The sequence below is a fragment of the Spermophilus citellus genome (assembly GCF_964194105.1).
Source record: "Spermophilus citellus genome assembly, chromosome: 9".
In the NCBI taxonomy this organism is placed as follows: Eukaryota; Metazoa; Chordata; class Mammalia; order Rodentia; family Sciuridae; genus Spermophilus; species Spermophilus citellus.
The window spans coordinates 8,484,049-8,556,137 of NC_138191.1; the positions used below are offsets into that span (position 1 = coordinate 8,484,049).

The 72,089-nt window shown below is 44.3% G+C and overlaps 1 protein-coding gene across 1 annotated transcript; it reads right to left on the bottom strand.

The window, feature by feature from the left end:
• Positions 1–23,347: 23,347 nt before the first annotated feature.
• Positions 23,348–48,582, bottom strand: LOC308656855 (CD48 antigen-like; the record flags this gene model as incomplete). Its single annotated transcript, XM_081308206.1, has 6 exons — positions 48,447–48,582; positions 37,598–37,692; positions 27,415–27,798; positions 25,409–25,702; positions 24,043–24,171; positions 23,348–23,370 (listed from the first exon to the last, which is right to left on the bottom strand). The coding sequence occupies exons 2-6, from the start codon at positions 37,665–37,667 to the stop codon at positions 23,348–23,350; spliced, it is 900 nt and encodes a 299-aa protein (XP_081164332.1). The 5' UTR covers positions 37,668–37,692; positions 48,447–48,582.
• Positions 48,583–72,089: the final 23,507 nt, after the last annotated feature.

A 72,089-nucleotide genomic window follows, 5' to 3' on the forward strand; every position in this document is an offset into this window, starting at 1 on the left:
GATGTGTTTCTGCCATGATGTATTACCCCACACAGGCCCAAAGCAACAGGGCCATGTGACCAGGGACTGAAACCATGAGCTGACACAAACCTTTCCTCCTTTTAAGTGGAATCCGTTTTGTCACAGTGATTGAAGGTTGACTGACAAACTTCTCCCCACTCCAGCCCTCCCCTCATGTCCTGACCTTAAATTTCTGAACTCCTAGGGTGGGAGTTGCCTTCACCTGCAGTCTGCTACATGATACCTTTTCTTGTCTTAATGGACACAAGCACACACATTTTCTGACTCCCGTGATCCAGGCAATGCTTTGATTTACCAAAATCTACTGCAAATGCACTACAACTGCTAGGTGCTAAGGGCTAGGTGCTCCCACTTGTGAAGTCCTTGCCCCAATTAATACTTGAAGGCTAATTGGTGGACACTGTATGTCAGTAGCTCTTAGAGTTTTGTTCTGAAGCTGCTTCTGTGGTCGATATAGAAACAGCTCTTTTCTCCCTACCCATTTCAGTACTTGGAAGAAATCTAACTTTAGGGATACAGGAGACCTGATCCCTCCAGATCCCTAAATCAGAGCTGATGCCTCCTGTCATTTGGTCTTTTTAACAAAGAGTCCACTGTCACTTCATCCCTCACAAATAGCTTCACCAAGAACAATAATTTGGAGGCTGCTCTGGTGAAGTCCAGGCCTCTGCTGTCAGATTTCATTCCAGATTCTCCCATAATGCCATGGGCAGGCTAGCAATTCCCCCATCGACTCTGGTGTCTTAGGGGACAAATCCCTCCAGTCTCAACACCTGTGTAGAAGCCTCTTTTTCCTTTTGTTTTATGTGTGGTCAGAAACCCAACTGGGAGTCTGTCTATGAACATCACTGGGGAGAATCCTGCCAGGTGTTGACTGCAGAGGACGATGCATCTGGGTTTAAGGTGACAAGTCTCCTTCAGCAGAGTTCTAAGGCTGCCTAGTAGTGGACCCCACTGCGGTAATTTCCAGAATTCAGCCAGCTGTTTCATCAAGCAAAGCAGCTTGGAGGTCCAGTATTGACCTCCATTCTCCTTCCTGGAAAGCTTCTAGTTTCTTAAGGAATTGTGGTTCCTTTGGAAAAACAATTTGCACCTAATAGTTTCATGGGGTATTGTTAGAATTTAGTCATTCATGTATGCTCACAGGAGAGTATTTCAAATAAGAGAACTGACATGTTTTATTTAACAGGTAAGAATGATGTGTGGATTTTCAATATGTAGACATGGGATTTATGGATCTCCATTGGTTATCTTGCTCTGGGTTCCACCAATGTTAGAGATGGTTTTGGCAGCAGGAGTAGGAGCATTGCTTTTCTAAGCAACCTGCTTATGTTATTTATATTTTCAAGTCCTGCTTGAACATGCTCCTGTATGTGTGCATATGTGTGTGTGTGCGTGCGTGTGTGTGTGTGTGTGTGTGTGTATACGTGTGTGACTTTCACTTGGTAATTGAATACTTTCAGTTATGCCTGATCACACGGTTTCATGAATTAGAAATTATCCAGATAAGGATAACAGTGAACCTAAAACTATGTGAAAAGTGTTACTTTCCCAGGAATATGCTGTTCTGTTCAATATTTAAGGAACAACAGTGTGTCTTTTTTCTATCACATTCTGCAATAGCTCTAAATAGTAAGTAAAGCTCAAGGTCACTTCAAACACCTTTAGGTTTGTAGGACCATAAGGGTACTTTACAGCCACACCAGAAGGAGAACCCTCTCTTGTTTTGAGCTATTTAAAGTTGATTGCCTCATGAAATTCATTTGGAAAAATAAGAGACCCAGAATCACCAAGGCAGTCCTTAGCAAGAGTGAAGCAGGAGGCATCACAATAACAGACATTAAACTATACTACAGAGCAATGGTAACAAAAATGCCATGTTATTTTTGCCAAAACAGACATGTAGACCAATGTTACAAAATAGAAGACACAGAGACAAACCCACATAATTACAGTTATTCCATACTAGACAAAGGTGCCAAAAACATACATTGGGGAAAAGATAACCTATTCAACAAATAGTGCTGGGGAAACTGGAAATCCACATATAGCAAAATGAAATTAAACCTCTATCTCTCACCCTGCTCAAAATACAACTCAAAGTGGGTTGGGGCTGTAGCTCAGTGGTACAGCACTTGTCTAGCATGCATGAGGCACTGTGTTCCATCCTCAGCAATGCATAAGAAAATAAATAAATAAAATAAAGGTGTTGTTACCCATCTACAACTAGAAAAAAAATTTTTTTGCAGGTTGAAAAACAATTTTTTAAAAATCAACTCAAAGTGGATCAAAAACTTAGACACTGGAACAGAGAGAAACCCTGCACTAATGGAAGAAAAAATAGGCCCAAATCTTCATCATGTTGGCTTAGGACCTGACTTCCTTAACAAGACTCCTAAAGCACAAGAAGTAAAATCAAGAATCAATAAATGGAAGCTGGGCATGGTGGCACACACCTGTAATCGCAGCAGCTGGGGAGACTGAGACAGGAGGATCACAAGTTCAAAGCCAGCCTCAGCAAAACAAGGCACTAAGCAACTCAGTGTGACACTGTCTTTAAAATACAAAATAGGGCTAGGGATGTGGCTCGTGGTCAAGTGCCCCTGAGGTCAATTTTTGGTATACCTCCTCCAAATCCTGGGAAAAAAAAGAATGTATAAATGGGATGGATTCAAATTAAAAAGCTTCTTCTCAGCAAAGAAAACAATCAGTAACATGATGAGAGAGCCTACACACTCTTTACCACACTCACCACAAATAAAGCACTAATCTCCAGGATATATAAAGAACTCAAAAAACTTAACACCTAAACCACAAATAACCCAATCTATAAATGAGCAAAGGAACTGAACAGACACTTCAAAGAAGAAATATGATTGGTCAATAAATATATGAAAAAATGTTTAACATCTTTATTAATTTAAAAAATATAAATTAAAACTACTTTGAGATTCCATCTCATTACAGTCAGAATGACAACTATCAAGAACACAAGTGACAATAAATGTTGTCGTGGATGTGGGGGGAAAGGCACACTAATACATTGCTGGTGGGACTGCAAAATGGTGCAAGCACTCTGGAAAGCAGTATGGAGATTCCTCAGAAAACTGGGAATGGATCCACCATGTGACCCATGCCACAATTTATACCCAAAGACTGAAAAATCAGCATAGTACAGTGACACTGCCACATCAATGTTTACAGCAGCTCAATGCACAATAGCTAAACTGTGGAATCAACCTAGATGCCCTTAAACAGGGGACTGGATAAAGAAAATGTGGTACTTGTACACAATGGAATATTACTCAGCCTTAGAGAAGAATGAAATTATGGCATTGCAGGTAAATGGATGGAACTAGACAACATCATGCTAGGTGAAATAAGCCAACTCCCCAAAACCAAAAGCCAAATGTTTTCTCTGATAAGCGGAAGCTGATCCATAGTGGGGTGGAGGGATAGGGAAGAATGAAGGATCTTTGGTTTGTGTAGAGGGGAGTGAGGGGAGTGGGGGCTGTGGGGATGGGAAGGACAGTAGAATGAGGCAGACATTATTACCCTATATACATGTATGATTGCACTACTGGAGTGACTCTGCACCATGGACAGCCAGAGGAATTGGTCCCTGTCCCCAGTGCCAATCAATGCCAATTTAATAATGAGGACACGGTGTGTCTCTCTTGATCAGGAGGGACAGGGGGGTTTTAAAGGAACTTCAAGGATTACATTCCAGGTGTGTTCTGGTAGGGTGACCCCAGGGTGCCCTGATGGCATGTTAGGATTCACATTTTAATTTGGGAGATATTCACTTCCCAGATCCTCAGCAGGCATCTCCTTCCTGTAGTGGGTGTGTTCAAGGGCATTAAACTAGGGGAAGGAAAGGTAACACTGTCTCCCCAATCTGGTTAGGGAGGGGAGAGAGGAGAAGAGAAAAAACATTTTGTAAAAATATAAGCCTTAGGGGCTGGGGTTGTTGCTCAGTGGCAGAGCGCTTGCCTAGAATGTGTGAGGCCCTGGGTTTGATCCTCAGCACCACTTAAAAATAAATAAAATAAAGGCAGTGTGTCCAACTACAACTAAAAAATAAACATTTTAAAAAAATAAGCCTTTGAGCAATGAGGGCTACATTCATAAGGTGAAGGTACCACTGTTACAGAATAAGAAGTTGTGCTCCATTTGTGTACAATATGTCAAAATGTATCCTACTATAAAATAAATAAACAAATTTAATAATAAATAAATACAGTTGATGGCCATATGTGTACCTCGGTGAATGTGCTGACACACTACACCCAGATGCGATGAATCGTGCCTACAAATGCAGAAAAGACTACAAGGCCTGGTGGGTGACTCTTTGTTCAAAACTGTGCATTTAAAGTAAAGCAAATTTTTTTTTTTTTGTCTTTGAAGCAATGTGCTGATGGTCCCCAAATGATTTGACTCCTAGAACTGTGCCAACACGTCAGGTCCACTGACTTCCAAGAGATTTATCTTCCATTTCCTGATACCTCTGTGTTGTGCAGTGCATCTAGAGCACCTGCAATTTCCTTCTCACTGCATCAAATCAACATCATGTAATTCCCTACTTAGATCTGCAGTCCGATGGGATAGGATATGTCCAGACCCTATTACATTTCTCCCTCAAGGCTGTGATATCTTGAGAATCTATTCCCACTAGTATTTCCCTGATGTTCTCTGATATGACTTTACAAAATCTTGCAAGTCTTAAAGTGTGAGAAACTTCTCCTCCATTGTTTTACATTCTAATTGGCCCCTGGGACACAGAGGACCTAGTTATCCTGGAGGAATGAGGGATAAGAGTGATGAAGCATGAGGGGAATTGCTGTCTTCCTTCATGAGAACTCACAGGAGATGAAGTTACTACAAACTGGGAAGGCAGGATTCCTTTTCCAGATGGATGTAGGAGCACTTTGGTTGGCAAGGGCGGTCCTGGTTCTCAGGGTCCAGTTCTTACCCAGTTAGTGTGCTGCTCTTTAAAACAAGATAATTGAAAAGGCTGAGAATTCAACCTACTTTGAAATTCAGCAACCTGCAGGATCTGACTCTGCATCTGAGTTTTGGCTGTGGGAACTGACCGATTATTTTGTAGTAGACAGAGAAAGCTTCTGCTTGTCTGATCACTCATTAAACTGAGAATTTTTAACATTGAGCTTATCTCCAGCACAATTAGAAGCATTTAGGGCAGCCATAAACCTTATAGTCTTTATGTTTCCTCCCTAAATTTTTCTATCACAAGAGTCATTCAATATGTCTGTGTCTTACCTTCAATACACACTTTGTTCCAAGTAACTCTAGGTGATCATTTAGAGCTGGGTGCTATGAACTACCAGCATCTCACCATATAATAGTAATATTTGTTAGATGACTCAGATTAGTATCTATTAAAAGGACAGACAAAATATTTTTTGCCGGGTTTCAGTTCTCAAGACTAACAGGCTCAGGGGTCGCTCCAATTGAACTGGGCTGACTGGGCTGCACAAAATAACCACACAAGAGATTCAAGTATGTTTTTCTTTGGGGTCACTCTAATGGCTCCTCTGACCTTAAAGGTGAGTGAGAGAGAGAGAGAGAGAGAGAGAGAGAGAGAGAGAGAGAGAGAGAGAGAGCGCACATGCACTGACCCCATTTGTTGAGGAGAAACTATTCAAATGAGGCAAGGAGTCAGGTTTCAGGGGGCTGAGTCTATCTTCATGATGTCCACTGTCAGCAGGTTGACTGACACCTGGGTAGGCCACACCCAAGGGCACAGTAAGAAAAGGGGACACACACAAGGCACTTCTATGGAAGATTCTATCCTAAACAGGGCAAGGGGTTATATTACAAAGGAACAAGTGAGCATAGCTCCACCCATGGGGCTGCAGCAAGACACACCCAAGCAGAAGACACTGACCCTGGAACCCAAGAAGAGTGGGGAAAGCTCTGCCACATTTCTGTGACTGAGCACCTCAGCACCCAGCCGGGGAGTGTGACTCAGTCATGTGCAAGGTTGGTCTCCCACATGTTCCCCCTTTCTTAAAATATATTTTAAAAATGCAACAGGGAAATTCTATCTTTCAGTCACTTGACTCTTGGTCCAAGGTCATCATTATCCACTATTGAAACACAAAAAGAATTAGTAGAAAACATATCATCTTCATAAGACAATCAGATCCAGGTTATTATTATTATTTCACCAAACACTCATCAGAGGATTCTTAACTCTTTTCCTAAATTTATTGGGAGGCATTGTTTTTGGCCATAGTAACAGACATTTTCATTGCCATGGCATTTAGGCCTCTCCATAAACCACAGAGCAGTGGGCTCACTCACATTATTTATTACATTGTCTTCTAGAGCATCATGACTTAGTTCTCATCCTTCCATCAGCACTTATCTGACCATGAAGGATTTTGGAATAATTTAAGTCAAACATTAAGAAAATCCACACATTGTAAGTTTTAAGACATAGCCACAAAGGCTGCAATTGAATAAGCAGGGAATAACATTTAAAGTAGTCACTTCAGGGATTATGAGACCAGCAGTTTGCCTAGGTCTGGTTAATTGACATACACCTGTTTCAAAGCCTGAATATTAACCTCAGCATATTATAGATCTGAAATATTAGCTGGCAATAACTAGTGATGCAATAAGTTGTATTCTTACAGGCTACAGGTTATTTATCATCTTTTTTCTTAATTTCCACATTTAAGGAGTTTATTAGATCTGTCAGTAATATAAATACTCTTGGAAAAAATATATTTTAAAAATCTTTCCAACAATTGTCCATATAGGTAAACATAGTCTTAGTCACTAAAGTCCAGCATAATTGGCTGGCTTAGGTTTCTCCTCTGCTGTCTCACATACGTTCCTGTCACTGGTGTGGTCAATTAGCTGCTTGGCTTCCTCAGCTATCTCAGTCATGGGGGGTAGAGATGTGGAATCAACACACAGACTCCAGGAACTGGTGAGAACTGGCTGGTGACAAGCCTCAAGTCAACGTCCAGTAGTTCAGTTTATTTTTGAAATGCACACAACTGTTATAGGGTTTGAGTGGGGTGTGCCCGTCAATCATACATAAGCAAGACAACATCCATAAGCCAATCATCTTCTGCCTAATGTAACCTCACTGTGAGGAACTCTAAATGCTCGCAGCTGTTAGTTGCAACTGAAGGCTGTTCCAACATCTCCTTCCCCTTTTATTAAATTTAGTTGCCAAAGGGGAACCCTGATGAGAGAAGAAAGGAAAAGGGAAAAGCATAGGAAAAAAAGGGAAGCATCCAGACAGGGCCCTTTCCATTGGCTGCAGGTGTTTCCTGCTGTGGTGAGAGGGCAGCCGCTGTGGACTAGGTCTCTGTCACTTGGGTTCCCATCTGAGCTGGACACGGGGAGCAAAGCTGCCATGGGGCCGGAGACCTCTCTCAGGGGGGTGAAGAATTAGGCCTTTGCACAGGTGGAGTGTGCAAGGCATTGTCCCCGAGAGGGCTCCCTGTCTCCTTGATAGATAATGCCCCTGTGGCCTCCACATGAGCATTTACCTTAAGATCCACAAACTCAGGTTTCTTCTCCATGGAGGGCCCAGCTCACAGCACTGGGCTGGTGAAGCTGCTTTCAGGAAGGAAGGAGAAGGGCCACAGACAGACAAACAGTAATATTGTGACAAAGCCAAGAGACACAGATAGATGAAGAGGAGGGCAGTGCTAAGACTCAGAGCATGATCCCTTACAGAGAACTGGCCCTTAGTTGATGTTACTTACATCTGGTCCATAGCCACCATCCATACAGATGCAGAACAACTAGTTATTTCAACACTGTCTTTTTCTCAAAAGATACTTCCAGACATTCTGTTTACCACAGAATCAATATATAACTGACCATTACAGTCAGGACAATTAATCTAGTTTCATGGGTGGACTCTCAAGTCTACACTGCAAGACACATTATAGGTGGACCTGGGAAATGGGTCCATAAGTCTTTTCATAATTTTTACTTATCTGACAAGCTCATGAAGCTGCATGGTATAGACTCTGTAGCTGGAAATTTACCTTCCTGAGCCAGGTTTCTCAGTCATCATCATGATGACTAGTTTAAACTTTCCTTTGAAATCTAATATAATTTACTGAATCATGTTCAGTAACATTAAGGCTCTCAATATTACAATTTAAAAAAAAATTAAAAATATTTTGTAAAACCTACTTTGTCTCTCTCTGGGGTTCTATATTTCTCCCTTTTCTTTATTTAATAAAATTGAATAAAGGCTTGGCATAAGTCATAGTATTAGTTTAAGTTATATATTATAGTACAAGTATTTAAATTATAAGAATAGATTTACCTTTTTATTGATTATTATAATTTTTTAATATAGACAAGTTGATCCATCCTAATAATTTAGTAAGAACTCTCAAACTCTTTTTGAGAAGGTCTTAAATATCTTTATATTTTAGAATATTATCCTTTAAATAGATATTTCTTAATTGTTTTTTAAAAAATATGATTAAGGTTATTTTCCAGTGTAGGGAGCAGTATATAAATCTCACCATATTTTTTTATAGATAATATGTCCAGCCAGAGAACTTATATAATATCAATGAATTTTTAAAGTTTGTATCTTTTATTGCTCAAAATTAATATACGATTGATTTTAATTTAGAGAAATTTAGTCCTAATAAAATATTGTCTTAAATCTCATATAATTGTCTAACAAACAAAATATGTAAAAATCAACAGTGTCTTTGTGTCTTAGAACAATCAAATTTAGTCTTAAAGGACAATTGTCAAAATTGGGATCTAAGTCAGCAGTTTAATATACTTAGTGTTTAATCAAGGATGTGAATTTATTTACCAAAATTAATCTTTGTCTTAAACAGCGAGAATCATTAGGCAATAAACAAATTTAAGGAAATAAATATAACATTTTAATAGGCTTTTATCATGTCAAAATATGGGCAAAATCTTAGCTCACTCATATCAGCATAGTAAAATTAGGGAAATAGCCAGAAATAGTTTTGAATTAATCAGTTAAAAGTTTTATAGTCAGTCCATTATATATAAATCTCTTTTTTAATTATCTTAAGTTTTTTTATGTCATCTGGTTAGATAATGATATAAAGATCTTTTTATTTAGAAAAATATTTTTATCATTAAAATTTAGAATATAAAAACCTTGATTACCCAAAGATGATTTTTTTTTTTTTTTGATCTCCAATGGGTGCTTCCTCTCTGTTGAAGCATCTTTATCTTCTAGAATTTCTCCTGGTCACACTTTGGAACAATTTTTGAAAGCCTTAGAATTTATAAACAAATTATTCTACTTTAATAAGAAATATCAATGATAATATAGTTAAAATCCTCAGATACTTTTGCAGACAGAATTATATTTGTTTATCATCTTATAAGTTCGTACAATAACTTGAGAATTGAAACTACTTGAAGATTGTATTTTTTCTTAAAACCAAATTTATAGTAAATACATTTATCTCAAATATCTGTAACTGAAAGGCAGAGGATCTGATAAATGTACATATAAAATGTATAAATTATGGTTTTCTGTTAGAGAAAAACAATTAGACAAATATATATTAACCAAACAATTAGACCTGTGCTAATTATTTTATAGAGTAACAACTATAGGTTATCTAAATATCTAGAAAAATATATATTAAGATTAAGGACATAACTTATAATTGTATTAACCTTATGTAACCACGTGGTCTTAAAATACTTGGATCCATGTCAATTTATTTTTACTTAGGAGTGCACTCTTTTATATGACATCACTTGATGTAACTGAAATAAGAACCTTAAGTATACATACTTATTTCTTATAGTCAGGAATGAGAATAAGGACTTTTTGGTCATCACAGGAACATTGCCAGCTTTTGTTCCTGTGGTGAGCAAATGCATCCCTGTAACCTCCAAAATTAAAAGTAAAATACAAAAAAGCATGTTTCACATCTTTCATCCATAGAACATTATTTAGTAACACAACTATAGAGAAAGTAAGGTTATTTAACTCAGAACTGACTTAAATTTAAGGTTGCAAAGTAGCAACCTGTGGAATTAAATTTTATCTGAAAAAGATATCTTTTGTTAGCATTTACAGGTGGGCATTTTTAAGAATGAACTCTCTGAGCAGCTCCAGTAGCAATCTGAAACTGGAAGTACAGGTGAGCAGCTGGAAGGCGGGACCAGAGTCCTGCCTGAGTGACTGTGGAAGAACCAATCGGAAGCCCACAAAAGTGTGGGAGGTGGGACCAGGAAGCCCCCTCCTCTGGCCAGGCGCTGCATGGTTACCATGGTTAAGCAAGCAATATGAAGTCTGCTGCTTATTGTCTGGGACAAAGTTTCCCAAGAGTTTTCCTAGCCAATTGCATTTCATTTGATTTTGTCTGCATTTCTCCCACCTGGCCAAGATCCTACTGCGGTAGCAGCTTGCTCTGTCTCTGCAACCTGCCATTGCAGCTTGTGTATCCCGCACCCTACACTTCTTTCTGTGGTATGTGTGTGCTCCAAAAGACTTTTAGCAGCAGACGCCAGCATTACCATCAGATATTAAGTTAGTGTGTGTTCGGCATTCAGATCAAGTCATTTAAGGGTTCAAAGCACTGCTGGCCACAGGGGCTAGGACCCCATAGTGAGCAGCAAGCAGCAGCTAAAGTCTCTGGTCCCCAGCGGCTGAGTTACAGCCATTCTGATTCATAGGACAATCATGTAGCAAAGAGTCAGTACAAACTTTCTGAGTATTCACAAAAACAATAGAAAATTGAAACTTACTTCTCGCCAGGTAAACATCACAACATTTTCTCTCCTTTTTGCTCACTCTCCTAGCACATACTGAAAGGGTAAAGTTTCTAAGCTACAAAGCCTGAATTAAAATGTAAAAGACCGGGCATCTTAAAGTTCCTCTGCTACACCCAGAACCTGAAATTCCTGAGATAGTTAAGACAACCCTACCAGCCATTTAGCCTAGGGCCCTGTGCAGTTTGTCACAGGGCCCGAACCAATCAGTTTGAATGTGTACCCCTCTTAGGAGTGACCAATCCCCCCCCCCACCCGCCCGACCTGTTCCCGCCAATGAATGTGCTAATCATGTCTTAGAGTTGTTATTCAATTTTCCCGCGCCTCATGATGATTTGTTCTGATGTATGCAAAGCCCCCCACCCTCCCCAAAAAGTGTACTTAAGCTCTGCTTGACCTCTGCTCTGGGCTCTGGTCTGCTCTCCCTTCCTGAGTGAGCCTTGAGCCCCAGCATGCTGGTTCAATAAACTCCCTCCTGCCAATTGCATGAAGCCAGTCTCTTGTGTGGTCTCTTTCTCCGACGCTTTGCTGGACCCTTACAATACTTCTAGAACATAAAGCCCAATGAATCTTTTCCAAAGATTTACAAAAACAATTCAAAAAAATCCATAAAAGCACTCCTTCCATGGAGAGGACTCAACTCAACAACACAGCCCATTAATCATCTTAATAACTCTTTACATTTATTTACAGTCTCTAGAATATATTAAACATATCTAAAAAATTATACTCCAATATTAAAAATTTTAATGTCACAGATTTTCCTTCTCTCTAATTTACTTACTTATTACATTGAAAGGGTAAAGTTTCTAAGCTGGAAAGCTTGAATTAAAATGTAAAAGATTAGGTATTATTAAGTTCCTCTGTTACACCCAGATTCCTGAGATAGTTAAGACAACGCCCTACTGGCCATTCAGCCTAGGGCCCTGTGCAGTTTGTCACAGGGCCCAAACCAATCAGTTTGAATGTGTATCCAGTTTAGAAGTAACCAATCACCCCTGCCCAGCCTGTTCCCACCAATGAATGTGCCAATCACGTCTCAGAGTTGTTGTTCAATTTCCCCGCGCCTCATGATGATTTGTTCTGATGTATGCAAAGCCCACCGCCCTCTCCAGAAAGTGTACTTAAGCTCTGCTTGACCTCTGCTCTGGGCTCCGGGCTGCTCTCCCTTCTTGAGTAAGCACGGGGCCCCAGCGTGCTGGAATGGATCCCCAATAAATCCCCTTTTGCCAATTGCATGGAGCCAGTCTCTTGTGTGGTCTCTTTCTCCGACACTCTGCCGGACCCTAACAACATGTCTGCCCAAAATACTCTGCAATCCTAAGCATGCTTAACTTCTGGAGAGAACTTTCAACTTCTAATATTTAAATTGGAGTCCCCTTAAGAGCCAGCATTTGTTGCTTTTGTCCCAGCAGCTTAAAGACTCAGACCTTTGGCCTTATATTGGGCACCAATTGCTGGGTTTCTGTTCTCAGGCCTAAAAGGCTCAGGGGTCACTCCAATTAAACTGGGCTGACTGGGCTGCACAAAATAACCACACAGGAGACACAAGTACCTTTTTCTTTGGGGTTGCTGTGTGGGCTCCTCTGACCTCAAAGGTCCAAAAGGAGAGAGAGAGAGAGAGAGAGAGAGAGAGAGAGAGAGAGAGAGAGAGAACACATGAGCTGACCCCTTTTATTGAGGAGAAGCTTTTCAAATGAGGCAAGGGGCCAGATTTCAGGGGGCTGAGTCTATCTTTATGATATCCACTGTCAGCAGGTTGACTGACACCTGGAAGGCCACACCCAAGGGCACAGTAAGAGAAGGGGACACACACAAGGCACTTCTATGGAAGATTCTATCCTAAACAGGGCAAGGGGTTATATTACAAAGGAACAGTTGAGCATAGCTTCACCCATGGGGCTGTAGCAAGACACACCCAAGCACAAGACACTGACCCTGGAACCCAAGAAGGGTGGGGAAAGCTCTGCCACATTTGTGTGACTGAGCACCTCAGCCCCCAGCCAGGGAGTGTGACTCAGTCACATGCAAGGTTGGTCTCCCACAATTTTTAAATCAATTAAATAAAAATATTAGATCCTTCAAATTCATTTAGATAGAGAATTCCATATTCAATTTTCCTTTAAAGGCTTTTGTAAGCAACTATTTTATTTCATCTTGTATTGAAATGGTAAAGTTTCTAAGCTGGAAAGCTTGAATTAAAATGTAAAAGATTAGGTATTATTAAGTCCCTCTGTTACACCCAGATTCCTGAGATAGTTAAGACAACGCCCTACTGACCATTCAGCCTAGGGCCCTGTGCAGTTTGCCACAGGGCCCGAACCAATCAGTTTGAATGTGTATCCCGCTTAGGAGTGACCAATCACCCCCGCCCAACCTGTTCCCGCCAATGAATGTGCCAATCACGTCTCAAAGTTGTTGTTCAATTTCCCCGCACCTCATGATGATTTGTTCTGATGTATGCAAAGCCCACCACCCTCTCCAAAAAGTGTACTTAAGCTCAGCTTGACCTCTGGTCTGGGCTCTGGGCTGCTCTCCCTTCTTGAGTGAGCACAGAGCCCCAGCACGCTGGAACGGATCCCTAATAAATCCCCCTTGCCATTGCATGAAGCTAGTCTCGTGTGGTCTCTTTCTCCAACGCTTCGCCGGACCCTTACATTATTAGTCAAATATCTAGCAGAGGGCTGGGGATATAGCTCAGTTGATACAGTGCTTGCTTTGCATGCACAATGCCCTGGGTGTGATCCTCAGAACCACACACACACACACACACACACACACACACACAAACAACAAATAAACAAAAAAACAAAAACAAAAACAACAACAACAAAAACAATTAACAGAGACAGCATTCTTTGTAATTACTCAAATGGGAAAAAGCGTACTAAAAAATGTATTTTTAGAGGCTGGGAGTATAGCTCAATTGGTAGAGTGCTTGTCTTCCATGCACAAAGCCTTGGGTTCAATCCCCAGCATCACAAAAGAGAAAATATTCTTGTGAGGGTAGGGGGTGAGGAGCACACCTGTAAACCCAACAGCTGGGATGGCTGAGACAGGAGAATTGTGAGTTCAAAGCCAGCCTCAGGAAGAGCGAGGTGCTAAGCAACTCATTGAGACCCTGTCTCTAAATCAAATACAAAACAGACCTGGGGATGTGGCTCAGTGGTCAAGTACCCCTAAATTCAATCCCTGATACCCCGCCCCAATAAAAACGTACTGGGGATGTGGCTCAGGAGGTAAGTGCCCCTGAGTTTAGTCCCAGGTAATTAAAAAAAAAAAACAAAAACAAAAACAAAAAAAACAAGTAATTTTGAGTTTTTCATCCACTTCAGGATAGTGATACCGCTAGTGATCGGTGACAAGTCCTGCTTCCCCACATGTTGTGTAAGGGTAAAATTTCTAAGCTGATTCTAAACTGCAAAATTAAAATGTAAAAGACCCGGGCATCTTAAAGTTCCTCTGTTAAACCCAGAACCTGAAATTCCTGAGATAGTTAAGACAACGCCCTACTGGCCATTTTAGCCTAGGGCCCTGTGCAGTTTGTCACAGGGCCCAAACCAATCAGTTTGAATGTGTATCCCACTTAGGAGTGACCAATCACCCCCACCCGACCTGTTCCCACCAATGAATGTGCTAATCATGTCTCAGAGTTGTTGTTTAATTTTCCCGCGCCTCATGATGATTTGTTCTGATGTATGCAAAGCCCCCCGCCGTCTCCAGAAAGTATACTTAAGCTCTGCTTGACCTCTGCTCTGGGCTCCGGGCTGCTCTCCCTTCTTGAGTGAGCACGGGGCCCCAGCGCGCTGAAATGGATCCCCAATAAATCCCCTTTTGCTAATTGCATGGAGCCAGTCTCTTGTGTGGTCTCTTTCTCCTCTGCTCCGCCGGACCCTTACAGTTGAATCTTGAACATTAGAGAGAAGCCCACCAAGGCAAGCCTATGAAGCAGAGTTTATTTAAAAAGGGGTTGATATACCAGATCCGTGGACCCCAATAGACCTCCAGGAGCCAAGTCCAATGTAATCACACAAGAGTCTTTATTGCAAGCCTGAGCCTGGACTCACACCATTTCCATCACAGCGGTCCCAGGGAGTGAGTCCCAGCCCTTTGTTCAGTGAGATTTTATAGGTTATGGGGAATACTCTATGCATCACAACATCACACAGCAAATCATTTCACACAGCGGGAAAATCAAACAACTCTTAACATTGATTAGCAATTCCTTGGCAGGAACAAGTGGGGTAAGGGTGATTGGTGAGTTCAAGTAGTGGATACATTTGAACTGATTGGTTTAGACCAGCAGGGGTTGCAAGAGTGTATATGGTAAACTGCAGGGTATCTTAATCACGTTATCAATCAGGGAAACTACTGGGAGGGCCACCTGCATTCCAGATATCTTCCTTGTCTCACGCTGATTGGTTGTTGCTTTGGGTCTTTAAGGTCAAAACTTAGGCCTCAAGCATTCTCAGGTCTTTCCAGGAACGTGCATTGCTGAGTCAAGGACCTCTGGCCCTGCAATCAGGGATATCTGGCTCCCCAGGCCCTTCCTGTTATTCATGGACAAATGACTCAGCAGGGTGGCTATGTGCCCAGGAACACTCTGTGGGTCACCTCAGTTTCTCAGGGTAACATAGACTTCCACCGGGAGAAGAAAGGGGCCATGGCTGGTGTCCTGGTATCCCCAGAAGCGAGGTCTTCTGCCCTTTTTATGTGTCCTAGGCTTCCTTGGTTCTCCTGTCCTCTTCCCCTTATCTCTCTCCTTCCTGCTTATGTGACTAGGTCCAGGAATGCTCGGAGGGGTGGCCAAAAGGTGGGAATCCTTGGGCTGAAGCGGGAAGGGCAGGATGGAGCAGCCAAGGACACATTCCCTGTAGGGAGGGGCAATTCTGGGACAGGTTACCTTGGCAAGTTGGAGCAGGAGCAGGTTTTGATAAGGGGTGGAGGAAGGGCTCCAAACGAATTAACATTTCATTCCCTCAGGGGACAGTCTCCTACATCGCAGAACTCAAAATTGGCCTCCTTGATCCCACCTGACTGGATTTACCCATCTATGCTCACTGCCTGTCTAATTCTGGCTTCAGTAGGAAGGCACCCTATATCAGAGATGTCATGGCTGCTGGATGAGCCAATTGTTCTGAGAATTTGTTTAAAGTTGGTCTGACCCCTTTCCAGGGTTTGGCACAATGAAGTCCCCCCATGGCTTCCATAAATCTCCAACTGTACTATCTCACAGTCCCCCCACCTCCTTTCCTAACCCGTTCAAACCTGTACCCATGCCTTCTGTCTTGGTTCTGTCCTAGTGTGAGGATGGCCTTTGGCCTGAGCCTCAGCAACTCCATTTTAAAAACTCCAGTTTGAAACCTGCAGTGTCCCCAGGCACACCCTCAGAGCCCTCCAGTGTGGCTTCAGACAAGTCACTTCCCCTCACATGATAAATAGAGTGAAGCCTCTGGCAGGCTGTCCTTGCCTGATAAGAGGGAAATGGGAGAAGATCAGGGTGGAGGTCACCAGACCAGATGCTTCTGACCCCAGGGTAAATGATGTCATGGAGCTGATAAAGATTGCACGGAGGGTCAAAAAGCCCCCCAAATTTAGTATAAATAATAAAGCTGATGAACAGGGATTCAGCCAGCTGAAACAAGGATGCATTTGAGCTGGAGAGCATGATGGGGACCTCTCCTGATCCTCTGCATGATCCTCACCTCTCTCAAAATCTACCACCTTGTCTGGGCCTTGGTGAAAGCTGCAACTCCTCCCTACAACACCTTCCTCAATCAATGGTCCACTCCACACCAGGAAATGCCTGCCTTGGTTCCAGACCTGGTTACCATGGTCTGAGTTGAGTGTGCATCTGCTGGATTTAAAGCCTAAGGTTTAAGACTTCTGAACTGAGAATGCAGAGGGAATGTCTGTCATTAGCCTGTCATGATTAAGTGTATTTTGCAGTGCTTAGAATTAATCTAGAATTGTTTGCTGTGAATTTATTAATCTAGAATTTTTTGCTGTGAATGGATTATGTCTATTGCAGTGCCTAGCACTAAGGATCATCATTTTCTTGATTAAGAACCTATACAGTGAGTTGTATTGAGTAATTTGAGTGAATGAAGCATAGAAAGATGCAGAAGCATGTGGACATTCTTTATTTCTCCCTTTGACTGCAATTTTGCCCCCTTGTGATACCAGGTCCTATGAAAAATCCCACTGATCTGAGAACATTCTGGGTTGTTGATACTGCTATACATCAGAGTCTGGCATTGGCCACCCAGGATTTCCCTCTGTGGAGCCACTTTCAGGCTCTGCCTCAGCCAACAGCCTGAGTTAAACACAACCACCATCCTGCCCTGTGCTGCCCTTTGATCCTGTGTCTCTTCCTCCAGTTATTTCTCTGCAAGAGAAGTTCCAGGCTCTCATTGCTCAGCTCCCTGCGGGGAAATTGGAGTTAGATTCTTACCTCATGACACCAGTGATCTCCAGGAGAACCTGGGGCCAAGATGAGAACCATAGAGTGGAATTTCTAAGTGTGCATTTCAATCATTTTAGACTCAGGTAAATTAGTTGAAACTATGGCAACCTTTCCCATGGGGAAAAAAACACACATTTATTTCCAGATAACACACCCAATAATTGCTTCTGCTTTCATTTCCCATTGGAGAAGGAAAATGCATCCTCTCTATCTTGCCAAATTCCACATTATACAAAAAAGGAACTGATACCAACACCCCAACAGCCCAGATTCCTGCTTGGAGGTGCGAACCTGCTGGGAAACTTTAAAAGCCTAAAAATAATCAATAAGGAACAAAAGACAAGAGGTAGAAAATAGTTTTAAAAGCTGGGGCTTGGTGGTTTTTACAGTCCTGGCAGAAAATGGAAATGCACAATGAAAAAGGCCCAAATTCTTTATTTAAGAGGAAATAGAGCAAGAGATTTCAGTGTGGCAGGCTTCCAGAAGAAAACCAGATAAAGACAGGGCTAGGGAGGTCATGCCCACTTCCCGTGGTGCAATGTATAAGCATATCTTTTCTCCCATGTCCTCACTAACATTTATTGTAACTTGTATTCTTGATAGTTATCATTGTGATTGGAGTGAGATGGAATCTCAGTGTAGTTTTAATTTGCATTTTATTGATTGGGTTATTTTTGGTTTAGGTGTTAAGTTTTTTGAGTTCTTTATATATGATGGGAGTGGCAAAGAATTTTTCCCCATTCTGTAGGCACTCCCTTCATGTTATTGATTGCTTCTTTTGCTGGGAAGAAGCTTTGTAGTTTGATACCATCCATTTATTGATTCTTGATTTTACTTCTTGCACTTTCATGGTCTTGTTGAGGAAGCTGACATGATAGAGAGTTGGGCCTACATTTTCTTCTGTTAGGCACAGGGTCTCAGGTTACATTTTTCTAGGAAATTATATAATTAAATGTTTGAATGCATTAGCCCAAAAAAGAACCTGGCAGGAGCTGTGGTGCATACCTGTAACTCCAGCATCTCAGGAGGCTGAGGCAGGAGGATTGCAAGTTCAAAGCAGGCCTCAGCAACTGCAAGGCACTAAGAAGCTCAGTGAGACCCTGTCTCAAAATAAAATACAAAATAGGGCTGAGATGTGGCTCAGTGGTGGAGTGCCCCTGAGTTCAATTCCTGGTACCAAAAAAAAAAAAAAAAAAAAAAGGACAAAACCCAAGTAGAGTCTGATGGCTTTAGAGTGAATTGATTCAGTTGCTTCAAATGATATTAATCAGCCAGGAATGGTGGCACATGTCTGTAATCCCTGTAACTCAGAAGGCTAAGACAGGAGGATCACAGGTTGAAGGCCAGCCTCAGCAACTAAGTGAGACCCAAAGAAACTTGTGAGACCCTCTCTCAAAATAAAAATAGATAGGACTGGAGATATGGCTCAGTGGTAAATTGCCCCTGGGGACTTAACCCAATGCCCCTCCCCCCTGCAAAAAAAGGGAGAGAGACATTAATGGTGCATCAACAAGCCTACATTATTTATCGTATAATCACTTTTTATCTGTACTGCCTTTGTCTTCTCTATTATAAAAATATGAACTTATTCAATTATCTTTTATTAATTTCTATACAACTTGCATAATAGTTGGAAGAAAGTTAGTGATTCTTTAGTATTCATTGAAATTCACTTCATGGACTCCTAGTAGAGGTGCTAGTTAACTTTTCTAAATGTTCCAGGTGCATTTGAAAATAAAATGCAGTGTTAAGTGTTTGGTGTTTTATCTATTAAATCAATTTACTCCGTTGTGTTGTTTTAACACACTTTAAGAAGATTGTTCTGATTTTTGTTATATTTTTTGATTACTGAGATTCAGACTAAAATCTTTTACTGTGTGAAACTGGATCTATTTTTTTCTCCTTGAAATTCTGTCAATTTTGTGTTCTATCAGGCTGTGTTATTTAAGGTATTTTTATAATTTACCAGTATATTAGAATCATTGTATGATCCCTGCTATGATATCACTATTCACAACAAAATTCATATGTTGAAATTAACTCCTGACGTGATGATATTAGGAGCTAGAGCCAGAGGGAGATGATTAGGTCCCAAGGGCAGAACCTTCATAAGTGGAATTAGTAAGCTTAGAAAAGCCACACTCCCAGCCCTAGTTTGCATTTTACTTAGAGACAGGGTCTCCCTGAGTTGCTAAGTGCCTGGCTTTCCATGAGGCTGGCTTTGAACCCAGGCTCCTATGTCTCAGCGTCCCAAGCCTCTGGGATGTCAGGTGTGCATCACTGCACTTAGCCAAACTGATAGTTTTGAATATGATTTTTAATATTATGCTGGATCTCTTGATAATAAACCTGTTTGACTCTCAAAGACAAAAAGGAGGCTGACCTTATTTCGGGGCCAGCAGGGCTGCAGCAGGCTGAGGGTCCCTAGCAGAGGCTGGAGAGTGCTGTCCTCAAGATACTTTTTATATCTTGTATCATATCTTCCCACAGCTTCACCCAGCTATCCCCAAAGGGAGGGAGGGAACATGACACACCCTGTAACTAAGAGCAGAGCTGAAGTGTTTCCTTAAGAAGGCAACTCCATTGGGGCTGTGGCTCAGTGGGAGAGTGGTCATCTAGCAAGTGCAAGGGCCTGGGTTCAATTCTCAGCCCCACAAAAAATAAATAAATAAAATAAAGTATTGCAATAATCTACTACTAAAAAATAAATATTAAAAAAATGCAACCCCATTGGGACTGAGGGAATGGGGAGGACAGTAGGGTGAGACAGACAGTATGACCCGATAGATACATGTATGATGATGTGACTCTATGCCATGTAGAGCCAGAGGAATGAGAAGTTGTGCTCCATTTGTGTGAAATGTGTCAACATGCATTCCACTGCCATCTATAAGTAATTAGAAAAAAATTTAAAAAATAGAAAGGAGACCAGTAGAATAGAAGAAGGGGATCAGGGGGAGGGGGAGGGAAGGGGGAATGAAGTTGATTCAATTATGCTGTTTTATTGTGTGCCCATATGAGTATATCTTAGCAAGTCTCACTGTCATATAAAATTATAATATGCCATTTAAAAAGGAAAACAAATGCAACTTCAGTCTGGGGAGTCCAGGGTCATCCTCAGGAAAAGAGAAAGTTGAGAAGGACCTGAAATAATATGGATTCCTCTTCCCAGTCCACGGGACGATGGGTTTGCAGGAGTTTGAGGCGTAAGTCCAGGTTAGCACAGGAATACGGGAAGGCCACTCTGGCCCTGGTGTGTAATGTGCACAAGAAACTCCCCCTACACACACACACACACACACACACACACACACACACACACACACACACTTAGCTCCAGAGAAACCCTGCACAAGGAAAGGAAGGAAAACCTAGAAAGGAAGTTGGGCTCCCACGCTGCCTCCATCAGCCCCAATTCAGCGGCAGGACCATCTTCACCCCCTCCGCTGGGGCAAGTCAGCACCTCTTCATGGTGCCCATACCTGGACCTGGGTTCTCAGAATGGCAAGAGTGACGCAGTAGAGGTGGCGAGGCTGTGCCAGCTGCAGAGTCGGGCAAGGTTCTCTTTGGGAAGGCTTCTGAAAGGGAGGGGTCAGAAGCCACAGCAGTGACAGAGGAAGAACCCTGGCTGGATGGCATGAGAGCTCTGAGCATCAGGGCAGCTGGGAAGGTGGCAGGAGAAGTGACAGGGCCACATGTGCCCACAGAGGTAGAGATGACCACCAGGTAAGGCACATGCAGACCAGTGGCATCTCGAGCTGGACTGAAGTCAGAAGAAGCAGATATCCACAGGTGTCAGGTGCAGTGTGCAGGTGTCTCCCTAGTGCTGGGTCCTCCTCCTTCCTCCAAATAAGTCATCTTCATGGCCTGGCCTGGCCTGGTCTCTGGGCCAGGCTGTAAACACTGGTGCAGGGCTCCTTTCCATCCAGATGTTTCTCATCAATATCCTGAGAATACAAGAAAGAGGGTTCTCAGAGCAGCTTGAGGACAGAGTGGCCCCAGAGAGACCAGAAGACAATCGACTCCCATTAACATGAATAGCTTAAGCCAGGGATGGTGGAGCACAAGTGTGGTCCCAAGACTTGGGAAACTGAGGCAGGAAGATTGCAGGTTCTAGGCCATCCTCAGCAAATTAGTGAGATTATGTCTTGAAATTAAAATAAAATTTAAACCCCTGGGGGATGGGAGGTACTAGAGGTGAACCCAGAAGTGCTTTACCACTGAGTCACATCCCCAGCTTTTTATTTATTTTTTTGAGACAGGATCTCACTATGTTGTTCAGGTTCTCACTAAATTGCTAAGGCTAGCCTCCAACTTGTGATCATCCTGCCTCAGCCTCCCAAGTCACTGGGATTACAGGCTTGTGCCACCAACAAAGAAAATACAAATTATTTTATTTTTATTTTATTTTATTGCAGTACTGGGTATTGAATCCAGGGCCTTGTGCATACTCGGCAAAAACTCAGCCACTGAGTTACACCCCAACTGTATTAGTCAGGGTTTTCTAGAGGAACAGAACCAGCAGGAAGTATAATTATAAAAAGGGACCTATTAGGTTGTCTTTTACCACCGGGAGCTGGATATCCACAATGGCCATCTGCAGGCTAGAGAGCTGGGAGAACCAGTAGCTGCAGTCCAAGAGGCTGAAGCCCCAGAACCACACGGATCTGAGACCTAAGCCTTCTGGAGAATCTCTGTCAGAGTCCACTTGGGAAGAATGAAGAAGCAAGAATCTGATATCCTATCGCAATAGTGATCTAGAATCCATTCAAGAAGGAGTGAGCTTCATCTGCTGCTGCTTCTTTGTTTTTCCAACTTTTATTCCATCCAAGCCATCTTCCTATTGGTGGCTATTGCCCACACTTAGGGAAGGTCTTCAATTCAGTTGGCTATCCCACCTGCCAATCATTCCTAGATACACCCTCATTGACACACTCATAATAGTTTTATTCCTTGGCAACTCTTTTTTTTCTAAATATTTATCTTTTAGTTGCAGTTGGACACAATACCTTATTTATTAATTTTATGTGGTGCTGAGGATGGAACCCAGGGCCTCGCACTTACTAAGTGAGCGCTCTACCGCTGAGCCACAACCCCAGCCCTTCCTTGGCATCTCTTAATCCAATCAAGTCAACAATTCAAATTAACCATGATACCAACCCATAAATTTTCTTAATACTCTCAACACAAAAAGAGGTAAAAAGGAAAGAAAAAATACAGTGGAGATAGCACAGCAGATACCTGGCTTTGGGCAAGCAGCCCAGGGCTGGGTGCCATGAGACCTGGCTGGTCACCACTCACAGCTCTCACCTTCCGCTTGCCCTTCTGAGAATCCCGTTTTGTCACCTGTGCATAGACTGCATCGTCCTTGGCCCTGGGGTTCTCTGGCAATCCCGCACCTGAGTCATGACAGACTGGAGCTTGATTCTGTGCCAGGGAAACCTCCAACCCTACACACACACACTACACTTCCACTCACACTCACACACTCCAATACACTCTCACACTCACTCTCACACACTCACACTCTAACACATACATGCACTCACACTCACACACACTCTTACACTCACACACTCACATCCACACACGCACTTACACTCATACACAGTCTCACACACTCTCACACATGCACTTACACTCACACAACTTTTACACACACACTGTCACACACTCACATTCTCACACTCATACTCAGACACTTATACTCACACTCACATACTAACACTCACACAATCATACTTACACTCTCACACTCACACACACTCTCACACACACATATTCTCACACACTACAATCAAACAAACTCACACTCTCACACACACTCACACTTACACTCACACACGCACTTACATACACACTCACACTCAAACACGCACTTACACTCATAAACACACACACTCTCACACATGCACTTACAGTCACACACTCTTACACACATTCCCACTAACACACTAAAACACACACACACTCATACTTGCACTCTCACACTCACACACACACACACTCACAATCACACATTCACTCTCACACTCACACACTAACACACACTGTAACACACACACACACTCATTCTAACATGCACTCACAATCTAACACACACACGCACTCACACTCACAGTCACACTCACACATGCACTTACACTCAGACACACACTCTCATATGCACTTACACTCACACACTTTCACACACACACTAACACACATTGTCACACACACATTATCACACACTCACAAACACACACTAACACACACTCACACTCACACACTAACACACTCATACTTACACTCTCACACTCACACACTTACTCTCACACACAATCACACACACTCACACACACACTCATACTTTCATACACATGCACTCACACTCAAACACATGCACTTAAACTCACACATGTACTTACACTCACACATACCCTTACAAACACAGTCACTCTCTCACACACTCTAACACACTCACACACACTCAGAGTTACACTCTCACACACACTCACTCTCACACACTTATACTCAACAGACATGCACTCAAACATGCACTTACACTCACACACACACATGCACTTACACTCATACAAACTCACACACTCACACACACTAACACATACACACACTCACAGAGCCAGAAACCCAAGGGTATCCAGGCTACAGCCCTCATCCCCTCTACAAGGCCACTTCCTGCCATTAAAATGCAGGAGGAAGGAAGTCCAGGATCCAAGGGGAGAGAGGAAGATATCTGGACCAGAAAGGTAAGTGCAACCTGCCTCTCTCCATCTCCATCTCCATCTTCTTCTTCTTCTTCTCTCGTAAGTGCCAAAGGAACAGGAACCCTCCGACTCCCAGGATGAAAAACCCAGCCAGGAAGGCCCCTATGGCGCCTCTCAAGTGGCCAGCTGTGGGCGCTCATTTCCAGAGTTAAGAAAACAAGAGAGGTGAGAAAGGATATGATAACAAGAGAAGCTGACACACCCATTGCCAGGGGAGGTGGAGAAGGCGCAGGTGTCAGGGGGCCCCGGTGCAGAAGCCATAGAGGGAGGTTGAGGCAGGTCCACTCATTCAAGCAGTGGCCCAGGTCCTTCGTGGAGCAGGGGAGATGGGGATGAGCAAGGTGGGGTCTGTGCACAAGTCATCACCAGGAAGAGACAGAAGCTCTCAACCACCAGGTGAAGGATCTCACTGCAGTAGAGGTTGACCCATGTCCAAGGTCTCCAGTGAGACCCCCAGGGACATGCGCAGTCACCTGTGTGTGGGGAGCGGCAGGAGTTTCACAGATACTCAGTGTGGAGGGAGCGTCCCGCAGGGGAGGGACAGCACAGGAGGCAGGGCTAGGTGGGGAGGCCCGGGAGGCAGCCGTGAGTCCAGGAGGTTTGGTGGGCCATGTTGAACTTCCTCTGAGACTCCAGGGTGGGGGGGGGACATGACCAGGGGTGGTGACTGCACTGACCAGTCAGGCTCCTCCAGCAGCCCCTGGAGGAAGACTGAGAGAGGACGGGTGCACACGGGTCCCAGGCATTCGGGTTCAGTGAAACACCTACTGGGCGCAAACTGCCCAGAACTGAGCTTGACACCTGGGCTAAGAGGAGAGAAGGATGTGTCCCCTGCCCTCATGGTGTCCCACTCAGGGTGGACTCAGACCCAGAAAGGGATCTTTCCACTCAGGGGGGATGGCCGTGGGCAGCTCCTTAAAGAGGCTGCGCCTTCAGAGCCGGCAGTGGCTTCCCACATTAGGGAAGGTCAGCAAGCAGCTGTGTCCCTGTGTGGATGAGGCCACCATCAGGGACACAGGACCTTCTAAGCCCTACATCCTATGGGGACTAGGTGGAGGTCGACCCCAGAGATGACACACAAAGGCCACAATCCGATCTGTTTTTGCAAAGATGACTCTGGACACAGGGCATGGTGACGGGGTGGGACAGGTCCTGGAAGGTGGCCCCTGGCCCAGGGGGAAGGGCATGGAGGTGAGGGATATTTAGACAGTTGTGAGCTGGATGCCACCCCACACTTCTGGATTGGAGTGACCAAGGGAAGGCAGTGCTGTTCATAAACACAGCAGCAAAAAAGCCAGGGACCCTCGGGCTTCAGAGCCACCTGAGCCCCTCCCTGTGCCCTCCCTCCTGCAGGTGCACTCACCTGGGCTACAGAGGTCAAGGAGCTGTAAGGTGGCATTTTTCTGGTCCACTGGGTTGCTGAGGACACAGGTGAGGCTGACATTGGGCTGCCTCAGTGGCAGGCTCAGGGCCAGAGTCCAGGGGTTGGTGGGTCTTGTTGCCCCTCTCTGTTCCAGCTCATTGGGGGGGCCCTGGACCTCCCAGGTTACATTGAGGACCTCTACAGCCTCTCGGGCCCCACACTCCAGAGTGACATTGCACCAGCTGGGCGTGATGGATGCTGATGTGGTCCAGATCTGGGCAAGGGGCACAGGATCTGAGGAAGGAGGGGACAAAGGAGAGAGCCTCGCACATTCCACACATTGTCCTCCAGTGTCTCACTGACCAGAGGCAGGAGCCCTAGGAGGAAGCTGGGAGCACGTTACAAATAAAGCACAATTTCCCCAGAGCTACATGTTGACAAGTGACAGCAGCCACTTTATTAAGCTCATGTGATCTCAGTAGATGAAGCAAGTCTGAACTTTTTTTCCCATGAGAAAATGATGGCTGATTCCCAGTTATTAGGGCCAATTATTTCTAGAAGATAGGGGTCTTTGAGAAGGGAAGAAAGTGTGGGACAGAAGAGCTTGTCTGGGGCCAGGGTCCTGTGTCCTGGGTCTTCAGCTGAGACAGTGCCTGGGACTGCACAGCCTGACTGGGACAGGACACCAGGCCAGCTCTGGGAGGACCCAGAAAGCTCAGGTCAAAACAGGAGACACTGTGGGAGATACCGTGGCTGCACCAGGGAGCACAGCTCTGCAGGCAGTTAGAACCTGACCCTGAATGTGTACTCCCCACTGGGGGAGAAGGGTCAGACCCACAGGCCAGTCTGGAAATCACACAGGACCTGCACCTGCAGGCCACTCTCTGCAGAGGGACTGCCCCAGGCAGAGAGGGACTGTGGGGACCCTAGAGTTGGCAAAATGGATCTCCTGGGACGTGCAGCTGCATCACTTCTCCTACCCTATCAAGGCTTGCAGAGCAGGATTTGTGGGGTCTGTGGAAGTGAGGCTGGCCTCTCACTGGCCACTCCCTGCAAGGATTGGGGATAGTGAACTAGGTACATGTGGATTCCAAACATGGTACAACAATTGTGTCCCAACTGATGTCCACATCTTTATCCTTAGAATCTGTGAATATTCTAAATTATGAAAAAAAGAGCTGAGCTTTAAATAGGATTATCTGGATAGTCCCAGAGTCATCCCAGGGACCCTTAAAAGTGGAAGAAAGAGTCGGGCATGGTGGTGCACAGCCTGAATCCCAGCAGCTCAGGAGGCTGAGACAGGAAGATACAAAGATCAAAGCAGGCTCAGCAACCTGGCATGGTCCTAAGCAACTTTGCAGGACCCTATCTCAAAAATATAGGAAATTTTTTAAAGGCTGGGAGTATGGCTCAGTGTTAAGCACCCCAGGGTCCAATTCCTGGTACCAAAAAATAAAAAGGCAGAGTGGAGAAGGAAGGAAAAGAGCAGGTATGAGGGATGCAAGAGAGACTCTCCCTTCCTTTCTAGTTTATGCCAAGGAGGGGACCACAAGTCCAGAGTGGCTGGCAGCTCTGGAGCATAGGAAAGGCAGGAAAGAATCCCCTCTAGATCCTGCAGAACAAAATGCAGCCCTGCCCACACTTGGATTTTAGCCCAGTGACAACCATGTCTGACCTCGACCTGCAGCATATTGTGGATACACATTTGTGTTGATTTAAACCATGATTATGCATTGTTAAAAGAGCACAGGAAAATTAATACACAAAAGCAGTAAGTTTAGTCTTACAAAGAGGAGGAAATGTTATTGCAAAAATGGCCAAATTTCCATTTTTTCTCCCAAAACACAGATGTGATTTTTCTCCCTGGTATAAAACCTCAGCTCTACTGTTTGTCATGAATATCTGATGTGTTGGTGCCTGAGGAGAATCCTGCAGCACGTGGTCTCAGAGCCTCCTAGATTCAAGGAAGGAGTCCGGCCCTGGGACTAGGTGAGGCTGTCACTTACCATAAACAGTGAGGTGGAAAACTGCTTTAATTTCTCTTCCTGTCTGAAATATGATCTGGGCCCAGTACTGCCCACTGTCCTGTGAGGTCAGATTGTTAATCCTCAGGGATGACATCCTGGGTACCTGGACCCTGTGCTTGTACTTGTCCTGGAGACTGAACCACAGTGGATCTTCCTTCCCATTCTGGAGTCTCAGCATGAATGTGGACTCTGGATCAGAGCCCAGGCCCCAGGAGATCTCCTTTATCTTGGGATCCTCTGGCTCCTGGATCGCTTGGAACAACACCGAACCTCCCCGGATCGCCTTCAGATAAGTGCGGGTTCTGAAACCTTTAATCCCAGAACCATGAGCTCCAGAACTCTTGGCTAAAGTGCTGCCGGCACCTAGGGCATTGGGAAAGAGAACATGGATATTTCCTCAAGGAGAACAAGTGAAACAGACATTTTCTTCTTAACCAGTCCATCCAGCACCTTCCTTGACCCAGGGAGGCAGCCTTGTACAGTGAATGGAACCAATTCTGGGATCAAGTCCTGGTTCTGCTGAAGTTATTTCTGGGTGGGTTACTTCACTGGACTAACCTTCATTTCCTTATCTGTCTTGACATGGTGACATGAATTAAATGACACTGTGAATTGAAAGCGCCTAGCTCACTGTTGACACATGGTAAGTGTGTAAGTGTAGGAGGTGGCTCCTCAAATGTCACCCAAGGATCCCTCTCTTTTGTTCACACCTATGTGTCATCCTCTCCCGCAAAAAGTGTGCACCTAGCAAAAATGATGGGATGTCACTTAATACAACCATTTTCAACCAGAGCACGGGATCCTCCTGGCTCACTCCTGCTCCCTGTCCTCGGCCTCTCTCCTGCTCACTCTGATGAGGCCAGCTGCCATACTGACAGCTGCCCCGTGGAGACACCCACGTGGCAAGGTCCTGAGAGCAGCCCCTGGCCAATAGCTAGTGAGGAACTGAGCTTCCAGGCAGCCGCCACAGGGAACTGCATCCTGTCCACAGTCCCACTGTGATGAGCTCCAAGCAGAAGCTTCCCAGTGGAACCTCGAGATGGTGGCACCCCAGAAAACACCTTGATCTGTTTCTGCAAGACCCTGGGCCAGAAGACCCCGCTGTCAAGCAGTGCTGACCCCAGACCCCATGAGGGAGAACTCATGATGTTGCTTTTGGGCAACCAGTCGTGGGGCAGCAGGTTGCTCCACAGGTTAAAACATTTCTGAAGGCGCATCCCCTTCCCCTTCTTCTAGAAAGTGAGTCACTCAAGATAGTGTTGGTCGTGGTGTGGAATCAGTTATAAATCCCTGGGACTTAGGACAGGGAAATTCACATCTCATTCGTAGGACATTAAGAGACACTGAGGGCGGGGTTACGCATGAGTGTGGGCTCCACCACCTTAAAGCTGAGCCTGAGGAGTCCACCGCATCCTCTCAGCCTCCTAAGGTCCCACACAGGGAAGGGGGACAGAGAGTCACACCTGGTTTTTCCCTGCAGCAGCGCAAGGGTGACCAATGTATTTCACGTTTTGAGACCAGATGATGATGAAAATGTGGAGGAGCAAGTGGAACAGTTGGTGAATACACGTTCGAGCCACCAAGAGAGAACTTTCTTGAGCAGCCCCTGGAGTCCCCATCAGTATTCCTTAGTGGCTGTCCCCTGCACGGCCCTGGACAGTAGCCTCCTTGAGCCCTTCCTCTCCCATCAGGCAGAGCCCCAGGGAACCTGGGGACCCTCTCTTCTTCCTGGAGACCAGGTAGGATTTAACCACCAGGGGAAAGCGCAACCCAACCATCTTGTCCTTGAGGATGGACAATTCCTCCTTTCAGAAGCCCAGGCTCCACGGAGGTGTGCCACACCCAGTACACACCCCAAATTTGCAGATTTCTCCTTTTGTCACGTCTCTCACTTGTGAGTATCTGTAACATGCCCCAGTGTACAAACGCCACACTTCTTTTTCCCAAGGAATCATCCATTCGCGGGCACTTGGGCTGCTTCCACATCTTAGCTGTTGGGAACAGCGTCTCAGTGCACACGCCAGCTTCCATGTTTGGCCCAGAAGTGGGGAGCTGGATAATACAGGAGTATTGGGTTTAGTTTTGGAGGACCTTCCATTTCTTCAAAATAGCGACACTAATTTACATTCCCACCAACAGGGTCTGAGGGTTCATTTTCTGCCTATCTTTGCCAGTGCTTATGAACATCCATCATCGTAATAACAGCCATGCGAACAATGTGACTGATATCTCCCTGTTTAAAATTCTCATTTCCCTGATGATCAGAGATGTTGAGGATTTTTTCATAGATCCGTTGGCTATTCATTTCTCTTCTTTGAGAAGGATCTGTTTAAACTTTAAATCAAGTTACCTGTTTCCTTCTATCGAGTTACTTAGTTCTTTACACATTAGGGCTATCGGCCCCATATCAGTCACGTGCTTTGCAAATATTCTCTCCCAAGACATGGGCTGTCTCTTCACTCTGTGGTTTCCCTTGCTGTGCAGAAGGTCTTTAATTTGATGCAATTTGGTCAATTTTTGCTTTTGGTGTCTGTGCTTTAGGAATCCTCATCAAGACATCACCACCCAAGCTCATGGAAGTTTTCCTTTATGCTTTCTTCTAGAGGTGTTAGAGCTGCAAACCTTATGATTAAGTCTTTTATCCATTTTGAGTTGTTTTTTTTCTCTTTTTAAAATTTATTCATTCTAATACGTTATATATATGACAGCAGAATGCAATTCAATTTATATTACACATATAGAGCACAATTTTTCATGTCTCTGGTTGTACACAAAGTAGAGTCACACCATTCGCATCTTCATCCATGTTCTTAGGGTAATGATGTCCATCTCATTACACCATCTTTCCTACCCCCATGTCCCCTCCCTTCCCCTCCCTCCCCTGTGCCCTGTCTAAAGTTCCTCTATTCCTCCCATCTTCCCATATGCATTTACAGAAGACACTGTCCTTTCCCCCTTGTATATTCTTAGCACATTTGTCAAACATCACATCAACTGACTGTAAACACTGGGTTTATTGTGGAATTTCTTCTTTTTCCATTGGTTAATGGGTCTGTATTTATGCCAATATCCCACTGTTTTGATTACAATAACATTGTATTTTCAAATCAGGGAGTGAGATTCAGTTTTATTCTTTTTGCTTTTGCTATTTGGGGTCTTTTCTGATTTCATACAAATTTTTTGGAGAATTTTTTTTCCTATGAAAAATCTCACTGGAATTTTGTAAGAATTCCATTAAATCTATTACAGTTTAATTTTACCCAGGGGCCAAAATGTTATTTTATGAAGTCAAAGGTATCAAAAGTTTTTTTTAGTACTTATTGGTTTCATATCTTGCTTAAAAGGATAGCCCTCCCTTCAAAAGTATGTTGCTCATTTTTTCTAGTTTTCTTCAAGTTCTTTTTGTGGTTTCAACATTTATGGTTAGGTTTCAATCAACCAAAATTAAGTTGGTTTCAGCCTGGTCCCACAGCTGGATGGTACAAAAGAGTGGTTAAATTTTGGACTTCACCTCAGTGAAGTCAGAGTTAATCTAGGTCCCCCATCTTCTGGCTGTGTGAACTTGAACAGTTAACCTCTCTGGCTTCAGTTTTCTCATCTGTGAAATGGGAGTGATGGTGCTTACTTCATTGAATTCTTCTTTGGATTTAAGCAGAAAGAGCTCTGGGCACAGTATTCAATAACTGTGCTGTTCCCATTCGCTGCTGTTGTTACCAGGATGGGCATTACTGGACCAGCACCCCGGGTCAGAACCACACATTCCCTGTTCCAGGCTGGTGTCCCTTACTCCTGTATAGCTGCCCCGCTTGGGGGTCTCCTCCTGAGTATGGGGATGGGATGCAGGAGTCACACATCCTGTGGCTTCAATCTCCTTGGTACCTGTAGGTGTCAAGGTCCATCCAGGGCTTTCCTGTTTATAAAAGTCGAGTTTAAGAGGAAATTCACTGTGATGTGGCACCATTACCAAGCCCCACAGGACCCCTGTGCAGCCAGGAGTCAGGTGGGAAGGTGGAGGGGAGGACTTGTTATCCCAGGCTTGAATGAAGATTTTAAATTTTACATTATTAACGCTGGTTGCCTGTCTTCCCCTTCTTGAGTTGCTCTATAATACAAAAGTATCATATGTTACATTGAAAACAAGTATCCAAATTGTGGAGTTTTCAAATGAAAGCAAATTGTGCCCCATCCCAAGGTAAGCACTGGAAATGACGTGTTCCCAGAGACACTCAGCCCTGTGAGCCTGGGCATCTATTCATAAATGCCTCTCAACCTTCCCACTGGTCTGAGGTGCCCTTCATTCTTCTTTTGAAGGGGTTGTGACATCCTATGGTCCCCTCATTAATTAATGAGTAAAATAGAAATATTCTTTAGCTCTGTGATCATCCAGCCTAATCAGAGTTTAACACATTAAATATGTAATTCTGGGTGTGAAAATGGGCCATACACCACAACTTCCTTGTTTCTAAAAACTGTTTGCAAGTTGCTTTTTCAGGATGCAGCTGCAGACCTAGAGAGCTGAGAAGAACCAAAAGTCTCCAAGGATAAGAAGCTGAGGAACCAGAACAGGGTCTTGTGGACCTGGGTTAGAAGCCAGGGTGCAGCCACAGCTGCGGGAGGTAGCATGGGGTCAGAGAGACCAGGGCACTTACATAGAACCCAGAGGTTCCACCAGGCCCAGGGCACCTGGTGTGGACCATGCCACCAAGACCCCCTACTCCAGCCAGCCGGCCTTCTGTTTCTCATCCCTGCCTTAAGTCCCTTCCTGCTCCCTGGGGAGACAGAGTGAGAGTGTCTCCTCTCTCCTTGTCAGGGGAGCGACTGTGAAGTTTTTTCTTCTTGTAAAACCTGGTGCAGTGTTGGTTTCTCTGTGCATGGACAGCAGGCACTTGCTGGGTGTCAGTACAGTGGTGGTCAGTACATTTAAGTGCTCTATTTAATGCAGTACCCAGAGAAACAGCCTGCTATCCCATGGGGAAACAGCGCAATTGGGTGCTCTGACAGCCTGTATTTCAGACCATCCTCATGGATTGATGAGGTCATTGTGGTCACCACAGTGTCTGTGTCCCCCTGCCAGCTTTGTAAGAGGGTCCTTCAGGGAAGCTAGTGTTTTGTGCTGAACAGGAACCTCAAGGTCTGGCAGAGGCTTTCATCAGCTGGTCTAAAGGGCACAGCTGCAACATTGCCACCTGGGCAAGGTTTGCAGACCACATCTGTAAAGACCAAAAAATCCTTACTGTTTTCAATTCTAACTATGTAATTTTTAAAGAGTGAATACAATATACACAAGGATCTTATTTTAGCTGCATCACGTGACATCAAATAAGGGTGCACTCCTAGTTAAGAATAAATCAAAATGGATCCAAAATTAGGAACCATATGGTTATATAAAGTTGATACAATTGTATGTTATGCTCTTATTCTTATTATATATTTTCTAGATATTTGAGTAACCTATAGTTAATCCATAAAATAATTAACATATGTCTAATTGTTTAATTAATATATTTATCTAGTTGTTATTCTTCAATAGAAAACACATAATTTATATATTTCTTTTACATGCATTTATCTGATACTCTGCTTTTTAGTTACAGATATTTGAAATGAATGTATTTTTCTATAAATTTGCTTTCAAGAGATAAAACAACCATCAAGTAACCTCTAACTTTCAAATTATTGTACAAACTTTATAATATAACAAACAAATATAATTCTGTCTACAGAATTATACACAGACTTTAAATATAGTTTCATTGAGATATTTCATATCAAGGTACAATAATTTGTTCAGATTCTAAAGTTTTCAAAAATTATTCCAAAGTATAACCAGAAATAATTCTAAAGGGAAAAGAAGATGCTTCAACAGAGAGGAAACACATATTGGAGGTCCTCAGAAGAAAAAAGAAATCATCTTTTGGTAAAACAAAGTCTTTATATTCTAGACTGTAATGATAAAAGTATTTTCCTAAATAGGAAAATCTTCATATTATATCTAGACAGATGATGTAGATACTGGACTGACTATAAAAAATTTAGCTGATTAATTTAAGGATATTTCAGGCTATTTCCCTGATTTTACTATAGTGATGTGAGCTGAAATTTTGTCCATATTTTGACATGATAAAGACCTATTAAAATATTGTTTATTTCCTTAAAGGAAGGTCTTTATTTCCCAATGATTCTTACTGTTTAAGGCAAAGATTAATTTTAGTGAATAAATTCACATCCTTAATTAAACACTAAATATATTATACTGCTGACTTAGATCCCAATTTTGACAATTCTGTCTGGAGACCAAATTTGATGAGTCAAAGACACTGCTGATTCTTGCATATAACTTTTATTTGTAGGATTGTTGTGAGATTTGACAGAATATTTTGTTAGGACTGATGTCCTCCAAATTAAGGTTGCACATGGGTTTTAAACAATGGAAGTTGCAAAACTTCTTGGAAATTCATTGGTATTATATAAATTATCTGACTGGACTTATTATCCATTAAAAATATGGTAAGATTTATATACTACTCCCCACAGTGGGAAGTAACCTTAATCATATTTTCTAAAAGGACAATTGGGGCAGCTATTTAAAGGATAATATTCTGAGATATTATGAACCTTCTCTCAAGAAGAGATTGAGGGCTCCTTATAATTTAAACTAATTATATTATGACTTATACTAATCTTTTAAATAAAGAAAAGGGGGAAAACAGGACCCTACAGACACATATTAGATCTTACCAAATATTTTAAAATGTTTTATTAATTGTAATATTGAGAGCTTTACTGTTACTGAACATGATTCAGTACATTAAATCAGATTTCCAAAGACAGAGTTGAAACTTGTCATCATGAAAATGAAAAACCTGACACAGGAAGTAAATCTCCCAACTGCAGAGTTTACAACCATGCAGCTCCACCAGCATGTCAGGTAAGTAAAATCCATGAACAAACTTCTATGAACCCATTTCTCAGGTCCAATTTTAATGTGCATTGCAGGGGACTGGAAAGTCCATCAATGAACCTTGATTAACTGTACTGACTATAATGGTCAGTTAGACCTATATGTTGATCCTATGATAAACAGGCTGTCTGGGAGTATCTTTTGAGAAAAAGACCACATATAAGAAACTTAAACCAGCCAATCATGCTGGTCCTTAGAGATGAAGACTATACTGTCCTATCTGGACAATTGTCAGAAAGATTATTAAAATAGATTTTTCCTATATAGGTCAGTTATTTATTAAAATATCCACCAATATATTGTTTCCCTAATCATTCTACAGTAGAAATTAACACCTTTGGTAAGAGGATAGATTAGGCAAATGTCTTGGCAATGCAACATAAGATGTCTACAGATATTGGGTATATTTTAGACTGGCTCCCAGAGTTGACAACCATGATTGTGCAAGGATGCCATAATCCCTGGAGGTTTATTGGTAATAATACCCTCACCCTCAGCGAGATGGCACCCAAAAGGATGTTTTGATGTTTGACTTCTATCTTCAAAATATTTATATTACTGACAGACCTAATAGACTCCTTAAATGTGAGAATTAAGAAAAAGAAAGATGAATATCCTGTAGCTTGTAAGAATACAACTTATCTTACTGTATCACAGGTTATTGCCAGCTAATATTTCAGAGCTATAATATGCTGTAGTTAATGTTCAGGCATTGAAACAAGTGCATGTCAATTAACCAGACCTAGGCAAGCTTAAATTACTTCCAAGATCCTTCATACTCAGGTAAGTGATAATGAAAGAATTGAAACTAAATTAAAATGCTCTAGAAGCCACTGTCATCAATGTTGTGAATGAGCCCTCTGCTCTATGGTTTGTAAAGACTTAAATGCCATGCTAAATAAAAATGTTTATGTTACAATGGCCAAACACAATGTTTCTCATGCAATCTGGAAAAGATAAAGAATCTCCTGATGAGTGTTTGGCACAATAATAATAATAACCTGGAACTTCCAGGTTGATTATGTCATTGAGGTAATATGTTTTCTACTAATTCTTTTTGTGTTTCAATAGTAGATCATGATGACCTCGGATCAAGATTCCAGTGTCCAGAAGATATAATTCCCCAATTGCCCTTTTTAAAAATATTAAGAAAGGGGAACTGTATCGGGAGCTGCCACATAGGAACCGAGTGCCCCTTAGCCTTGAGTGACGAGAGTGTGGATATGTGGCCAGCCAGCCATGGGCTGTGTGTGTGTGTGAACTGTGGGCACTGAGCGCACAAAGTGGACTGAACCGACATTGCCCCTCTGTTTTGGTGGGCCTTGCTCTGATCTTTTTGCTCGCTCTGCCATGATCCCCACACAGGTCATGAGATGAGCATGGCCTCCATGGATGTTGGTCAACCTACTGACAGCAGACATCATGAAGCTAGAGTCCACCCCCTGAAGCCTGACCTCTTGCCTCATTTGAATGGCTTCTTCCCAATAAATGGGTTCAGCATTCTCTCTCTCTCTCTCTCTCTCTCTCTCTCTCTCTCTCTCTCTCTCTCTCCCAGGACCCCTAAGGTCAGAGAAGCCAAAGAAAAAGGTATTTCTCTATCTCTGTGTGGTGATTTCATGTAGCCCATTTCAACTGGAGTGATCCTGAGTATTTGGTCAAGGAACACAACAGAATAGTACAAGAAAAATGAACTAAACTATGCCATATGTATGTATGAATGAATATACCACAATGAACCCCACTTTTATGTATGATTACAATACATTCATACATTAAAATAGGAGTCCAGAATAGTAGAGAAAGTTGGAAGGGGGGAGGGAGAACAAAAAGAGGAAGTACTGGGGAATTATCTGGAACAAATCATGTTATGTACATGATGTTACAATGAATTCCACTAGTAAGTACAATTAGAAAAAGCTTATATCAACATTTTTAAAGCTGTCACCAAAATTCAATTCAGTAGGTCATGTTATGTTTGTTAGCTCTTGATTTTCTTCTACATACAAACATTCTATTATGTCATAAATGTGACATGTGGCCCACAGTCACCATCAGTGTATTTTTTCAGTTTCTGTTTTTCAGAATATATTTTTCAGCCCTCTGGTAAACCTCCCATCCTCTCTCCCCTGGCATATTTTCCTGCACAATTTTACCTGCTCCTGAAACCTGTGTTACCCTTCCATTGTTTCCTTCCACATGTTCAATGTAACCATAGCCACATGGTACATAGACAGCCTCAGTTTAACAGGCAGCTTGTCCTTTTGGGTGTTGAATAAATATTTGCTTTTTCCTTTTTTTTTTTTTTTTTTTTAGTTGTAGGTGGACACAATAACCTCTATTTTATTTTTATGTGGTGCTGAGGATCAAACCCGGTGCCTCACACATGCTAGGCAAGCGGTTTACTGCTGAGCCCCAGCCCCAGCCCCAGCCCCACCCCGCTATTTGTCCTTTTATAAAATAAGGATTTCATGGCGCTCGGTTCCCTGGATCTTGCTGAGGAGAATCCAGGCATCTCCCTCATGGAAACTGGACATTCTTCCCAGAACACTGGGGCACTGTTTCCTTAGCCTCCATGACATCCCATGCACGGGGGCCCCAGATACTGCTCAGTTTGCTCAATCTTTCCCCAATTGACGGCACCTCCTGTTTTTCCAGGGTTTTCCAGGAACAGTGATGAGATAAGCAAGGTTCCAGCTGAGGTCTCCCGGGCCAGGGGCATTTCAGGGTTTGGAGGAAGGAGCGTAGACCAGAGGAGCTTCCTCCAGCTCAGACACCAGGGTTCTGGTTGGGGCCCCCACAGAGGAGCTGCAGAGGCCCTGAGGACCCTGGGGGCCCAGGCTGGAGTGCTGCCTCCTCACCCTGTGCCCCAGGCACAGGCTCTTGGTCTGTCTCCATCCCCCTCTCCAGGCAGCTCCAGCCCCTCCCTGCTGCTACAGCCCAGGTGGCCTCAGCTCCCTGGCTATGGTCCCTCATGCAGCCAGGGCTGCCCAAGCCCAGGGTCCCAGTTCCTCACCACAAAAAGCCATTTTGCTCTTTCCATTCATCCTGGGCTCTACCCACACTGCACTGGTGAATTATAACAGTGCGGCTTTCTCTTTTTGTTTCCCAAAGGTATCAGAGCCTAACAGCCCCCAGGACTGAAGGGTCCCAGCTGTCCCAGCACCCCAACTGCCCTCCCTTCCAGGAAATCCAGATACTCACAGAGCAGGCTAATGACTCCCAGGAGCCTGGTGGTCCAGCAGAGGTGGGGGACTTGTGAACAGTGTCCCATCCCAGATTCCTGCCGGCCTCTTCAGCTGCAGTGGAAACATCAGAAAGGGGAATCCATCAAGAGGAGGAGCTTCCCTGCTCTGAGGTCAGAGCTACAGGACAGTATTAGGAAGCCCACCAGAGTTCCCAGAGGCCACCTCACTCACTCTAAGAAATTGCAGAATAAATGTACGAATGATGGGAGACTGGATGAACATCTGGTTTTTGACATCTGTTGGCAAGCCCCTCCTGCAGGCAGAGCCAGCTTGTCTCAGGTAACTATACCTGCCCACACCCACTGGGTGAATAGCTCTTCCCAGACAGCCCTGATCCCAATGCCAGCCTGTGGCTAGCACACAATCTCCCTCTTACAACCAAGCCTGAGCTAAGCCCTCCTGAGTTCCATGACCTTCCTCTGCACTTACTCCATCTATAACAAATAGTTATTTTCTGATATTACAAGAACTTCACCTGTGAGTTGCCTAAGGAAGTAACTGTAGTCAAAAAAAAACACCAAACTGTAATGGAGAGTGGTAACCACCAATATTTGCACTCAGCTTTGATGGAGAGGCCTCATGGCTTGTGAGCTCTATTGGTGCTTGGGCAAAGACAAGCTCTTCCCTCTGTTCTGCAGCCTCTGGGACTGTTTAGACTGTGGGGTGGGGGCAGGGTTAGGGGATTGGATCCTTCAGAGAGCAGCAGGATAATGGCTGTAAACTAAGGGCACAAAAGTCAGTCAGTAGATATTCCTTCTGACAGGTGCCAGGGACTTTACAGAACACCACATTTTAATTTTCAATGTGACAGCCATCCTACCATAAGGTATGAGGTGGTATCCAAAGACACAGAGAGCCCCTGGTTCAATCTCCAGCACCACACGACAAAAAGCAACAACAAAATATCCTGAACAACAGTGTGTTTGCCACCAAGAGCCAAATAGAAGAGAAACAAAGATCAGGCTCATGGAGCGCTGATGAACCAGCCTAATTCCATGTTAAGATTGGGAGCCATCTCATCACAAAGTCATGAAAGTTTATTTTTGTTTTACTGTAAGATACCAAGACTTCTATTTGGCTTTAAAAAGGAAACAATACAGTAAAGTCGAAGTATTGATTCTACAATTCTGGTTCCCCTTTGTGAGAGCATCTGGTCCCCTCATGGGGACCTCTTGGGGCCACTGGTGTAGGTGTCATGGTTAAATGGGAGTTAGGAACTTGGAGAGACTTTTCCCCTATCTGGTATGTCCGTTTTAAAATTTTCTCTCTGTCAGGCATACTTTGGAGATCCTTTCTGTCATTGTGTTTTTGCTTTGTATCTCTTTCTGGCCCTTTAAGACATGCGCAATATGTGTTGGTCTTATAGGTTGTTTGTTGGGAATGATCTTGGCTGAATGGATCACCAATAGTTGTAAATGTGTCTAAAAAATATGGTGTTTTACTGTAACAATTTGTTTTTTCAAATGGTTTTCTGAAGTATTGTACAATCTTGCAGTTGGAAGTTGATCTGTCAGAGATAACATAATTAATAAGGAGTCTTAACAGTCAAAAACTAAGTTGGATGCACAATATGCTGCCTCTAATGTGTGAGCTCAGCAGGACTCTCAGGAGGATTCCCTCTTACCCCCAACATCCAATCCCTCCTGGGTGCTCCCCTTCCTTTGCCCAACCAGAAACATAGCAATTCCCATTGTAGGACTAAAAGACATGAGGTATTTAGTAAGAAAAACATCCAAGTTCTCTCTGTTCACATAGTTAACCTTCACAAGCCAGTTTAAAATCTCCCATTACTATTCCTGTGCTCAGATGTACTCAGTGTATTTTTATATTGAGATATTTCAGAACTTATAGCCTCAAATGCCCCTGGTATGCTTCTCCTCCTTCTCTGTAGGGAACCAAGAGGTCAGTTTCCCCTGGAATATAAGCACCAGCTTTTCTGTTCTCACCTCTTACTTTAGACCTCTTAGAAATATCTGAACAGCATGTTACCAAAAGGCTTATTCCCCTTGAATAATGAACAGGTTTTGGAGCAAAATTTAACCAGTTTGTCACTTGAGAGAGAAGGAATAACTCTAGGTATGGTCACACAAGGAAATGGACCAGCTCAACAGTCAGTGGCTTATCTCATTAAGAAACTTAACATTGCTTTGTTCTTAAACACAATAAGAACTATGGTGTGATAATTTTCATCTAAACCTATCTGATTACCAACAAAAATGGTTAAAACAAGTGTCTTAGGCATGAGGCTTTTGCTCAAACCAGCAGTTTTTCCCAGCTCCTTGTAGACCTCAGGCAGGACTTACACTGAAATGCAAATGGCAGAAGCTTGCAAGCTCAGTTGGAGACTGAGACCTGCCCACCCCACAAAAAAAGATAAAAGCTCCTTTTACCTGAACTCATACTAGACTAAACCCAAAAGTAAATTGTATGGTATTTGATAAAATGGTTACCAGCCATGTCGTTTTTTTCTGGAACCCTTGTTTTTTCTTAAATTTCACATTTTTTGAGCTCATCATTTTGGTCCTATGCACCTAGTTTAATTTTTTCCCTGATCAATCCTATTTTTATTCAATTATGAAGTTTTTAAACATCTGCAACATTGCAATGGAGATTCATCTGTAAAAAGCTACAAGGCCTTTACTTTTATATGTGTGCACACTGTGTGTTGTGTTGTCTGTCCATATGTGTGTGGGTCCATATGTCATGTACCTGATATCAAGATTGACAAATGGAAAATAAATGCTCATGAATTAAAATGGATTCAAATACCTTGAATTAATGTAATTTTAAAAGTTTCAATTTAAATAGAGTAAACAGATGAAAGTAAAGAAGTTTTTAGAATTACACTAAACTCACAAGTCTCTCTAGGTGGTTAAAGAACTAATAAACTGTTGATGTCTATAAAATATCTAACATCCATTGTTTCTTGGACTTTTCTTCAACAGGAAAGAAATGACTGATACTGTTCCATACATTTACCTGAGATCTTGGTAAAAATGAGTAAAGTAGATTTGACATGGAATTACTCATAAATGTATTTGTTAGACATCTGATTAATTTACAAGGTTAAAATGCTAACTGTTAAATATACCATCAAGTACTCTTAACTTCTTAAATTCTATTGGGTAATATTATGGATGTTTTCATAAATTAGTAAATAAAAAGGGGAGGATTAAAGTTGCTTTGTCATCACTGAGAACAAGGTTACTAAAATTTAAACTCTCAACAGACATAAGTGTATATTCTTAAACATTGCTTACATTTCCACGAAATGGCAAACAGATGTGATTAACTGTGTACTGTAAATTAAAAAAAATATTTCTTATTAAAATAAAATAATTTGCCTAAATTAAAAAATTTACAAGAATTGTTTCATATTAAGAAAAGAGGGTTAACAGATAGAAAAGAGAAATTAAAAACTCTTATATGTGTGAAATAAACAGTCAAGACCCTTTGGGGTTCTTCCTGAGGGTCAAATGTTAATGTGCAAATATAAAACAAGGTTTAATCTATATGTTAAAAGGACAAATATTTCTTAATACACTAATTTACCCATAATGTTGTGTTTACTAAGTTTTTTTTAGAGAAAATAATCTTGAAGGAATTAAGGATTATATAGCTGTGGTTAAACAAGAACTGTTATTTTAAAATATTGTACTATGTTATTTCTTTAAGAGCTAAATTTGGTGCTATTACTCTGCTTTGTATATTAAATGTGTTCCTATCTTCCAGGTATATAAGTCTTTAAAAAGAAGGTTTAAAAGAACATTATATCAACCTGGTATTCTCCAAACTAAAGTTGTATGGTAATTTTAGGCTTATAAGAATACCAAATTTGGGGCCAAGAATATAGCTCAGTTGGTAAAGTGATTTCTGATCTGCACAAGGCCCTGGGTTCAATCCTCAGCATCACACACACACACACACACACACACACACACACACAGGAAACAAAACAAGAAAAGAAAAAAACAACAAACAAACAAAGAAACAACCAAATTTCTTGGATATTTATTTATATCACTTAATACTCTACAACTAGCCTGTTATTAATAATATATAAAATTTTATGTTACCATTTACATTGGAGTACATATTAAATGTTTATAAACTAACGAGACCCTAATCTATGTAAAGGTTAATATTGTAAAACACAAAAGCATTTTGCTACTTTTCTACAAAAGGTTAAAAGTTCTCAGCCTTTCCTTACTTTGTGCACTAAATGTTATATCATATTATGTTAGCTAACATCAGAAAGGGCTGAAGAAATAATATTTGTAAACCTTGTAGAATGGTAGATAAAAAAAGAGACAAAGATCAGCTTCAGAAGTAGAACACTTCACTTAAGATTTGTGAGGAGCCCTGCCTTACCTGAGATGAGGCTCTGCCTCCCACCTTACTACATTCCAGAATGACTCCAAAGTAGACCAGACTTCAGTTCATTTAAAGTTGTGTTCAAAGGATTGATTTTTGTTGTTAAGATTACTAGGATAACAAACAGGGGATATAATCTATAACTCAGCTAAAATTCAAAATAATTATTATGCAAACTAAATATGTTTTTACTCTTGTGAACTTTATTTTCTATTTTCTTTATAAACTGTTGCCTGTTGAGGGTTTGCAGAGGTATTGCTTCTAGATAAGAACCTGGGTTAATTTAAGGTAATAAGTCATCACTTACAGTATAGGATAGTACAGACCTCAAGTAATAAAAAGGGTAAAGGACTGTAAGGTTATAGATAAATTAAAGTTAAAGCCCAGTACTCTTAATTTAAGACTGGTGAGACTCATTTTTTAGATGTTTAAGATCAAGACTTAAAAATTAAAGTTAAATTAAAAGAACCAAAAACATCAATATTTGGATCTTGCCCTCCCAGTCAGTTTGAATCCAGGGAACAGGGAACTTCTCTAAAGAGCTTTGCAATTCTGGGCCACATAACCTCCCAATAAGGGAGATTAAGGAGACCCCTGGAGAACAGAAAGCCAATTGATGCACTTGACATGAAGAGGAGGGTTATTGGATTATTGGAAAAGGGAGACATCTCTGATGTTTCCAAGTTAAACCACATGGTCAGCAAGACCTGGACCCATCCTAGTGCAAATGGCACTAGCAGAACTAAGACGCTACACTCAAGTTGCCACAAGAGTGACTCCATGGAAGCTCAGCTTACTCTTAACTATAGATAGAAACAACAGTTTGACCTGCTTCATTTTAAACATCTAGCAAAAATAGTTAAATCCAAAACACAGCCATTCCTGGACATTTAAAAGATAAATAGTAATAGTTAAGTGTAACTTACTTAAGATATACACTTATGTTAGCCCCCCCCCCACACAAAAAAAGAAAATAAGTAGTCTGGAACCTACAAAGAGAGATTCTTAGAAGGAATGCATAATAACTCTCAAGTGAAATGGCCAAGTCAGAAGTTTTAGTCAGTTTAAGGCCTACAGATCTTCCTAACCTCCTACACAGGTAGGATTAATATTTGCTAACATGATTATCTAGCCCCAAATAACCGAAATAAAGGGATCTCTACTAGACACAGAGGTCATACCAGTAGAAAGATTTTACAAGATCAGGTGACATGAAGTAACTTAACTACAGCTCATGGAGATGAACGTCTATAACATTAAAAGATAAATGTTTTGTTTACATTCCTGATAACTCTGAAGATGTTAAAGATTTACATTCCCAAATAAAGTTCTGGTTCACTCTGGCCTTATTATGGGGAACACTTCTCAGCCCTCACACCTCTGGGTGAGAAAATATTGACTTCTGTCATCCTCATGATATTCATTGACATATTCCGGACACTGCAATGTTTGTTCAGTACTCATGATTTTTGTTTCTCTGTCTTAGAAGCACCCTTACCCAGATGATTTTACAACCTATTCTTCACAAACCAGACTTCAATATGACCTGACTTCTAAAAGAAAACTCCAAAGCTGCTTGCGCCACCTCACATCACCCTCTCTCAGTTCTGAGGCCACCAGAGCAGTTGTCAGCCCTCTTCTGTAAAGCTAGGGCTGATCATGGTGACCAACACATGTAATCCTAGCTACTCAGGCAGCTGAGGTAGGAGGTTAGTAAGTTCAAGACCAACCATAAAAAAGTGGGTTGGGGAATGCACTTCAGCAGTAGAGTGTTCCTGGATTCAATCGCTAGTACCACATATATATATCTATAAAAAATAATAATGACAAGAAAAACAAAAGCCTGGAGAACAAGATGTCCATAGAGGCCTTGACATTTTTTTTTTATTTTTCTTTTTTATTAGAGCTTTAGAGTTATACATTGTAGTTGAGTTGATCCCAACAAACTCACACATGCATGGAAATTGATTTCAGTTCATGACCCTCCCTTCTCCCCCATCCTCTCTCCCCTCTCCCACTCTCCTTCCTCTGCCCTAATCCACTTCCTTTCCCTCATCTCTTAATTCATATTCGATTGGCTCTTTATGTTATCCTATTCTTCTCTCCCTCTTCCCTTGGTTTTAGTCTATCTTCTTCATATGAGAGAACACATTTGGCCTTTGAGTTCTGAGTTGGCTTATTTCACTTAACATGATGTTCTCCATTTCCATCCATTTACCAGCAAAATGCCATCATTTCATTCTTTTTTATGGCTGATTAGAATTCCAGTATATGTATACACTACAATTTCTTAATCCACTCATCTAATGACAGGCATCTGGGTTGATTACAACATTTAGCTGTTGTGAACTGTGCTGGTAGAAACACTGAGGTGGCTATATCACTATACTATGCTGAATTTAGATCTCTTGGGAGATCTTCCAAGGAGTGGTATAGCTGGGTCACATGGTGGTTCCATTGCTAGTTTTTTGAGGAGCCTCCATACTGCTTTCCAGAGTGATTGTACTAGTTTGTAGTTCGACCAAAAATGTACAAGCGAACCTTTTTCTCCAAATCCTCACCAGCACTTATTATTGTTCATATTCTTACATCATTGTGACTGGAGATGTAATTTTGATTTGCATTTTCCTGATTGTCAAAGATGTTGAGAATTTTTTTTTTTTTTTTTTTGTAATTTGCAAGCCCTTTGCATTTATTCGATTGAGAAGTTTCTGTTTGGTTCTTTTGCCCATTAATTGATTGCAATGTATGAGTGTGTGTGTGTATGTGTGTTTCTGTGTGTGTGTCTGTGTGTGTATGTTTGTGTGTGTCAAGATTTTTTAGTTCTTTTCATATCCTGGGTACTAGTTCCCTATCAGAGGAGCAGCTGGCCAAGATTTTCTCTCATTCTGTAGGCTCTATCTTTATTCTCTTGTTTCATTAGCTGTGCAGAAACTTTTTAGTTTGATGGCCCCCACTTATTGACTCCTGGTTTTATATCTTGTGCCTTGGGGTCTTGTTAGGAAGCTTGAGCCAGCATGGTTATGATGGAGTATTGACCCCATGTTTCCTTCCAGCTGTCGTAAATGACTCCAAGTCTCATTCCTAAGGCTTTGAGCCATTTCAGTTTGAGTTTTGTGCAGGATAGGACAGGAGTCTAGTTTCATTTTCTACATAAAGCTATCCAATTTTCCCAGCACCATTTGTTAAAAAGGCTGTCTTTTCTCCAAGATATACTTTTGGCACCTGTCAAATGTCAGACAGTCCTAGGCAGATGAATTTGATTCTGTGTCCTCTGTGGTGTTCCATGGGTCTTGGTGTCTGTTTTGATGCCAATACCATGCTCTTTGTGTTGCTACAGCTCTGTAGCATAATTTCAGATCTTGTATTGCCACAGGCCCCTGATCCTCTCGTTTCAGTCCTCACCTTAGGGCCCTAGTACCCCGGGCTTCCACAATCATGGTCAAGTGCCAGTGCCCAGCCCTGCTTCTCCACCCACTGCCCCTGCTGGGCCTCATTCTCTGCGCTCCACTCTACCACAGTCTCTACTGGTGCCCACACCCACGTGCCATGGCTACACTTGTCACTAGGCTCTCACGGACTGCTGTTTCCCTGGTCTCAGTCAATAGTCCTATCCAGACCCTAGCCTTGCCCTGGGCTCCTTCCTGTGCTGACCCCATGGAAGTTGACCAAGCACTTTATCAATCAGATCCATCACTCAGCACCTCAGATGCAGTGATTTTATTTTATTGTCCATAAATCCTGGTGGAAAGGCAGAGTGAATCCAGCATCAGCTGTTCCTGGCACTTAGTGGTGAGGTCAAGGAAGCAGAGCTCCCTAAGCCATGGCTTGTTCTCAGCTCTCCCCCATTTTGTGGAACTGACCCCCACCTCACCCTCTCCCTGGCCCCAGCCCAGGATGTGCCCCTGGATGCTTTCCTGCTGCCCCCTCCCTCTCCTCACCCTCTACTGCCTGTGCCGGGTTCCTTCCTGTGTACCATGGCACTTGGGGAGGAAGGTGAACTCTTCTCCCACCTGAAGGCACAATCCATTATTAGCAGTGGGATCTGGCACTGCTGCGCTGTGTGTGGGCGAGTTGCAGTGGGACCAGCTGGTGGACCTCAACCTTCACAAGTTTCCTCCAACCTTCCTGATCTCACTTTCCCTGGTCATTGTCTGCTCTGGAGTCGACTTCCTCTGATATGAGTCAGTCCTCCCTTTCTCCTGAGAATGACTGTATGGCACAGCTTTTTCTCTCCTCTGTTAACTACTAACATCGTCTTACAGTCAAACCAGATGGGGAACTATTGTAAGTGAGGACCCCCCATTAGCCCCTCATCCAGTGGCCCCTGGGCTCCCCCAGCTGAGATGCCTCTTGGCCACCTGCTGCCCTCTCCTTCTCCTCTGTCCCCTCAGAAGCCATGTTAAAAGGTTCTGATGTTGGGTCACTCCACTGTGGATACAAAGCCTCTGGTTTTCCTGTTGATTTTATGAGATCTCTCACCCAATTCTGTTTTCTTCTCAGCCTGTCTCCAATTCTTTCTGTCTATATGAACATTATATTCTTTACAGAGCTACTGACTTACAATTTTCTGTTTTGTTGTGTGTTTCTCTGGCCTTGGTGTTAGTGGAATCCTGGCCTGGTGGAAAAGCAGATAGCACAGTACAATACAGAACAGTGCTCTGCCTCCTCAAGACCCAGGCGAGACTCCTCACAGGACTGGGCCCAAAGACAAAGTGCAGTGTCTGTCACCTCTATTTCCAGAGTGGACTCTCAAGACATGTGGTTTATCTCTCAAATTCATTTATTTGCCATTCACAACAAAAGATGAGACAGAGGAAAAAATAACACCTCAAACTGTGAAATGATTCTAGTACTTCCCCTCCTTCCAGTCCCCCAAGGACAGATAGGGATTGAGCCAGAGTCAGGCAGTTTCGCCACCTAGTGGCTACACTAGAATGCCCCAAAAGGAATAGCCAGGTGAGACTCATTAAAAAAATAATAATAAAATAAAAAGAGCTGGGGGATGTTGCTTAGCAGTAAAGTGCTCCTGGAGTAAATCCCTAATACCCTAAAGAAGAAAGACATCAAGAAGTATCTACTGCCTTTCACATCATTCTTGACCCTCCAGTCCCCCTTTTCCAGATTCTGATAAATCAGACCTTTCTACACCAAAATACATGTGAAGAGCCACAGAGACAAAGCCACAAACCTATGGCCATCTGATATTTGACAAAGGCACCGAAAATATATTTTGGACAAAGACAGCCTTTTTAACAGATAACACTGGGAGAACTGGATAGCTATATGTAGAAAAGTGAAATCACACCCCTGTCTTTCACCCCATTCATTCCACACTCATTCAAATTGAAATGGCTCAAAGTCTTAGGAATTAGACCAGAACCCTTACAACTGCTTGAAGAAAACACAGTATCAGCTGGCGCGCAGAGAGGCGCAGGGGGCTGAGGCAGGAGGATCCTGAATTCAAAGCCAGCCTCAGCAAAAGCACGGCCATAAGCAACTCAGTGAGACCCTGTCTCTAAATAAAACACAAAATAGGGCTGGGAATGTGGCTCAGTGGTCGAGTGCCCCTGAGTTCAATCCCCAGCAACTTCCTCCCCACACACACAAAAAAAAGAGATAAAACATATATGTGCCGGCACCAACTTCCTCAACAACACTTAAGGCACAAGAAACAAAACCAACAGTCAGTAAGTGGGATGCCATTAAACTAAAATGTTTCTGCATAGACAAGAAAATAAGAGTATGAGGGGAGAGTCTACAGAATGGGAGGAAATTTTGGCCAGCTACTCCTCCAATAGGGGATATTAATATCCCCTATTTCCCTAATTTCCCCCAAGATCCTTCATCCCTGAAAGGGAGATTCTCAAAATCTCCATACTTCAAGGCAAACCTCTAAATGTTTACAATATTTAATGAGAGACTCACTGATGAAGTCAAGGATAACATTAAAAATAGAACCCCAAGGGCTGGGCTGTGGATCAGCGGCAGAGCACTCGCCTAACATGTGCGAGGCCCTGGTTTCAGTCCTCAGCACCACATAAAAATAAATAAAATAAAGGTTGTGTGTCCAACTACAACTAAAAAATTAATATTTAAAAAAAATAGAATCCCAAGCCTATGACAAAAGACATTACATTGAATTTTTGGATAATCCATTTTATATGACTTTATATTTTTATAATTATAAAACTATTAATATATTATTGCATATCATATCATAACATCATATAATGAAAGACATTTCTAATAGATTGTCCTTGTGAGGGGACCCTGGCTGGACCTGCAAACCAAGATTTTTTCTTCCCATAATGAGCTTTCCTCCCAGCAGGAAGGAGAATAGTTGGGCACAGACCCTGGGATGTTGGGTGCTGGGACAATTCCTGCATGTTCAGGAACACCCTGAAACTTCCCGACCCAAATGAAAATACCTGTCTGCGGGGCGGCTTGTTCACGACTCTGATCCTGGGGCTGGACTCTTCCTGACCACCAGGGCTTCTGTGCTGTCCAGTGCCTTTTAGGCTAGAAGATGGATGAGCTGGTTCCACAGGCAGTTGCCCTGGGAAAGACTGGGTCACACCCGAGGCAGAACCACGTCTGCAAGTAATTTTGCAACAATTCTTTGAGTGACCCTGGACAGCGTACTGGTCAGCTTGCCTATGAGCTCATGTGCTTGTGGTTTAGTAACCAAGACCCGCACACATGCTCCGTGAGGTCACTAGCGGATGCTCAACAAATATTCACACATATTCTTCTTTAAACTGTAAACCTTTACCTGGATTTGTAACTTTAGTTTCAAAATTGCTGGCTGCTGCAGGGCATGATGGCACATACCTGTCATCCCCCATCCCTGGGGGTGGGAGGCCTGAGGCAGGAGGATTGCCAAATTCAAAGCCAGACTCAGCAACTTAAGGAGACCCTGTCTTAAAATGAAAAATAAAAAGGAGTGTGGGGTGTGGAGATGTGGGGATGTGGTTCTGTGGTTAAGTGCCCCTGGAACAAAAAAAAAAAAAAAAAAAGAAAGAAAGAAATGCCAGCTGCTTTGCTACTAGACCAGAGCCACGGGCACCCCCTGTAGAACTGCATTTTCCTAATTCTCCTTACCAAAAAAAAAAAAAAAAAAAAAAAAACTAGGAACAGGAAACACCTGATAGACATCACTGTTCCTCCAGCTAGCTCCTGTCTACAGCCACTGTAACACATTTACATTGGAAGAATCAAATACAAATGTGTACTTTAATGTACTTGCCTATTCGCATTGTGAATTCTTTTTTAAAACTTCCACAATCTTACTACCAAACTTATGCAGGTTAACTCTTTAACCCAGCTAACAGCAAAAACCAAATCTCCATGGAAATCCAGACCTGTAGAAACTTTCCTTTAAAAAAATATGTATCTGCATAATTTACAAATATGTGAAATTCTCCAATGTTGCAGGAAAAAAATTCCAAGTGATGCCAATCCATATTAGAAGAATCTGGCAATCCATCTCCACATGAAAAGAAAAAAATAGAACCATCTTCTCCCACAATCAGGAAACTGATCCTTAGCCTAGGGGCCACATTTCTTGAAACTTGCAAAAGGTCCTAGAGCTTCCTCCTCCAGGAAATGGCCTGAAGGCCCCGCAGAGATGAAGTGGCCTTTTCTAAGCCAAACCACCAAAGACCCTGTAATTTAAAGTCTAACCTATCAGCTAAAAATGCTCACAGAAAGCACCAAAAAGGTGCATCTCTTCCCTCCTGAACCACAGAGGTAAGAGATCGGAGACAACCCAGTATTGTTTTTTAATTTGTTCTAATTAGTTATTCTTGATAGTAGAATGCATTTTGACACCTCATACATAAGTGGAGTACAACTTCTCATTCTCCATGTAATTCTACATGATGTAAAATTAAATCAACATAGGCGCATAGGTGATAATGTGCAATTCATTCTGCTGCCCTTCCTACCCCATACTCCCTCCCCTCCCTTTACTCTCCTCTGTCTAATCCAAAGTACCTCTCTTCTACACAACCCATTGTGAATTAGCATCCACATATCAGAGAAAACATTCAGCCTTTGGTTCTTTAGGATTGGCTAATTCCAATTAGCATGGTGGACTCCAGTTCCACCCACTTACCCGCAAATGCCATGATTTCATTCATCTTTAAGACTGAATAATATTCCATTGTGTATACAAACCGCAGTTTCTTTATCCATTCATCTGTTGAAGGGCACCTAGGTTGGGAGAACCCGGTATTGGACCTCATTTGTCTTATGAGAAGTGTGCTTACTTTAGGCTCTGCCCCCTTTGCCACCTTGGGTCTTCATCTCACTGTGCCTGGAGGGTTCAAAGGAAGAAATGGTTGGAGTCTATCTCTGATGTCCCTGGCTGGGCTGCCTGGTTCTCTGCTGCTTTATGGAAGCCCTCTCACCTTACACAAGGCACTTAAGAATAAGGACATTTTCACCAGGAGTGGTGGCGCTCACCTGTAATCCTAGCAGCTCAGGAAACTGAGGCAGGAGGATCCAGAGTTCAAAGCCAGCCTCAGCAAAAGCAAGACACTAAGCACCTCAGTGAGACCCTGTCTCTAAATAAAGCACAGAATAGAGCTGGGGATGTGGCTCAGTGGTCAAGTGCCCCTGAGTACGATCCCCAGTACCTGCCCCGCTCCAAAAAAAGAAGGAAATCTTCAGTGACTTCATACCTGACAAAGACTTCAACAGCAGCTTCTCAAAACCATCCCTGTAGAAGAAGGGACACTCCTCCCCCTTGGTCAAGGTCACAGCTCTTTCCAGTCATAGGCTTCTTACCAGATTTCTGAGCAGCTCATTACCTTTAGAAAAACATCTACACACAAAGAACCCGCTCTACACAGACAGCAGGGATGGATGGGCAGTCTGCTGTACAGGAGGCCACTTCCTGTCGATGGCACTTCTGAGCAGAAGATCCCCAGAGCAGGAAGACAGGCCTTCAAATTCTGATTCAGCCAAGGCCACACTGCATCAGGAACTGCTCCAGCCCCCTCCTTACGCGACTTAGGGGCTTGATGGGCCCAGACAGTGAGCTCAGCATTGAGCAGGAGGACATCCTGATAAACCTCCGTGACCCGAATGAACAAAACCTTCTAAGTCTGTAGACAGCTCTTTATAAATACTTTCCAAACTGCGTGGAGGTGGAACAGGTCTCTAGATGCTAAAGCAGAGCCCATGAGCCTGACTGGGTCCATCACAAGGACCTTGACCCAGGATGACAACTTTCACATCTCTCATGTCACATGTTTGGGTCCATGTGAAGGCTGGGTGTGGAGGTGGATAAACAGTATAATGTCTTCATTCTTCTGCGACAGATCCCATTAGCTCTATAAATCACGGATTCCCAAACTGTCCGCTGAGGGGCTTCTTCCAACTCCCTCCACAGCCCACCAGCATGAGGCATGGTTTATTTCACTTCTCTCTCTCCAGCACCCCAACACTTCTGGGTTGTTTCTTGTTTGTATGTTTTTCTTGTTTTTTTTTTTCTTTTTTTGAACCAGGGGTTGAACTCGGGTACTCAACCACAGAGCCACATGCCCAGACCTATTTTGTATTCTATTTAGAGACAGGGTCTCACTGAGTTCTTTTCAGAGGCTGACCTTGAACTCATGATCCTTCTGCCTCAGCCTCCAGAGCTGCTGGGATTACAGGCCAGTGCCACCACACCAGACCCCCAGCCCTTTAAAAATATTTTATTTAGAGACAGGATCTCACTAAGTTGCTTAGGGCCTCACTAAATTGCTTGAAGTAGACTTTCAACTTGCAATCCTCCTGCCTCAGCCTCTCAACCTGCTGAAATTACCATTCACCACCATGCCTGGCCTCTCCTGTGTATCAGAAACTTCCCCGACACCCCCTACACATTCCCCCCCAACACAGACACACACTCAGAAACACACAGAAACACACACACAGACACACAGCCTGACACCCAAGGGGGTCCTACACCAGGTCTGTAAGGGAGCCTGGTTTCCCATCATGCATGCTCCCTCCACCGACCCCCCATTCAGCCTGCAGAACCCATCTTGACTCCCTCCTCTGGGCGAAGTCCATTTCTCTTCACTGTCCCACCACCTGTGCCGGTGTTCCACAGGACAGACCAGTGTCACAGCCGAGGTGGTGAGGATTGCCACCTGCACAGTCAGGGGGTTTGCTTTGGGAAGGCTTCTCAAAAAGAGGGGCCAGGAGCAGGTCGAGCACAGAGGAAGAGCCCTTGCTTGGCTGGCATGAGGGTCCTGAGGGTGGGGGCAGCTTGGGGAGGCGTCACAAGAAGGAACAGGGCCATGTGTGCTCAGGAAGACGGGGACTCTCCAGGGCCATCTGGAGCTGGACTGAACCTGGAGCAGGTGGGCGTCTGTGTGTGTCGGGCTCAGAGCACAGTCTCTCCCAAGTGCCGGCTTCTGCAGCTTCCTTCAATGAAACCATCTTCATGGCCTGTCCTCGGTTAAGGACCTCACTGTAGACACCAAGGGCAAGGCCCCCCTCTTCCAGATGTTGTTCATCAATTCCTGGGAAAGCAAGGCACAGTGTTCCTTGGACAGCCGAGGGAGAGAGGGCCCCCAAGAACTGGCCTACAATCAACACTCAGTACTATGAACTGCCTATGAAATCCCCTAAACAAACCAGCACAGGTTTGTCAGTGATGGACTTTCTTTGTTAATCATGTTGGTGTTACATAAATAGGTCAAGATCAATGGGTAAGAAATAGTGTATGCCTGATTTGGGGAGCCCTAGGCTGGGCAGTGTGACCTAGCAATGTCCAGGCTGGTCACCAGTCCCAGCTCTCACTTTGTCCTTGTCCTGCCAAGACTCCTGCTGCACCAGCTGTTCACAGTTGATGTCATTGTCCTCCACCTCCTGGCCCTCCTGCAATCCTGGACTTGAGTCATCCCAGGTTGCAGCCGGATTCTCCAGGGAAACCTCTACCTGTACCCAGTGCCAGGAATCCAAGGCTGTCACCTGTACCCTCCTCATCTTCTCCACAAAGCCCACCTACTCTAAGGAAAATGTAGGAGGAGGGGAGCCCAGGGCCAAGGGGAGAGGGAGGTTTCTGGGCCCAGGAGGAGAAACACAACCTGCCTCTTCTCTTCATCATCTTCTCATGGATCATCCAAAGGCAGATTCCAGCTGCAAGGATCAAAATCACCGCCACGTAACCCATTCGGACGCCTCCCATGAGGACAGCTGGGTGCTCTCCATGTGAGTCTGTTTCCCTCCCAAGGAGAGAGTGAAACACGTTAAGGCAGAGACAAGATGAGGTTCACAGTGACAAGGGAGACAGAAAGAGGATGGAGAAAGGTTGGAAGGGGCCTGGTGCAGAAGCCGCAGAGGGAGGGCGTGGCGGTCCACTCATTCAAGCCATGACCCAGGTCCTTCATGGAGCAGGGGAGACGGGGATGAGCAAGGTGGGGTCTGTGAACAAGTCATCACCAGGAAGAGACAGAAGCTCTCAACCACCAGGTGAAGGATCTCACTGCAGTAGAGGTTGACCCATGTCCAAGGTCTCCAGTGAGACCCCCAGGGACAGGCGCAGTCACCTGTGTGTGGGGAGCGGCAGGAGTTTCACAGATACTCAGTGTGGAGGGAGCGTCCCGCAGGGGAGGGACAGCACAGGAGGCAGGGCTAGGTGGGGAGGCCCGGGAGGCAGCCGTGAGTCCAGGAGGTTTGGTGGGCCATGTTGAACTTCCTCTGAGACTCCAGGGTAGGGGTGGGGGGGCACATGACCAGGGGTGGTGACTGCACTGACCAGTCAGGCTCCTCCAGCAGCCCCTGGAGGAAGACTGAGAGAGGACGGGTGCACACGGGTCCCAGGCATTCGGGTTCAGTGAAACACCTACTGGGCGCAAACTGCCCAGAACTGAGCTTGACACCTGGGCTAAGAGGAGAGAAGGATGTGTCCCCTGCCTTCATGGTGTCCCACTCAGCGTGGACTCAGACCCAGAAAGGGATCTTTCCACTCAGGGGGGATGGCCGTGGGCAGCTCCTTAAAGAGGCTGCGCATTCAGAGCCGGCAGTGGCTTCACACGTTAGGGAAGGTCAGCAAGCAGCTGTGTCCCTGTGTGGATGAGGCCACCATGAGGGACACAGGACCTTCTAAGCCTTACATCCTATGGGGACTAGGTGGAGGTCGACCCCACAGATGACACACAAAGGCCACAATCCGATCTGTATTTCCAAAGACGACTCTGGACACAGGGCATGGTGACAGGTGGGACAGGTCCTGGAAGGCTGCCCCTGGCCCAGGGGGAAGGGCCTGGAGGTCAGGGATATTTAAAGACAGTCGTGAGCTGGATGCCACCCCACACTTCTGGATTGGAGTGACCAAGGGAAGGCAGTGCTCTTAATAAACACAGCAGCAATGAGAAAATGATGGCTGAATCCCAGGTTTTAGGGACCATTATTTCTAGAAGATAGGGGTCTTCTGGAAGGGGAGAGGTGTGGGACAGAAGAGCTTGTCTGGGGCCAGGGTCCTGTGTCCTGGGTCTTCAGCTGAGACAGTGCCTGGGACTGCACAGCCCGACTGGGACAGGACACCAGGCCAGCTCTGGGAGGACCCAGAAAGCTCAGGTCAAAACAGGAGACACTGTGGGAGGTACCGTGGCTGCAACAGAGAGCACAGCTCTGCAGGCAGTTAGAACCTAACCCTGAATGTGTGCTCCCCAACTGGGGGAGAAGGGGCAGACCCACAGGCCAGTCTGGAAATCACACAGGACCTGCACCTGCAGGCCACTCTCTGCAGAGGGACTGCCCCAGGCAGAGAGGGACTGTGGGGACCCTAGAGTTGGCAAAATGGATCTCCTGGGACGTGCAGCAGCATCACTTCTCCTACCCTATCAAGGCTTGCAGAGCAGGATGCGGGGTCTGTGGAAGTGAGGCTGGCCTCTCACTGGCCACTCCCTGCAAGGATTGGGGACAGTGAACTAGGTACATGTGGATTCCAAACATGGTAGAAAAATCATGTCCAACTGACATCCACATCTTTATCCTCGGAACCTGAGAGTATGCTAAGTTAAGAAAAAAAGAGCTGAGATTTAAACAGAATTATCTGGATAGTCCCAGAGTCCTCACAAGGACCCTTAAACATGGAAGAAAGGGTTGGGCACGTGGCACACACCCCCAATCCCAGCAGCTCAGGAGGCTGAGACAAGAGGATCCGAAGATCAAAGCCAGCCTCAGCAACCTGGCATGGTCCTAAGCAAATTAATGAAATCTTGTCTCAAAAATATGAAGCAATAAAAAAGGCTGGGAATATTGCTCCCTGGTTAAGCACCCAGGATTCAATTCCTGGTACCAAAAACACAAAACAAAACAAAAAACAAGAGGATGGAAAAAAGCAGGTATGAGGGATGCAAGAGAGACTTCCCCTCCTTTTCTCGTTGAGGCAGAGGAGGGGACCACAAGTCCTGGGAGGCTGGCAGCTCTGGAGAGTAGGAAAGGCAGGAAAGGATCCACTCTAGATCCTGCAGAACAAAATGCACCCCTGCCCACACTTGGGTTTTAGCCCAGTGACCACCATGTCTGACCTGACCTGCAGCATATTGTGGATACACATTTGTGTTGATTTAAACCATGATTATACATTGTTAAAACAGCAAAGGAAAAGTGATACAAAAAAGCAGTAAATTTAGTCTTACAAAGAGGACGAAATGTTACTGCAAAAATGGCCAAATTTCCATTTTGTCTCCCAAAACACAGATGTGATTTTTCTCCCTGGTATAAAACCTCAGCTCTACTGCTTGTGATGAATATCTGACATTTCAGTGCCTGAGGTGAATCCTGCAGCATGTGGTCTCAGAGAGTCCTAGACTCAAAGAAGGAGGCCGGCCCTGGGACTAGGTAAGACTGTCACTTACCATAAACAGTGAGGTGGGAAACTGCTTTAATTTCTCTTCCTGTCTGAAACATGATCTGGGCCCAGTACTGCCCACTGTCCTGTGAGGTCAAATTGTTAATCCTCAGGGATGAGATACTGGGCACCTGGACCCTCTGCTTGTACTTGTCCTGGAGACTGAACCACAGTGGATCTTCCTTCCCATTCTGGAGTCTCAGCATGAATGTGGAGTTTGAATCAGAGCCAACGCCCCAGGAGATCTCATTTATCTCTGGCTCCTGGATCACTTGCAACAACACCGAACTTCCCCGGATCACCTTGAGATAAGTGCGAGTTCTGAAAACTTTAATCCCAGAACCATGAGCTCCAGAACTCTTGGCTAAAGTGCTGCCGGCACCTAGGGCATTGGGAAAGAGAACATGGATGTTTCCTCAAGGAGAACAAGTGAAACAGACATTTGCTCCTTAACCAGTTCATCCAGCACCTTCCTTGATCTAGAGAGGAAGCCTTGTCCAGTGAATTGGACCCATTTCTCAGATCAAGTCCGGTTCTGCTGAAGTGTAACCTTGGGCTGGTGACTTAGCTGGACTAGACTGCAGTTTCCTTACCTGACTTGAAGTCAGGGTATGAACTACAGGAGGCCAGGGATTGACAGCTCCCAGCACATCGTCTGGCACGTGCTAAATGTGAGCCATGCTAACAGATGGGAGGGGTACCTCATGTGTCTTCAATTCTCATTTCCCAGATGATTAGAGATGCTGAGGATTTTTATAGCTCTGTTGGCTATTCATTTCTCTCCTTGAGCAATACTTGTTCAAGTCTCTTGCCCATTTCAAATCAAGTTACCTGTTTCCTTGCTATTGAGTTACATAGTTCTTTATACATTTGGCTATTGGCCCCATATCAGACGTGTGCTTTGCAAATACTCTCTCCCAAGGCTGTCTCTTCACTCTGTGGTTTCCTTTGCTGTGCAGAAGGATTTTAATTTGATGCAATTCTGTCATGTTTTGCTTTTCGTGTCTGTGCTTTGGGAATCCTCATCAAGAAATCACCACCCAAGCTCATGAATCTTCTATGCTTTCTTCTAGCGGCTTTATAGTTCCTAATCTTATGATTCAGTCTTTCATCCATTTTGCATATGAGGTGAGTTAGAATTGAATTTCCTTCCTCTGCATGTAGCTCTCCCATCTACCCATAAGCATTTACTGAAGACACTGTCCTTTCCCCGTTGTATATTCTTAGCACATTTGTCAAACATCACATCAACTGACTGTAAACACTGGGTTTATTTATGGAACTTCTTCTTTTTCCATTGGTCAATGTGTCTGTTTTTGTGCTAGTTCCCTGCTGTTTTAATCACAATAACATTGTATTTTCAAATCAGGGAGTGAGACACATCTAGTTTTGTTCTTTTTCATTTGTTATTTGGGATCCTTTATGATTTCAAACAAATTGTAGATTTTTTCTTTGAATTCTGTGAAAAAATATTGGAATTGAGATATATTTCATTAAATCTATTACAGTTTATTTTGCCCAGGAGCCAAAATGTCATTTCATGAATTCAAAGGTATCAAAAGGTTTTTTTAGTACTTATTGGTTTCATATCTTGCTAAAAAGGATAGCCCTCCCTTCAAAAGTATGTTTCTCATTTTTTTCCTAGTTTTATTCAAGTTCTTTTTGTGGTTTCAACATTTGTGTTTAGGTTTTGATCAACCCAAAATTTAGTATGGTGTCAGGAAGGTCTCACAGCTGGATGGTATAAAAGGGTGGTTACAAGGTTGGACTTTAATTCAGTGAAGTCTGAGTCTAGGTCCCCCATCTCGTGGCTGTGTGAACTTGAACAGTTACTTAACCTCTCTGGCTTCAGCTTTATCACCTATGAAATGGGAGTGATGGTGCTTACTTCTCGTGGCTGTGTGAACTTGAACAGTTACTTAACCTCTCTGGCTTCAGCTTTATCACCTATGAAATGGGAGTGATGGTGCTTACTTCATTGAATTCTTCAATGGATTTAAGCGGAAAGAGCTCGGGCACAGTATTCAATAACTGTGCTGTTCCCATTCGCTGCTACCAGGTTTCTGTTATTGCGACTAAAAGCCTCAGGGGTTACCCCAGTTGAACTGGGCTAACTGGGCTGCACAAAATAACCACAGAAGAGACACAAATACCTTTTTCATTGGGGTCGCTGTGACAGCTCCTCTGACCTTAAGGGTCCACAGGAAGAGAAAGAGCAAGAGCACGCACTGACCCCTTTTATTGAGGAGAAGCTATTCAAATGAGGCAAGGGACCAGGTTTCAGGGGGCTGAGTATCTTCATGATGTCCACTGTCAGCAGGTTGACTGACACCTGGGTGGGCCACACCCAAGGGCACAGTAAGAAAAGGGGACACACACAAGGCACTTCCATGGAAGATTGTATCCTAAACAGGGCAAGGGGTTAGATTACAAAGGAACAGGTGAGCCTAGCTCTACCCATGGGGCTGTAGCAAGACACACCCACGCACTAGACACCGACCCTTGCACCCAAGAAGGGTGGGGAAAGCTCTGCCACATTTCTGCGACTGAGCGCCTCAGCACCCAGCTGGGGAGTGTGACTCAGTCATGTGTGAGGTTGGTCTCCCACACTCTGCTGCTGTTGTTATCACGATGGGCATTACTGACCCAGCACCCCCGGGTCAGAACCACACATTCCCAGTTCCAGGCTGGTTTCCTTCCTCCCCTCCAGCTGCCCCTCTTGGGGGTCTCCTCCTGAGTACAGGGATGGGATGCAGGAGTCACACATCCTGTGGCTTCAATCTCCTTGGTGCCTGTAGGTGTCAAGGTCCATCCAGGGCTTTCCTGTTTATAAAAGTCAGTTTAAAAGGAAATCCACTGTGACGCAGGCACCATTACCAAGCCCCACAGGACCCCTGTGCAGCCAGGAGTCAGGTGGGAAGGTGGAGGGGAGGACTCGTTACCCATACCTTGAACTAAGATTTTAAATTTTATATTCTTAACTCTGCTTGCCCATCTCCCCACATCTTGAGCTGTTCTTTAATACAAAAGTATTACATGTTACACTGAAAATAAGGATCCAAGTTGTAGAGTATTCAAGTGAAAGCAAAGTGTGCCCGTTCACAAGGTAAGCACTGGAAATGACGTGTGCCCAGAGACACTCAGCCCTGTGAGCCTGGGCATCTATTCATAAATGCCTCTCAACCTTCCCAGTGGTCTGGAGAGGTGACATTCATTCTCCCTCTGAATGGGTTGTGACATCCTATGGTCCCCTCATTAATTAATAAGCAAAATAAAAGTATCCTTTAGCACTGTGGTCATCCAGCCTAATCAGAGTTACACACTTGTATAAATGTGTGACTTTCGGTTGACATTGGGACATAAAACTGCAACTTCCCCTTTTCTAAAAACTGTTATGCAAGTTGCTTTTTAGGGCCTTGAGACCTAGAGAGTTCAGAAGAACGAAAAGTCTCCAAGGATGAGAATCTGAGGAACCAGAACAGGGACTTGTGGACCTGGGTTAGAAGCCAGTGTACAGCCACAGGTGCAGGAGGGAGCATGGGGTCAGAGAGACCAGGGCACTCACAAAGAACCCAGAGGTTCCACCAGGCCCAGGGCACCTGGTGTGGACCATGCCACCAAGACTCTGGATTCCAGCCAGCTGGCCTTCTGTTTCTCATCCCTGCCTTAAGTCCCTTCCTGCTCCCTGGGGAGACAGAGTGTGTCTCCTCTCTCCTTGTCAGGGGAGTGACTGTGAAGTTCTTTCTTCTTGCAAAGCCTGGTGCAGTGTTGGTTTCTCTGTGCATGGACAGCAGGCTCTTGCTGGGTGTCAGTACAGTGGTGGTCAGTACATTTAAGTGCTCTATTTAATGCAGTGCCCAGAGAAACAGCCTGCTATCCCATGGGGAAACAGCACAATTGGGTGCTCTGACAGCCTGTATTTCAGACCATCCTCAGGGATTTGATGAGGTCATTGTGGTCACCACAGTGTTTGTCCCCCTGCCAGCATTGTAAGAGGGTCCTTCAGGGAGAAGCGAGTGTTTTGTGCTGAACAGGAACCTCAAGGTCTGGCAGAGGCTTTCATCAGCTGGTCTAAAAGGCACAGCTGCAACATGGCCTCCTGGGCAAGGTTTGCAGACCACATCTGCACAGGGTGTGAGGAGGGAGAGTCCTTGGGCAGGAGATCTGAGGACACAGCCTTGAGGTCCCCCTCAGGAGCAGAGGCAGAGAAGACCAGGTCAGGGGAGGAGCTGAGGAGCAGGATTCCTTCCCTCCCTTGGGGGCTGAAGAAATGACCACAGGGACAGCTCAGAGTGTCCTCTCTTAAGGAGCCCTAAACAGGCTCCCCAGCTGTGACTCCTTGTCAGGTGACAGGATAGGACAGGTCAGGACCAGAAAGACAGAGCAGAGACCCTGCAGTGGCCACAGAAAGCCCTGTGAGAGTGGAAGCCCTGGGTCACCCTGGAGGGGCTTCAGAGGTGAGCTGTCAAGGCCCCTCCTGTTACAGAGCAGGGGTCCCCAGGGGAGTGGACTTGTCCTGGCGACACAGGGCACAGCCAGGCCTGGAGCCCAGGATGCTGCCCGTCAGCTCTCCCCGTCTCCCTGCCCACTAGGAGCTCTGCCTGTCCCTGTGCTGTGGTCTGGTCCCTCCAGGGCCTGAGCAGCTGCTGGAGTCTCATCCTCCAACTACCCCCCCCCCCTGCAGGGACAGTGTCCCCTTGGAGTGGCCGAGCACAGCTGAGACTTCTGGCTCGCCCAGGGTTGGACAGCCAGCCTGGCCAGACTCCCACTTCCTTGAAGATGGAACCACAATACAGAGGAGGGTCAGCCTCAGCCTGTGGGAGGATCTGCCCCGAGCCCCAATGGTGGGTGACATCAGCAAGACAGAGAAGGGAGGCAGAGAGGGGAGGCAGCAGGAGCTCTCTGACCTACAGAAGATGCTCATCCTAAACAAGGAAAGAGGAGCCATGGAGCACATGGGCTTTACCAGGTAGAGGGTGAACTTCATACTACAAAATTAAAAATGCAACCGTGGGCATAAAACAGGGTTCCTCTGTGTGTCGTATCCTTATCTCCACGTTCCCATGCCAGGGGCAATTCCCTGTCAACTCATGCACGAAACTGCCAAACTGATACCTTGCAGCCCTTTACACTGTTTCTGTGTCTCTCTTGGGCCAATAGTGACCTTGACCCTTCTCCAGCTCCCTGCCAGCAGATGGGGGGCAGCATTCATTAAATGCTGTTGCTATCAGTTTGGGGGAGCCACCACATGTCCAGGATCACCCCGCTGCAGTGATCACCATCACTCCTTCACCTCCATTTATCTCCCCCAAGCAAGGCTGAATGAACAGAGGACAATCCAGAAACCAAAGAAAAATGCAACTGTGGATCTTCAGGCTTCCAGAAAGGATGCAGAGCAATTTAGGGCTGACGCTCCTTCCACCAAGAGCCTCTGACCAACTCCTTGCAAGCTGCTTTGCTTCATTCAGCTGCACAGAGGTCAGGCCTGTGGGGGGACCAATTTCAACCTTCCCATTTCTGTTGACCTTGAGAGAACCACCCTCTTTGTCTGGGCTCAGGCTGCAAATCCAATAATTGGGAAAGTCAAGTCCTCCCTTTCCTTCTCCCTTCTTCCTCGTCCTTCCCTCCTGTTCTTCTCCTTCCTTTTGAAATCTTCCACCCCCACTGCCTCTGAAGAGAGCTGCACATTTAACAATCCCCAGTTAAACAACGCTGCAGAAATGGGAAGAGTGTGCATTTTGCTGTTCAAAAATTGAGCTATTTAAAAGGGACCAGTCCTCTACCACTGGCAGCTTGTTGTTCAGTTAATAAGTCCCCTTTCACAAGTGCTCCCTCAACCACCAAGCTCCATGGAATTCCCTGCAAGTTCATTTAGTGGCTGGGATTGATAAAAAATCGGATTGAAAGTCTTCACCAAAAGTCACTTCACTAGATCTTCTTGTTTTCTCATTAGTTTTTGTTTTATTTCTTCATAGGAGCAAACACAACAGTCCATGATGTCATAAGTGTGACATGATTTTGGCTCACATGACTCAGTCATTAGGTCAGTATTTTTTCACTTCCTTTTACTTCCCACCCTCTCTTTCTCCCCTGCATGTTTTCTGCACAATTTCCCCTCCTGTAGCCTGTGGGAGCTACACTGTTTTTTCCCCACATGCTCAATGTCCCCATAAACATGTGTGTGTGTAGAGGCTGCTTGTCCTTTTATTTAATAAGGACTTCATGGTGCTTGGTTTCCTGGATCTTGGTGAGGAGGATCCAGGCATCTCCCTCATGGAAACTGGACATTCTTCCCAGAACACTGGGGCACTGTTCCTTAGCCTCCATGACATCCCATGCACGGCAGCCCCAGATACTGCTCAGTTTGCTCAATCTTTCCTCAATTGACGGCACCTCCTGTTTTTCCAGGGCTTTGCCAGGAACAGTGATGAGATAAGCAGGGTTCCAGCTGAGGTCTCCCGGGCCAGGGGCATTTCCCCCACAACCTCCTCCCACTTCCGTTCCTTCACCTCGGTCCCTCCACCTCAGTTTAGTCCACCCACTACCTGTTTGCAGGCTAATGCAGCACCTAACCCACAAGTCACCTCATCTCAAACTTCACATGCTGTGGCCCCCCTTTGAGAGGTCGCCAGGCAGGATGGGTTTTAAGGGTTTATATTCCTTTTTCTATGCTTGACCTTTCTCAAGTAGAAAAAAAAATGGGATCTTACACTGCAAACGCTGTCTCTTATATTAAAGCATTTCAATACTTACCCAGGCCTATAGCCTGACCTTTCATAATCTCTATATGATTCTGTCCAATACTCTCCTCCCTGAGGAAAGGAGAAGGGTCTGGACCAGGCTAGGAAAACCTCTTGGTCTTCCTAGACCGACCAACAAAGGCTCTCCTTCAGTGCACTAACTTGGACCCTGAATCCCCAGATGGGAGGCAACTTCTTATGACCTATTTTTTCTCACAAAGCTACCCTGACATCGGGGCAAAGCAAAAAAAAAATTAGAGAGGGGACACTTGACTCCTGAGACCGAGGTGTTGGCCATGGCCTTCAAGGTCTTCCACAACAGAGATGAAAGAGCAAAATGCCAGAAATTCCAGATGTTGGCCCAGGTGTTACAGGGCTCCTTCCAAACTATGAAAAAGGGGAGAAAACAAACCCCACAACAAGGACCCCCCCTGGGCCCTGCTTTAAGTGTGATAATGAAGGGCATGTGGCTAATTCTTGCCCTAACCCCAGGGCACCGCCCAGACCATGCCCCAGATGCCAACATCCTGGCCACTGGGGATAGGACTGCCCCAATTCTCAGAGGGGAGCTGAGGTCAGTCACCCCACCAGTGACTTGCTAGGCCTAGCAGCCAAGGATTGATGGGGCCCTGGGTCTTCTATCCCGACCTATTCAATCACCAAGCAGGAACACAGGGTGGTTCTCTGAGTGGATGGGCGTCCCATAAACTTTTTGGTAGACACTGGGGCCACATTCTGGGTTCTGAGAGAGGTTGGAGGAACTACTTATCCCTCTGAATCTCCTATTGTCGGGGTAGGAGGTCAAACCATCATCCTGTGCAGAACTCCTCCCCTCACTTGCTCCTTATCTGAGTTCTCCTTTTCACACCATTTTTTGGTTATGCCTCAGTGCCCGGTCCCCTTGCTGGGAAGGGATATATAATCCATCTTGAAGGCCTCCATAACCTAACCTTATTGTCCTACCCTACTCATATCTTCATTATGGCTTTACTCTCCGACAAAAAGAGACTTTACCCCTTTTTGTCTGGTGTGGAGACCCCCAAAAAACACACTTTTTGCCCTTTCCTGTAAAATAGTAGATCCATTTGTGTGGGAAACTGAAACCCCGTCCTCTGCAAATTGCTCCCCTATGGAAGTGCATCTTAAAGACCCTAACCACTTCCCAAACCAGGCCCAATACCCACTGCCAACAACCAGTCTTAAGGGCCTAAAGCCAATCATTCAGAGGTTATTGAGAAAGGGGTTCCTCTGTCCCACACACTCTCCATTCAATACCCCAATTTTAGCAGTAAAAAAGCCTCATGGAACATACCATTTGGTGCGGGACTTAAGGTTAATAAATTCTTCAACCAGGCCCATACATCCCCTGGTTCCAAACCCTTATACTATCCTTTCCTCTATTCCTGCAAACTCCACCTGTTTTTCAGTTATTGATCTTAAAGATGACTTCTTTTCGATTCCATTCTCCGTCTCTTCCCAAGACATATTTGCCTTCACCGGAACTGATCTGGAAACTAGACATTCCTGACAGTTAACCTGGACTTTCCTACCCCAGGGGTTTTGAGATAGCCCACATATTTTTGGACAAGTCCTCTTTAGCCCACAGCCAGCACAGGCTTCATAAATGAAGGTTAGCTACGTAAGAAATCCAAAGGGAGTTTGAATTAAAGAGACAGACTCTAATTATCTTTAAACCAGCTCCAGGACAGCTTCTCCTACCTACAGCCTCAAGCTACCTATTAAAGTAGCGAGGTTTACTGAAGAGGCCAGTGAGAGAGAGAGAGAACATGCCAGGGAGTGGCCTTTATTGGGGAACAAAAAATTGGGGGGAAAATCCCATCCAATGAAGTTTAAGGGGGCAGTGTCCCAAGGTCAGGGGTGATGATTGGGTCTTCGGGGTAGTGGCCATACATGCCTCCACATGGACAAGCCCTCAGACCTGAGAAGGGTGGGGAAAGCTCTGGACACAAAGATGTATCTAAGTGCCTCTCGCCCAGCCAGGGAGGTAACTCAAATCACGTGTGAGGATGGCCTCCCACAGTCCTTGCTGGAGATCTCAAGGATTTTTTTCCTCTATGCCCAGACTCAACCCTCCTACAATATATTGAGGACCTCCTCTCTGTAAGCCCTCATCAGAAACCTCTAAGTCTGACACAGCCACCCTCCTGAACATTCTTGATCACTAAAGATATAGGGTTTCTCTGCAAAAGGTGCAGCTGTCTCTCTCTGAGGTTGTTTACTTAGGGTTCCACATTTCCCAAGGGAAGACAGCTATCACAGCCGATAGAAAAGGCCTTATTGAAAGCCTTCCAGTACCAAAAACTAAGGAGGAGATTCTCTCATTTCTGGGTGTGGCAGGCTATTTTAGGGCATGGGTACCAAATTACTCATTATTGCCAGACCATTATATGACTTAGCAAAAGGAAACAAGCATAGAGCCCTTGTTACTTTCAGCTGCACCACATTTCAGAACCCTCCAGAAGGCCCTCTTACAAGCACCAGCTCTCCACCTGCCAGATGTGAATAGGCCTTTTACTCTCTATGTCCAAGAAAACAAAGGGCAAGGCTTGGGGGTGCTGGGACAAAGGTATGGGCCCGCCTTCCCTCCAGTGGCATACCTCTCAAAACAGTTAGATCCAACTGTCAGGGGATGGGCTCCTTGTCTCCACACCATAGCGGCCTCCTATATTTTATTAAAAAAATCACAAAAGCTTACCTTTGGAGCTCAAATCACTGTCACCTCTCCTCATCACCTCAAGGACTTGTTAACGTACAAAGGATTCAAACCCTCCCTCCCTGTTGAATTCTCTCTCTTGGTCTCTTTCCTCTAGGACTCCTCTGTGTCCTTCCAAACCTGTGTCCCTCTCAACCCAGCAACTCTGTTACCCACTCAGGCTCAAGGTCAAACACAACCCCCAATACACAAATGCAGGGAAATTCTAGAAAACTTCCTCCCATGCCCAACTAATATCACTGAGGGACCTCTAGACCAATCTGATTACAACTGGTTCACTGGAAGCTCCTCTATGCATGAGGGGATCAGAAAATCTGGATATGCCATAGTGTCCCTATCACAAGTAATAGAAGCCAATCCCCTGCCTGCAAACACCACCAATCAACAGGCTGAGCTGGTAGCTGCAACTCAAGCCTGCGAATTGTCAGTGGAGAAAAATTTTACCCTTTACACTGACTCCAAATATGTGTTCCACATTCTCTTATCTCATACAGCAATTTGGAAGGAGAGAGGTCTCCTGAACTCAAAGGGCACCTCTATAACCAACTCTACATTCATCATCCAGCTACCAGCCTCCCAGCTCTCCCCAAAACTTGGAGTTGTCCATTGCAGATCACACCAAAATGACTGGTCTCCCATTACACAGGAGAATTCGAAAGGAGACCAGGCAGCCAGGTCAGCCAACCTTTCAGACCCCACCACATCTTTTGTCACCATATGCTCTCCAACATTACCCAATAACGGAGACCCACCAAAACACGCCCTCTTTACTTACCTCCACTCCATTTTCCACACCAGTCGACAGAGTCTCAAAGCCTTTCTCCACTCTGTCTTTACTCTGACTCCCCAGGATAAAGAAGTGATACAGCACAGCCTCATGCCAGATATGCAAAAGAGTGAATCTCAATACATCTTTAAACCTGGAACCTTCCCTTCTCATCAGGCTAGGGGCCATATTCCTGGGGCAGATTGACAAATCAAATTCCAACATGCCCAGAGTAAAAAACTTCAAATACATACTAGTTTTAATAGACACATTCTCGGGTTGCGTAGAGGCCTTCCCTACCTCAAATAAGCGGGCGACCATGGGGCAAACATCCTCCTGACTGAAGTAATCCCTTGGTTTGGGATGCCCACTTTGATCCAATCTGACAATGGGCCTGAGACATCCCAAGTAACCCAGAACATGGCAAAGACATTGTCCATCCCATGGCACTTTCGTTGTCCCTATCGCCCCCAAATCACAGGTAAGGTTGAGCAAGCCAAGCACACAATGAAAGATATCATAACAAAACTGTCTTTAGAGACTCATTTAGATTGGCTTAGACTCCTCCCTCTTCCCCTACTAGGCCTGAGGGCTTTACCAAAAATGCCATCCCTCCCCCTTCAAGATAATGTATGGTCATCCTCTTCTCCCCCCTGGGAGCCTCACCAGAGCCTTGGCCCCTCCCTGACCAATATGCTCTTCCCCTCCTCTTCCTTATGTTCTCTGAGCTAAGGAAGTAACAAGATTTGTTGCTTCTGGATCCAGAGAACTCAGCTGCCTCCTTTCCCCTCAAACCAGGTGAATGGGTCTCCTTTTCTTCCCCAGGGGAAAGATCACCTCTAACCCCAAAATTGGAAAGGCCATTTCAGGTAGTCCTGTGTACACCCAATGCGGCAAAACTCCAATAGGAAAAAAAGAAACTAACTCCCTGGATTCATATTTCTAGGTTAAAACTGGCGGCACACCCTCCAGAAGACAATCCCACCACAGCTCCCAACCTTGCAGGACCCCCACAATCACCCAGATTTACCTGTGAGATATCCACAGATAACCCTCTCAAGCTCTGTTTTTCACAGTCATGCAAAACCCTCCCTCCCATTCCAGAGAAGAACACACATTAAGAATGGTCCTCCCGATAGGATCTAGGAACCCACAGCAACACAGTACAACCACACCCTTTTTGGACCTATGTCTACTGACTTTATACCTGCTAACTCTCTTTCAAAGCATAGTGCAGGGAAAGCCAAACCCTGTCCCATGAACTGTAGCCAAACTCCTCCTAGGAATTCTTCAACAAAATTCTTCAATGAAAATTTCTTTCTTCAATGAAAGAATTAAATTCTTCAATAAAAACCCCTCCAAAGCAATGTTACCATGGTGATCCCCTGGCCTGTGAGCACAATAACAATAGATACTGAATAACCATTGGTAAAAACCCGGGCCTGGCTCCCCACACACTATGCCCAAGTGGCTGGACACTCAACAGGAAGAATTGCTGGAAGAGGTCAATTGGTAAACCTAATTGGCTGCCTGATTTGGTTCAGGCAAAACCAGTCAAAGATCCTCTTCTCTCTCTTAAACTCTTCTCTCTTACCTCTCTCAATCTGTTAAAGGCTACTAATAATACAAATTATGTACAGGGATGTTGGTTGTGATTAAAGGCTAGAACTGAATCACAAAATTGATAGCAAACCCGATAAATAATTCTTGGGCTACACTAGGAGAACTCTTCAATTCAAGACACCATAGCCAAACTCTCAGGGGTCCCTCTCTACCGGCTGCTCCATTATGCTTTCAGTCATTGGAGAATGTACCTGTGGGAAAGTTATCTGAGAAGCAATGTCAACAAGCAATCTCTGTATCAAAATGCAATAAGGCCCACTGCCCACCAGTCTCCAAGGCATCACTTTTATGTGGGACAACCGTATACTGCCGTCTGCCTCCTGACTGGACAGGCACATGTACTCTTGTCCTCTTGTTTCCCTATGTAGACAGAGTTCCAGGAGATACACAAATAGCAATCCCCCTCATGACACACATAAGACCCAAATGGGCAATCCAATTCATACCTCTCCTCAGTTCTTTAGGAATTAGAGCAGGCTTGGCAATGGGTACAGCGGGTTTGGCTACCTCCCTCACATCCTATGATCAATTGTCCAAATCATTCATAGATGACTTCCAACAGGTGGCCGAGTCCATACTTACCCTCCTAAATCAATTAGATTCTCTGGCGGCAGTAGTCCTACAAAACCACTGAGGCTTAGATCTACTCACAGCAGAAAATGGAGGCTTCTGCCTGTTCTTACAGGAAGAATGTTGTTTTTATGTTAATCAGTCAGGGATAGTGAAAGATAAGATTAAACAACTACAGATCAACTAGAAAAAAAAGAAAGCTGTAATTGTCACAACAATCCTTTGGGGACCTCTTACCAACCTCCTCATCCCTGGATTCTCCCGATGCTGGGACCTCTAGTTGGGGTCTTGTCATCCTGCACCTTCCTTCCTTGTATTTTAAAATTCCTTCAAGAACAAATTAACAAATTCTCTAACCAAACACTCAAACAGTTCCTCCTCAGGGATTACCAGCTATTTGCCAATGAGCTGGACGAAACTCAAGTCCACTCATCCTGAGAAACCTCCACCAAGTGCTGAAAGAGGAAGATACCAAATGACAACTCCAATGAAGGTCCATCTCTAACCCACCATGCCAAAGAAATAAGCCCTTGGTTTTTAGCTTTATATGTTCTAACCTGTCTTCTCCTGGGCATAGGCCTTTTTTTCTACCAGCCCTACAGACTGGACGACATGCCAGAAATTAATGCTGTCTCTTTTGTTCCTTTTCATAGCTGCAGGTTTGTGGCTTGTGCTGTACCTCTGATACTCCTCCTAGCAAAGATGACACCTGTTACCCTCTGATGCATGTAGTTCTTACAAGCCCTACAGGAGGACAGCCACCCCAATTAATGGCTCATTGTACCCAACAATTTGTGGTTCCAGGGCACATTCATGGACTTCTCCCCGGAGGAAATCTATGCCTTCAGCGCATGAATATGGGGCCTCCTGGCCCTCCTTCTCCAATCAACTGACCTTCCTCCCTCTAAATGACAGCCCTACTCAGCAGGAAGTAGCCAGAATTAGTAGGAGCCCCCAAACCAAAACAAAAAAGGGAGAAATGTTGGTAAAGATGGTGCCCAGAGTGCTTCTCTTCCAGGGATTCATGTCCAGGATGCACTGAATGGCGCGATCTAGCACCTAAGTGGCGTGAACCATCACCTTCAATCCCTGAAATGGCATGAACTGTAACCTTGAACCCCTAGGAGAGTCATACCCTGTCTTTCCCAGAGACAGACTCTCAGCCAATAAAGAAGTAACAGCCCACTCCCCCCTGCTCCCCCTCACCCTGCATTGAGCCCCTAAGTATCAACACCTGCTCGCTCGTTCTCTCTCTCTCTCTCTCTCTCTCTCTCTCTCTCTCTCTCGCGTTCTCTCTCTCTCTCTCTCTCTCTCTCTCTCTCTCTCTCTCTCTCTCTCTCTCGACCCCCATTCTCTTCTGTGACTGGCCGCTGCAGTCCCACTAATAAAATCTCGGACAGGTAAACAGTTGCTTGACTTATTGAATTTACATAGCTTTTCCGCCACTCCTTACACTCTATACTTTTACTTGTCTTCCTTCACAAATTTGACTCCATCAATGTCACACTTTACATTGTTTTATGTTATACAATTACAAAAATTAACAATAGGGAGGACACAGCTTCCTGGTCCATCCAAAGAGTATATAAGCACAAAACCCACAACTCAGTGACTTGCTTGTTGTCATGTAAGCTAGCCAATCACAGAAATTAAAACATTAATAAGAGGGACCTGTGAGCTCTAGGCAGTACTGGAATTTTCCAGTCAGCAAGCAAGTGATAAACAGAAGCTAAAATAGTGTTAGATTTACAGTACAGTTGACCACAATCCTGGGTTCAAGCAGGTGCTAGACAGTTGATCCTAAGCTTGGGCTGTGGTCAGGAGGGAAAGAATTTACTTCAAAGTTACATAGACCCACATGGCATTCAAATGCGGGATGTAGCTCCTCACAATCACCACTGCATCCTGAGTAGGGTACAATTTATGGGGTACAAGGTACAGAAAGACAATTTTTTAAAATAAGAAAACAGCTTTCATTTCAGTTTCTCAGAAACAGCTCTCGTAACAGTGTTCTATAGAAGGCAACAAAATAGTCTTCAGCCTGTCTGTGACAGTTTTTGCTTTATAATTATCTTATCTCACTTATCAAAATCTTATGTCTCTAATCTATATTTTTTACTACTCTATAACCTATAGCTTACACTCTTATTGGTTGTATTTATCAATTCACACCACAACAGTACTTAGCTTTAGCAGTGAGACTTATACTTTCCTATGTTCTAATGTTGTTTGTGTCATTTTGTTTCAACTTAAAGTGCCTTCCTTTATTTTCCCTTAGGGCACATACCCTGGAGGGGAGCTCCTCAGCTTTTGTGGATGCCCTTAGCTCTCCTTCATTACAGCGTACACAGATGCAGGTGAGAGGGTTGGAACTGAGTTGGGCTGCTTCAGAATTTGACCCTGAGTGGCTTGGAAGGACTATCTACAGGGGACAGACAGGCATATTGCTAAACACGTTCCCATCGTGAGGTGGCCAGCACCTCGCCAGGGTAATTTTTTCTGTTCAGGAAGGGATCAGCCACCTGAGAAAATTAAAGCCTGAGATAATTAGTGGAGAAATAAAAGATAAAGTCAGAAAAATAGTTTTAAATGTAGAGCCCCTGATAGCTCCAGCCCACACAGGAACTGGAGCTGAACAGATAGAAAATGGCTCCCATGGTTTATTTAAGGAGGTACTTCAAAAGCAGGGATAAGGTTTAAATGGGGAGTCTTTCTTCATGGTGTCTTGTAGTCAGTGGGTTGATCGGCATCTTGGCAGGTCACACATATCTCAGAGGGGCTGTGTGGCTACAACAGGCCACCCCATCTCTGGTGCTGTGTGGGACCTGGCAGAGCTGAGTAGGACTCTCATGTATCTGGGTGATCTGACCTGTGGGATTGCTACTGGAAGATCCCTAATACCAGAGTTTCCTTGTCAATGGGCTTCCATGCTGGTTTGGTCCACAGATAGTCCTTGATGGCTCTTCGCATGCTCCTATCTGAGCAGGACCACTCTCTTAACACAGCTGGGAGGGAATGCCCTGTGTTTCAGGGCCACATCTATTCCCACAGTGGGATTAACTTTGGCTGAGGCTAATGCTATGTTATAGGACCACCTCAGGTTCACTGTCAGGAGAGCCTCTTGGCAGATGGGTCTGGTGCCAAGGCCAAGGCCAACCAGGGCTGTGTCCAGGTTTACCTCCAACTCTGTAGGTGAGCTTGTGCCTGGTGTGAACCTTTCCTCTCAACATAGCCCTTCTTGTTCTTGGGCTACACTGGGACGTCACAACCTCTGACCTGGGATCTCAGAGCTTTCACAAATGCACTGTGAGTGCCAAATTGTCACTCTAAATGGATATGAAGTGGGCACCCCTTGTTTCAAATAGTTGTTCTAAAAAATGTACACAATCAAGAAGTCAATGAACTCCACATGGTATAAACTCCAAGAAATTTAAACCAAATCAAATTGTCATAAGAGAAAATCAAAAAGAGAATCTTGAAAGCAGAAAAAGGTGACACAGTAGTACATATGGAGATCTCCTAATAACATTAAAATTAGACTTCAGGGGTGTCAGAAGTTTCTGGAATGATAAATTCAAAGTGTTGATAAAATGAAATACTTTACAACAAATCATTTCCTATCTTGCAAAAGTATCCTTTGAATAATGAATGAGAGTCAGATATAGTGGTGAGTGCCTGTAATTTTCAGCTACTCTAGAGGCTGAGAGAGGAGAACTGCAAATCTGAGATTAACCCAGGCAACTCAGGGGCACCTTGTCTCAAAGCCAAAAAACAGGCTGG